The sequence below is a fragment of the Rhinoderma darwinii genome, chromosome 2 (assembly GCF_050947455.1).
Source record: "Rhinoderma darwinii isolate aRhiDar2 chromosome 2, aRhiDar2.hap1, whole genome shotgun sequence".
NCBI lineage: Eukaryota > Metazoa > Chordata > Amphibia > Anura > Rhinodermatidae > Rhinoderma > Rhinoderma darwinii.
Genome location: NC_134688.1, coordinates 324874906 through 324946994, shown reverse-complemented (window position 1 = coordinate 324946994; position 72089 = coordinate 324874906). Strand labels below are relative to the sequence as shown.

General features: G+C 43.4%; 1 protein-coding gene across 2 annotated transcripts; it reads right to left on the bottom strand.

Moving 5' to 3' along the window:
* Positions 1–24309: 24309 nt before the first annotated feature.
* Positions 24310–60630, bottom strand: LOC142741251 (gastricsin-like). Of its 2 annotated transcripts, XM_075850649.1 has the most exons (9): positions 60380–60624; positions 31485–31626; positions 30297–30414; positions 28726–28856; positions 28209–28408; positions 27376–27483; positions 26660–26807; positions 24936–25034; positions 24310–24631 (listed from the first exon to the last, which is right to left on the bottom strand). In XM_075850649.1, the coding sequence occupies exons 1-9, from the start codon at positions 60463–60465 to the stop codon at positions 24479–24481; spliced, it is 1185 nt and encodes a 394-aa protein (XP_075706764.1). In that variant the 5' UTR covers positions 60466–60624; the 3' UTR covers positions 24310–24478. The 2 variants fall into 2 exon arrangements, with proteins under 2 accessions (XP_075706764.1, XP_075706765.1); XM_075850650.1 differs by lacking the exon at positions 24936–25034 and having other exon boundaries at positions 60380–60630.
* Between the last annotated feature and the right edge of the window lie 11459 nt (positions 60631–72089).

Sequence of the window (72089 nt, the reverse complement as noted above, 5' to 3'; positions counted from 1 at the left end):
TGCGGTCATTGTATCAGAGCCGTTCACGCGTCTGGAGGCTAAAATCTGCACATATACAGTGCTATCCAGTTGTTGAAATATAACATTTCTAATTGAAATCGCTATCTAGCAATCCCTGATGAGGCATCACTCTTGTTGCTGAAACGCGTTGGATTTGGATAGATTGTAGTCTATTGGCAAGGGTGTAGCGATATACTATAATAAGCAGGGTGGGTGGTCTTGGAGTGTCTGAGCAACTTCGTTCACTCTGATACACCTTCCCTGTCGCCAATCACCTGCTTTTGCCTGTTTCTGGAATAATGGCTGGTTGAGCCATACTTTTTATCAATTTAACAATAAAATACAATTTTAATCGTTCTATCAGGCGGTGAATTACCTTTACATTTTTGAACGACACTTGTTATTCTATATACAGTGAACCATCCTGAAACTAATGGCCAAACTGAGAGGACTAATCAGTCTCTAGAACAATATTTAAGGTGTTTTATCTCTGACTGTCAATATGATTGGGTCTCATTCATTCCCCTCTCCGAATTTTCCCTTAATAACCGGGTCAGTAACTCGTCAGGGGTCTCCCCCTTTTTCTGTAATTTTGGTTTAAATCCACGGTTATCTTCCGTTTCACCTGGTAGTTCCAACAATCCCGAGGTAGAGGTCGTTCATCGAGAACTGTGCACAGTTTGGGCTCAGGTTCAGAAGAACCTAGAGGCGTCCCAGAGCATACAAAAAACTCAGGCAGATAGAAAACGTTCTGCTAACCCCTTGTTTATGGTCGGGGATCTGGTGTGGCTATCGTCTAAAAATTTGCGCCTTAAGGTCCCGTCCAAGAAGTTTGCTCCCCGGTTTATAGGGCCGTACAAGGTCATTGAAGTCCTCAATCCTGTCTCCTTCCGACTGGAGTTGCCCCCAACTTTTCGAGTACACGACATGTTCCATGCCTCCCTCCTTAAACGCTGCTCCCCGTCCTTGGCTCCCTCGAGGAAACCTCCGGTCCCTGTTCTCACCCCTGAGGGGGCAGAATTCGAGGTGGCCAAGATTGTGGACAGCACCATGGTCCAAGGCTCCCTCCAGTACCTGGTCCATTGGAGAGGATACGGGCCTGAGGAGAGGACTTGGGTACCCGCTCGGGATGTTCACGCTGGGATATTGGTCAGGAGGTTTCACCTTCGTTTCCCCAGTAAACCAGGTCCACTTAGAAAGGGTCCGGTGGCCCTCATAAAAGGGGGGGTATTGTAAAGGATCTGCCAGGCACAGCTTCGGGGTCAACGCCCATAGATAATCAGTCTGCACCTGCTTCTATGTCTGTGAGACTGACTCCATCTACCACCACTCAGGGTGGCAGGCTTAGGAGTGGGAGAACCTATCACAGCCTGGCCAGACGGAGCAAGCTCCCGCCCTCTGTCTATTTATACCTGCCTTTCCTGTTCCTCCTTGCTTGTGATTCTTCTCGTTTGGTTTCCTGGCCCTGCTGCAGCTTCTTGAACTATTTGTCCTTGCTTCATATTGACCCCGGCTTGCGGACTACTCTCCTGCTCTACGTTTGGCACATCGTACTCTCCTGGTTTGACTCGGCTTGTTCACTTCTCTTGTTGCTCACGGTGTTGCCGTGGGCAACTGCCCCTTTCTCCCCCTAGCTCTGTGTACCCTTGTCTGTTTGTCTGTCGTGCCCAGTTGTACCCCGTTGCCTAGGGCGGGTCGTTGCAAGTAGGCAGGGACTGAGTGGCGGGTAGATTAGGGTTCACTTGTCTGTCTCCCCACCCCCGTCATTACAAAAGGCTTTCACGTCAGCCTCTAGTCTTCATCATCCTGATGTATCCCTACAGTTTTCGTTAGAGGTGGACGCTTCCTCTGTTGGTGCTGGAGCACTTTTGTTCCAGAGAGGATCGAAAGGCAAGACGGTGGTATGTGGCTACTACTCCAAGCTGTTTTCTTCCGCAGAGCGCAACTACTCGATTGGGGATCGGTAGTTACTGGCCATTAAGCTGGCCCTGCAGGAGTGGAGACACCTAGTAGAGGGCGCAGCTCATCCTATCCTGGTCTTCACGAACTACAAGAACCTGATCTATCTACAGACGGCTCAACAGCTGAATCCTCGTCAAGCCAGGTGGTCGTTGTTCTTTGCACGGTTCCGGTTCGAACTCCACTACCGACAAGAATGTGATGTCCAATGCCTTGCCCCCCACAGAATATTATCGACCTTCCTGCATCTATTCTGTAAACCCTCTGCAAGTTAGAGACATTCCTCCAGGAAGGACTTTTGAATGTCGGGCAGACAGGGGAAGAATCCTTTGCTGGGGTCACAGTTCCAGGCTGGAAGGTCACGTGGGTGCCCGTAGGACCCGAGACCTAATTGCCCATCAGTTCTGGTGGCCCACGCTGCCCAAAGACATCATGGACTATGTCTCCTCCAGTACGGTGTGTGCAGCAAACAAAGTTGCCCACTCCTGACCAGCCGGTCTGCTCCAACCCCAGCCTGTGCCCGATGCCCCCTGGCGGTATGTTGCTATGGACTTTGTCACAGATCTGCCTCTCTCTGCGGAATGCAGTGTGATCTGGGTGGTGGTGGATCGATTTCCTAATAAGGCTTATTTTGATCCCATGACTGGCCTGCCTTCTACTTCTCAACTGGCTGACCTCTTCATTCAACACATCTTCCATCTGCACGACTTGCCTCTGCATATTGTCTCGGATCGAGGGGTCCAGTACACCTCGAAGTTCTGGAGGGCACTCTGCGGCCTCCTCGGTGTAAAGTTGGACTTCTCCTCGGCTTATCATCCTCAGTCCAATGGACAAGTCGAAAGGGTTAACCAAATTATGGAGTACTCTCTGCGGCACTTTGTCTCCAGACGGCATGATGTCTGGGTGCAGCTGCTCCCGTGGGCTGAGTTCTCCTATAATAACCATACTAGTCAGTCCACCACCTCCAGTCCGTTCTTCATCGTCTATGGCAAACATCCTCGAATAACTCTGCCTGTCTCTACTATGACCCAGGTGCCGGAAGCTGACTATACCTTCAGGGACTTTCTGCAGATATGGCAACAGACACGATCTTTTATTCTGCTGGCGGTGGACCGCATGAAGAGAAAGGCAGACACTAGATGACGAGAACCCCCCAGTTTCTTCCAGGTACAAAGGTCTGGCTGTCTTCCAGGAATATCCGGCTGAGGGTGCCGTCTTGCAAGTTTGTTACCAGATTCATCGGACTTTTCGAGATTCTGCTACAGATCAATCCTGTGTTGTACAAGCTTTGGCTGCCTCCTACCCTCAGGATTAGAGATGAGCGAACCGTGACACCCGAACCCGGTTTCGGTCCGAACATCGGGAAAAGTTCGGTTCGCAGCGAATCCGAACTTCACCGGGTTCGGCCGAACCCGTTTTGACCGAACCTGGCTACATTTTGGCGCCTGCCACATGTTAGATCTAAAATGGAGGATTTCAGAAGATCACCTGACATCAGGCTACCCCATAATGTCTTGCAAACGTCTCTCCCAGCCAATCGGGAGGCAGCATAGGGGCGGGCTCAAGCCTGCAATAAAAGTCTATGCACGGAGCTCAGCGGCCATTTTACAGACAGGAGCTGTAGGGAAAGCATCTCTGTGCAGTAAAGGAAAGCTTTAGGAATCTAAAAGGCAGGAATCCAGCAATCGAAGGGGCTCATCCACTACTCACTACTCAGCCAGTGTGTGAATATGCTTTTATAAGGGGCTCATCCCCATTGCATCCAACTTGCAATACAGGCAGGCTTTGTAGTACTACAACGCCCAGCATTCCCTGAGTCAGTGCACAGTGGCTGATAGAAATTCTCATTCATTGCCATTTGCCAAGCCAGTGTCAGTGTGAATACGCTTTTAGAAGGGGCTCATCCCCGGCCGTTAACATAACGAAATAACAATTCAACTTGCAATACAGGCAGCTTTTGTAGTAGTACTACAAGGCCCAGCATTCCCTGAGTGCACCGCGGCGTGGCTGATAGAAATTCTCATTTATTGCCATTTGTCAAGCCAGTGTCAGTGTGAATACGCTTTTAGAAGGGGCTCATCCCCGGCCGTTAACATAACGAAATAACAATCCAACTTGCAATACAGGCAGCCTTTGTAATAGTACTACAAGGCCCAGAATTCCCTGGGTGCACCACGGCGTGCCTGATATAAATTCTCATTCATTGCCATTTGCCAAGCCAGTGTCAGTGTGAATACGCTTTTAGAAGGGGCTCATCCCCGGCCGTTAACATAACGAAATAACAATCCAACTTGAAATACAGGCAGCATTTGTAGTAGTACTACAAGGCCCAGCATTCCCTGAGTGCACTGCAGCGTGCCTGATAGAAATTCTCATTCATTGCCATTTGCCAAGCCAGTGTCAGTGTGAATACGCTTTTAGAAGGGGCTCATCCCCGGCCGTTAACATAACGAAATAACAATCCAAATTGCAATACAGGCAGCCTTTGTAGTAGTACTATAAGGCCCAGCATTCCCTGAGTGCACCGCGGCGTGCCTGATAGAAATTCTCATTCATTGCCATTTGCCAAGCCAGTGTCAGTGTGAATACGCTTTTAGAAAGGGCTCATCCCCGGCCGTTAACATTACGAAATAACAATCCAACTTGCAATACAGGCAGCCTTTGTAGTAGTACTACAACGCCCAGCATTCCCTAAGTGCACCGCGGCGTGGCTGATAGAAATTCTCATTCATTGCCATTTGCCAAGCCAGTGTCAGTGTGAATACGCTTTTAGAAGGGGCTCATCCCCGGCCGTTAACATAACGCAATAACAATCCAACTTGCAATACAGGCAGCCTTTGTAGTAGTACTACAATGCCCAGCATTCCCTGAGTGCACCGCGGCGTGCCTGATAGAAATTCTCATTCATTGCCATTTGCCAAGCCAGTGTCAGTGTGAATACGCTTTTATGACAAATTTGAGAACCAAGAGTCACAAGGCCACATATAATGTAAAAACGATAAATTTTATTGCATATAAATATATAGACATATAACATATAAGGGTATGTGCACACACACTAATTACGTCCGTAATTGACGGACGTATTTCGGCCGCAAGTTCCGGACCGAACTCAGTGCAGGGAGCCGGACTCCTAGCATCATAGTTATGTACGACGCTAGGAGTCCCTGCCTCGCTGCCGGACAACTGTCCCGTACTGTAATCATGTTTTCAGTACGTGACAGTTGTCCTGCAGCGAGGCAGGGACTCCTAGCATCGTACATAAGTATGATGCTAGGAGCCCGGCTCCCTGCACTGTGTTCGGTCCGGAACTTGCGGCCGAAATACGTCCGTCAATTACGGACGTAATTAGTGTGTGTGCACATACCCTAACATGTATAATAATAAAAACACAACGAGGTTTCTAAAAAAGAAGAAAAGTAGTGTATGGATCACGTCACAAGAGTGGTCAATCGTAGGAATGATGTGAATATTGCACCTTATCAAAAGGAGCAGGGTATATATATTTCCCTATACACGGGGACATATATGTGGTAAACACTAGTAATAGATAGGGAACCATGTGGTCAATGCATACATTGCAATAGTTTATGTTACTCAAGTCTACTAACTAACATGTTACAACAGTAGCACTAAACATGTCCCCACATATAATACGCGTCTCCCTCAGTACCTTATAAGGAGGAACTCCCACAAAGGGGGACCCCCTATACCATGTATCACAAGGGGAATATACCATGCATATATCCAATGGTGAGCAGAGTAACCCATCCGGCAATTACCAGAGGGAGCCCATGCATCAGAACTTACCCATGTGTGCAATGTTGCGCCTGCGATCCACGTGATCCACGTAACAGAAGTTAATAATAGCACCCCAACGCGCGTTTCGCTGTTCTAGCTTCCTCAGGGGTTTTTTATTATTATACATGTTATATGTTATATGTCTATATATTTATATGCAATAAAATTTATCGTTTTTACATTATATGTGGCCTTGTGACTCTTGGTTCTCAAATTTGTCATATGATATAGTAGAGTCCTGCTATTCTTTGATCTAATATTTTGGGGGTACTTTGTACACATGTGCTGGTGAGTACCTAACCACTTACTCCTTCCTGTGAGACATTTATTCATGAATACGCTTTTAGAAGGGGCTCATCCACGGCCGTTAACATAACGAAATAACAATCCAACTTGCAATACAGGCAGCATTTGTAGTAGTACTACAACGCCCAGCATTCCCTGAGTGCACCGCGGCGTGGCTGATAGAAATTCTCATTCATTGCCATTTGCCAAACCAGTGTCAGTGTGAATACGCTTTTAGAAGGGGCTCATCCCCCGTGTTTTTATTCAACTTGCTGCACTCCAGCAGTGAAATGTCTGGTAAAAAAAAGGTTGTGATTGTGAAAGGATGGGGTAGAGGAAAAAACACCCATGCCGTCTCCTCTTCCTGTCCAAATGTTGGATCTGTTGGTGCCAGACCCAGTACCAGCATTTGTGGCACAAGACATGTGCCCAGTTCCACTAGTAGCAGCAGCCATGTGCCTGCTGGTAGTAGTAGCAGTATCAGCAAGCCATACTTGTCCATCTCCTCTGGTGGGCGAATTACTTTAGACAATACGGCCATTGTGGACTGGTTGGCTGGCTTGCGGTCATCTCAGCAGGAAGACTCTGACAATCTGGCTTCAAGCCAGGTTTCGTTGGATTCCAGATCATTTACAGTTCCTTGGCACAGTGACAGTAGTAATATAGGTATTTCTAGCGTTTCCATTCCATCATCTATGTCTTCACTCCCCCTTCCTAGCAGCAAGCCATCTTTCCTGAGAGTCCTAAGAGACATCTCCTCGGGTGCGAAGGACGATACTGAACAACATAGTGATGATGATGATTTGTTTTCCGCGAGTCAGCCAAAGGAGTGTGTTGCGGCGGTGGTGGAGGTGGAAGCGGTGTCCGAGACGCATAGCTGCGGTAGTGGGGGTGTTGGTGGTGGTAGCCGTGGTGGTAGACGCAGTAATGAGGGGGGGCATGGAGCCCGCCATGATGTCACATCACATTCACAACACAGTGACAGAAGTGGCGGGGATGATGAGGAAGGCTATGATGATGATGTTCTTTTAGGCAGGACGTCAGAGGAGGAGAGTAGTAGTGGTGGCACTGGCCGTGATAAACAGCCAAGCCAAGGTAGGGGCAGAAGTCAATCTGTAAAACGTTGCAGCGGTAGGGTCAACTCAGGAGCCGGTGACGGCGACACTGATGCTGGTGTAGGCTCCCGAAAAAAGCCTGCCAGACAAGGGGCAAGCTCGGGTGGTGGTGGTGGTGGTGGACGTGGTACTACCTCTTTACGGTACTCTGCCGTGTGGCAATTTTTCTGTACCTTCCCGGAGGACGAAAACATGGCACAGTGCCGTATCTGCAAGCAGAAAGTAAGGCGTGGGCAGGGCAGCAATGTAGAAACTACCGCTCTACGTAAACACATGGAGCGGCATCACAAGGCCATGTGGGACAATCGACATGCCCCACCATCATCATGTACATCTAATGAAGACCCCTCTGCCGCTGCTGCTGTTCCGAGTCCCTGTCATCTAAGTAGTAGCCAGGCTTTATCCACCATGTCGTTGTCATCATCATCATCACTGTCATCTAGTGCTCCTCCTACGTCTCGTCAGTTATCCATTACGGAATCGTTGTCCAATAAGCAACAATATATACCCAGTCATCCACTTGTCGTGCGCCTTAATTCACACCTGGCTAAGTTGTTGGTGGTGCAGTCGCTGCCGTACCACCTGGTCGACTCTGCCGGCTTCAAGCAATTGATAGCGTGCGCTCAGCCTAGGTGGCGAATACCTAGCCGACATTACTTCTCGAAAACAGCTGTCCCTGCCTTGCACAAGCATGTGGAGGAAAAGGTGTGCCAGTCCTTGCAATTATCCGTGTGCAGCAGGATACATGCCACCGTCGACACGTGGAGCAGCAACTATGGGCAGGGACAGTACATGTCTTTCACGGCCCAATGGGTCAATATTTTGCAGTCCGATGCACCACCGCAGCAATGCCAGGCATAACCACCTCCACGCTTGTATCTTTCTGGTTCAACTCCGGACACCAGGTGCCTACCATCCTCCTCCTCCTACTCCTCCTCCTTGCCTTCCTCCTTGGAGGTCTTCCCGTCCCCGACAGGACACAGTGTATCTTCCACTCCTCCTCCCTCCTCTTTTCATAGGTGCAAGGTGAAGCGCTACAACGCTGTCTTACACCTGCTGAGCCTGGGCGAGAAAAGCCACATAGGGCAGGAGCTGCTGCTGTGCATCAAGGAGGAAATCGCACGCTGGCCGTCTCCTCTGAAACTCACACTGGGCAATGTTGCCTCTGATAACGGCAAGAACGTTGTGGCTGCACTGCATCTAGGTCACCTGACACACGCTCCTTGCATGGCACATGTGATCAATCTGGTCATAACACGCTTCTTAAAGTCATATGTTGGTTTAAAGGGTGTGCTGGCCATGTCCTGGAGGGTTTGCGTTCGCTTTAGACGTTCGTATGCATTTAAGCACGCCCTCCTGGACTTGCAGCGTCAAAACAATCTCCCAGAACACAGCCTGATTTGCGACATTCCAACACGCTGGAATTCCACCCTGCACATGTTGGACCATCTGTACAAACAGCGGAAAGCCGTGAATGATTTCCTGATGCAGCAGGACGAAAACATGGCACAGTACCGTATCTGCAAGTAGAAAGTAATGCGTGGGCAGGGCAGCAATGTAGAAACTACCGCTCTACGTAAACACATGGAGCGGCATCACAAGGCCATATGGGACAATCGACATGCCCCACCATCATCATGTACATCTAATGAAGACCCCTCTGCCGCTGCTGCTGTTCCGAGTCCCTGTCATCTAAGTAGTAGCCAGGCCTTATCCACCATGTCGTTGTCATCATCATCATCACTGTCATCTAGTGCTCCTCCTACGTCTCGTCAGTTATCCATTACGGAATCGTTGTCCAATAAGCAACAATATATACCTTGTCATCCACTTGTCGTGCGGCTTAATTCACACCTGGCTAAGTTGTTGGTGGTGCAGTCGCTGCTGTACCACCTGGTCGACTCCGCCGGCTTCAAGCAATTGATGGCGTGCGCTTAGCCTAGGTGGCGAATACCTAGCCGACATTACTTCTCCAAAACAGCTGTCCCTGCCTTGCACAAGCATGTGGAGGAAAAGGTGTACCAGTCCTTGCAATTATCCGTGTGCAGCAGGGTACATGCCACCGTCGACACGTGGAGCAGCAACTATGGGCAGGGACAGTACATGTCTTTCACGGCCCAATGGGTCAATATTTTGCAGTCCGATGCACCACCGCAGCAATGCCAGGCATAACCACCTCCACGCTTGTATCTTTCTGGTTCAACTCTGGACACCAGGCGCCTACCATCCTCCTTCTCCTACTCGTCCTCCTTGCCTTCCTCCTTGGAGGTCTTCCCGTCCCCGACAGGACACAGCATATCTTCCACTCCTCCTCCCTCCTCTTTTCATAGGTGTAAGGTGAAGCGCCACAACGCTGTCTTACACCTGCTGAGCCTGGGCGAGAAAAGCCACACAGGGCAGGAGCTGCTGCTGTGCATCAAGGAGGAAATTGCACGCTGGCTGTTTCCTCTGAAACTCACACTGGGCAATGTTGTCTCTGATAACGGGAGGAACGTTGTGGCTGCACTGCGTCTAGGTCACCTGACACACACTCCTTGCATGGCACATGTGATCAATCTGGTCATAACACGCTTCTTAAAGTCATATGTTGGTTTAAAGGGTGTGCTGGCCATGTCCAGGAGGGTTTGCGTTCGCTTTAGACGTTCGTATGCATTTAAGCACGCCCTCCTGGACTTGCAAAGTCAAAACAATCTCCCAGAACACAGCCTGATTTGCGACGTTCCAACACGCTGGAATTCCACCCTGCACATCTTGGACCATCTGTACAAACAGCGGAAAGCCGTGAATGATTTCCTGATGCAGCAGGACGAAAACATGGCACAGTGCCGTATCTGCAAGCAGAAAGTAAGGCGTGGGCAGGGCAGCAATGTAGAAACTACCGCTCTACGTAAACACATGGAGCGGAATCACAAGGCCATATGGGACAATCGACATGCCCCACCATCATCATGTACATCTAATGAAGACCCCTCTGCCGCTGCTGCTGCTCCGAGTCCCTGTCACCTAAGTAGTAGCCAGGCCTTATCCACCATGTCGTTGTCATCATCATCATCACTGTCATCTAGTGCTCCTCCTACGTCTCGTCAGTTATCCATTATGGAATCGTTGTCCAATAAGCAACAATATATACCCAGTCATCCACTTGTCGTGCGGCTTAATTCACACCTGGCTAAGTTGTTGGTGGTGCAGTCGCTGCTGTACCACCTGGTCGACTCCGCCGGCTTCAAGCAATTGATGGCGTGCGCTCATCCTAGGTGGCGAATACCTAGCCGACATTACTTCTCCAAAACAGCTGTCCCTGCCTTGCACAAGCATGTGGAGGAAAAGGTGTGCCAGTCCTTGCAATTATCCGTGTGCAGCAGGGTACATGCCACCGTCGACACGTGGAGCAGCAACTATGGGCAGGGACAGTACATGTCTTTCACGGCCCAATGGGTCAATATTTTGCAGTCCGATGCACCACCGCAGCAATGCCAGGCATAACCACCTCCACGCTTGTATCTTTCTGGTTCAACTCCGGACACCAGGCGCCTACCATCCTCCTCCTCCTACTCCTCCTCCTTGCCTTCCTCCTTGGAGGTCTTCCTATCCCCGACAGGACACAGCGTATCTTCCACTCCTCCTCCATCCTCTTTTCATAGGTGCAAGGTGAAGCGCCACAACGCTGTCTTACACCTGCTGAGCCTGGGTGAGAAAAGCCACACAGGGCAGGAGCTGCTGCTGTGCATCAAGGAGGAAATCGCACGCTGGCTGTCTCCTCTGAAACTCACACTGGGCAATGTTGTCTCTGATAACGGGAAGAACGTTGTGGCTGCACTGCGTCTAGGTCACCTGACACACGCTCCTTGCATGGCACATGTGATCAATCTGGTCATAACACGCTTCTTAAAGTCATATGTTGGTTTAAAGGGTGTGCTGGCCATGTCCAGGAGGGTTTGCGTTCGCTTTAGACGTTCGTATGCATTTAAGCACGCCCTCCTGGACTTGCAGCGTCAAAACAATCTCCCAGAACACAGCCTGATTTGCAACGTTCCAACACGCTGGAATTCCACCCTGCACATCTTGGACCGTCTGTACGAACAGCGGAAAGCCGTGAATGATTTCCTGATGCAGCAGACGGGCAGCGTATGGAGCCAGTGTAATTTCGAGCTCAGGCACTGGCAGCTGGTTAGAGACGCATGTCGCATTTTGAGGCCCTTTGAAGACGCCACACGATTTGTGAGCCGTGACGCTAGCGGAATGAACGATGTTATGCCGCTGATATTCATTATGGAGCAAACGCTCACAGCGATGATTCAGCAAAGGATGGAGGAAGGATCACATCTGGCTATGGATGTTGAGGAGGAGGAGGAGGATGAGGATGAGGAAACAGGACCTGAAGAGGATCTGGATTTGGAGATGGAATCACAGGAAGGGATAGGGGACGAGGCAGCCGCACAACATGACAGTGATGGTGGTGATGACGAGTCTGACGACGACCTTGATGATTGACAACCATGGCAGTATGGGGCGCAGATGGAACCAACCGGGCCCTCTGAAACGCTGGCCAGGATGGCGAGCTGTATGCTTCGTTACTTGCGCGCTGACTGTTGTATTGTTAGCATGAAGCAAATAGATGAGTACTGGATAGCCACACTTTTAGACCCTCGGTATAAAGCCAGAATGGGGGAGTTCTTTGCGCCTTCCGAGATGGAGGCAAAATTGGCTTATTATCGAGAGAAGCTATGCAGCCAGCTTGTCACGGCTTTCAAACGGCAAACACCTGCTGCAAGCATGTCTGAACGGGGTGCCACTCTCCGCTCCCCACTGTCTCATCGTTCCACCGCCTCTGGCAGAGCTACCTCTGCAACAGGCGGCAGCAGCGGCAGCAGCAGCCAATTCAGTTTGGAAAATATGATGACAACATTTTTACATCCAATACCCCGACCTGACACACATCGTTGTCACCAAAGGGATGTTCACCATCACCAGGTGCAGCACCTAAACAACCAGGTTCACTCGTACCTGGACTGTGCCCTTTCTCCGTCAGAAATGCTGATCCCAGACCCCATGGACTTCTGGGTCAGCAGATTGGATCATTGGCAAGAACTGGCCCAGTTTTCCATGGATGTACTGTCTTGTCCACCCTCCAGTGTAGTGTCAGAAAGGGTATTCAGCGCGGCAGGGGGCTTCGTCACCCCTAAGCGAACAAGATTGTCCACCAACAGCTTGGAAAACCTCACGTTTCTGAAAATGAATCAAGCGTGGATCGGTGAGGATTTTAAAACCCCTGTGCCTGATGCCACTAATTAGATCTGACATTGCTGCTGCTGCTGCCGCTGCCGCCTGCTACTACGGGATTCTGTCCTGTCCACTCTTTTTTTAATGTGCCGCTGTTGGTGCTGCTACTACTTCTACCACCAATCCACCCCCAGTGCCGTCTGCTACAAGCAGGCCTGCCCCACCACAGGGCTTTGTCCTGTGACTGTCGTCCAGTCTCTTTTTTTAATGTGCTGCTACTACTACTACTACCAGTCTACCACCCTTGCTGTCTGTGTTGGCTACCTCTACTACCCCCAATACACCTCCACTGCCGTCTGCTACAAGCAGGCCTGAGGCCTGTCCCACCACAGGGCTTTGTCCTGTGACTGTCGTCCGGTCTCTTTTTTTAATGTGCTGCTACTACTACTACTACTACTACCAGTATACCACCCTTGCTGTCTGTGTTGGCTACCTCTACGACCACCAGTACACCTCCACTGCCATCTGCTACAAGCAGGCCTGAGGCCTGCCCCACCACAGGGCTTTGTCCTGTAACTGTCGCCCAGTCTCTTTTTTTAATGTGCTGCTGCTACTACTACTACCAGTCTACCACCCTTGCTGTCTGTGTTGGCTACCTCTACTACCACCAATACACCTCCACTGCCGTCTGCTACAAGCAGGCCTGAGGCCTGCCCCACCACAGGGCTTTGTCCGGTGACTGTCATCCAGTTTCTTTTTTTAATGTGCTGCTACTACTACTACCAGTCTACCACCCTTGCTGTCTGTGTTGGCTACCTCTACTACCACCAATACACCTCCACTGCCATCTGCTACAAGCAGGCCTGGAGGGCTTGTGAAAAGCCATTGCTTGTTGCTTTTATATCCAGGTATGGATGAACCCCGGCAGGCATCTGCCAATAAAAAGGGTACATTTTTGGAGGGCTTGTGAAAAGCCATTACTTGTTGCTTTTACATCCATGTATGGAACTCTTTTATTATAAAAGTAAAAAACATAACAACAACATCAGCAGATGTAAACCATAACCAAAATACAACATATACAAACATAAACATAAGACATTATATACATATTTTTAAATACATCACTGTATTCCTCCATGTTCCCGGACTTGGCCAATTCCTCAACCAGCTACACTCATCCACATTCAACTTTTATCGTATCCCCCGCCACCTCTCATTATCCATTTGCCCCCACTCACTCCCTTCCGTACTCATTTGAAACAATCAGCCGGAATGTGTCAAACCCCCCAACGTTCATACCCATATTTATATACAACATACTTTAATCTTTACACCCACATATACATAAGAATATATATACACCTATACTTTTTTTACACCTCCACCTATATACCTATATATATATTTTTTAATTGTTATTTTGTTTTTTTGTTTTTTTTTAATTATTTTTTTTAATTTTTTTATTTTTTTGTTTTTTTTTTATTTTATTATTTTTTATTATTCTTTTTTTTTTTTTTCCTCAATATATATACTAACCCTAACTCTAACTAACCTAACCCTTCACCACACCAGGCCAACACCCCGCCTCATGTCCCCTCATGTCCGCTTAGTCCTGATGCTGGCCTCCGCCACCACACCGTAGACCACCCACTCAGACCCTCGCCCCATGTCCTCTCATGTTCTGCATAGTCCGGGCCCGAGCGGGAGAAAAAAAGAAAACAATATAATCCTCCCCACACCCCCCCATTCCCCCACCCAACCTATCTAAACCCTTGTCACTCTCCCTCGCATATACATAACAACAATAACACAACCCGAAAGCACCAAGTTCGGTTCCTGTAAGCCTTTATACTGCCTTTATGTACAGAAAACAAAAAACTCTGCCGTGCACAATCCCAGCCTACCACCAGAAAGAGGAGAAAGAGACCCACCCGACCCCCTCGGGGATAGGATCCACCCACGCCGACACCTCCCTATCGCTTCCCCTATCGCTTTCCCCTAAAGCTGTCCCTTCTCTTACCCTTTGTTTGATCTAGCCCTAAACTCGCCCTCCTATCCCTATTGTTTTCCCCATCGCTTAATTTTTTAGTGCCTAAGCGAGGGCGGACCCCCCCCCAGACGAGCCAGATGAGCCCCCCCTCCCCCTGAAGGTCAATACCCTAAGGCACCCCAAAAGAAAAGCCCCTCCATAGGCGAGAGGCTTTGGATGCTCCCAGTCTATCAACCTCCAAAGAACGTACCTTCACCAGGCCACCGATGATGTTCCCTACAACTTCTTCCACCAGAAGGATTTTGCTCTGCGTAGATACTAAACACCGTGCATTCCAGGTAAAGTGCCTAACCACTATGCTAACTAAAAAAGAAGTGTTACGGTCCCTACCACCTAGGTCTCCGAACATCCCATAAGCCCACCCGGCGTAGGAGAGGTTGGCTAAGCCGAGCCAGCCGATGGAGGCACCCACCCTATTGTACACCTCTGCATTAAAGGAGCAATGAAGCAGGAAATGCTCCATACTCTCTAGTGTATCGCTACACTCTTCCCGAGGACATCCTCTGTCATCAGTGTTTCTGTACTTCAAATTGCCCCTTACGTACAGTCTCCCGTGGAAGCAGCGCCAAGCCAGATCCCAAAACTTCTGGGGAATCCTCACTGAATTTAAAAGTTTTAATCCCTCCCTGAGGTCACTACTTGGGCAGTCTTTGAGAGCCAGGGGCTTCTGCAAGTGGGTCATCAGAACCCTTCTGTCGAGGAATTTCCTCGGCATTATCCTGATCTCCCACACCTCCAGACCCCACCGGCATACCATCTTCAAGACCAGGGCGGCATAAGCTGGGAGATGTCCATGGGGTGTACGCAGGTCTTTCACTTGGACTCCTCTCTCCCATTCCTGGAAGAAGGGCTGAAACCACTCCCTGTAGGATAGAATCCACCAAGGAGCCCTCTCCTGCCAGAGGTTTGCCATATTGATCTTAACAAAGGTGTTCACTAGGAACACCACTGGGTTAACCATACCTAACCCACCTAGTTTCCTTGGTAGATACGTAACTTCTCTCTTAATTAGGTTGAGCCTGTTCCCCCATAACAGTTGGAAGAACAGGCTATAGACCCGAGCCCAGAGAGGTTCTGGCAAGATGCACACACTGCCGAGGTAGAGCAACATGGGCACCAGGTAAGCTTTGGCCAAGTGAACCCTTTCTCTAAGGGTTAAGAACCAACCCTTCCATTGGCCGACCTTCTGGGCAACTAACTTTAGCCTGTCATCCCAGTTTTTCTTGGGTTAATCACCCGGGCCAAATTCCACTCCTAAGATCTTTGCAGACCCCTGAGGCTCTGGAAGGGTGTCCAGGAGACCAAAACTAGGATCTCCTCCTCCCAGCCAGAGACTCACGCACTTGTCACGGTTAACCTTGGACCCAGATGCCCGTGAGTAACATTCCACTTCTGACATCACCCACTCCGCCTCCCCTTGAGAGGAGACGAAAATGGAGACAACATCCGCGTATGCAACCACCCTCTGAGTGGCTTCCGGCCCTTCCAAGCCAACCCCGATCCCCGCCAATGGTCCACGGTCAACCCTTCTTAAAAAAGGGTCAATCGCAAACACATATAGCAGGGGACTCAGAGGACAGCCCTGGCGGACACCAGACCCAACCTCAAAGGGGGTTCCAACCCAACCGTTAACCAGCGCGAAAGTCTCTGCCCCAGTGTATAAGGTCTGGAGCCAATTGACAAACCCTCCCGGCAGACCATACCTCAGAAGGACCGACCATAGATACTCATGATTCACTCGGTCAAACGCTTTGGCCTGGTCCAAGGACAGGACGTACCCCTTCCACTGGCCAGAATTTCCCCGCTCCACTGCCTCTCTGAAACTGAGGACAGCACTAAAAGTGCTGCGGCCTGGAACGGAACAATGCTGGACCGGCGAAAGAAGCCGGGGTGCAAATTTCACCAACCGATTAAACAGCACCTTTGCGAGAACCTTTCTGTCCGTATTGAGGAGCGCTATGGGACGCCAATTCTCAATACGGGTCAAATCCTTACCCTTTGATAGAACAATCAAAGCTGACCTCCTCATTGACTTTGGCAGAGTGCCCGAGGATAGACACTCATTAAATACCGCTGTCAAGAGAGGAACTAGGGTTCCTTTAAAGGTTTTATAGAACTCGGATGTTAAGCCATCCGGCCCTGGCGATTTTTTCAGACCTAGTCCGTCAATCGCCAGCATTACTTCCTCTTCTTTGATTGGATCCATCAAAACATTAAGGGAGGAGTCCTCTCCCGGCTCAGGGATAGTTTCAGCCAGGAAAGCCGACATCTCCTCCCGGTCTGGATCCTGCCTACCCAAAAGGTGAGAGTAGAAGGATCTAATGACCTCCAGAATCCCTGACTTGGATCTCCTCAGGGACCCTGTACTGTCTATTAGTCCTGTCACTATTTTACGACTCACTGACATCTTACAGTTCCTGTAGGGGTCGGGCGAGCGGTACCTCCCGAAATCCCTCTCAAGAACCAAAGATGCGTGCCTATCATACTGACACCTCTTGAGCAACGCTTTCACCCCGGAGATCTCCTCCTGGCTACCTCCGTCTGAGACCAGACGTTCGAGTTTCCTCCTCAGCTCCTGATACAGGCGGTACCTGCTCATGGACCTGAGGCCTGAAAGCCGGCGGAAAAATCCTGCCACCCGATATTTAAACAACTCCCACCACTCAGACTTAGTGCCACCTAGATCCAACAAAGGTACCTGGTCCTGGAGAAAATCTTCAAAGGCCTGTCTTATTTCCGCTTCTTCCAGGAGAGTAGAATTCAGCCTCCATATACCTCGACCCATTCGAAGGGATTCTGCAATGTTCAGAGAAAACAAAATCATACAGTGGTCGGAGAATTCCACCTCAACAACGGACACTGGTGAAGAGATGGCTTCCTCCTTCAAAAAAAACCTATCTATCCTAGACCTACAGCTTCCTCTTTGATAGGTGAACCCGGGGTGACCTGGGGTATGCCTGATGTCGATATCCACCAGGCGAGCCTCGCTAGCTATGCTATTTAAGGCTATACTATCGTAGGCCAGTCTGTCTATGGAACCTCCTCTATCGCGGGGTCTAACGACAGTGTTAAAATCCCCTCCAAAGATGACCTGTCGCCTAGAAAAAAGGAAAGGCTTAATCCTCATAAAGAGACTTTTCCGGTCCCACTTAGTTTGGGGACCATAGATGTTGATTAATCGCAATTCTTGTCCCTTTATGAGAACATCTAAAATCAGGCACCTCCCCATTTCTAATTCTATCTATCGGCATTTTACCGGTGCGGTAAAAAGAACCGCCACACCGCTATATGGCTCGGCCGCAAGAGACCAGTAGGAGGGCCCGCGTCGCCAATCCCTCCTGGCTTTTACGACGTCTGCCAAAAGAGACAGCCTGGTCTCTTGCAAAAACAAAATGTCAGCTTCAACTCGGCTGAGAAAATCAAAGGCCATAAATTTAGCCATATCTGACTTAATGCTGGCGACATTAATGGAAGCCAGCATCAACGGTGTGGGTACCGCCATCCTGGATGATAAAATTAGATGGCTTTCTTCTTCCCACCCCTGTCATGGTCTGAGGAGGACCCCCCAGACTCTCTTCCTTTTTTTGCACGCTTTTTGGAGGTGGTGGAGTCCATTTCCTCCTGGCAGACCTCCCTCCCAAACTCACACTCCCATCCTCGTCCCCCTGCCCCAGGTTGACCCCTGCCCCAGAGGCCTTTGTACCTCTCGGGGAGGGGGTCCAGCGCCCTCTGAGACCCCTACCTCACCCTCCTCTTCACTTTGCTGAAGAGCTGGAAAATCCATGAGGGCTTGGTGGCGGTTGGGGGAGAGCACCAGAGGGGTGCAGATGTTGCCTTCCGTGGCCGGGGCATGGCCAGATGACTTTGGCCCGCTCAAGATCTTGCCCTGTGTCCCAGGTGTTTTTTTAGGCTGTACCCTCTCTTCCTCACTAACACTTTCATATTGGGAGGATTGAGAGTCTTCAGCCGCTTGCTCCCTCTGGATCCTCCTGACCTCCTCATCCAATTCAGCGTCCCCAAGGGCATCCGTCTCCAGGGCAGGCTCCGGGTTCAGGTCAGAGGTCCGCCCAGTTGTCTGGGTTTCCCTCAGCTCCCTCTCCTTTTGCCTCTTCTCCAGCCTTCGATGGTAGGAAGGCTGGAGCCCTTTCCTTGATGTCTTCACTTGCCCTTTTGCTCCGCTATCTCTGCAAGCCTCCTCGCCCACAGGAGCCACCCCACTCTCTCCTCCTGCAGGCCCGGCGATGGCATTGACCACGGAGCGGGGACACCTACTGAATGGGTGACCTAAGTCACCACACAGGTGACACCTAATCTGGTCACACGATGCGGCTAGATGACCTATCCCCCCACAATGAGCGCACTTCTGCACTGTGCAGGCTGCACTCAAATGCGAGGGGTCGCCACACCGGTGACACAGCCTCGGTTGCCCCTGGTAGAAGACCAGGATACGATCCCTCCCAAGGAAAGCAGAAGATGGGATGTGGGACACAGTTTGCCCCAGACGTTTAAGTTTCACCATAAACGTCCAGGCCCCTGACCAGATGCCAAACTCGTCCAGGTTCTTCCTGGGCATCTCCGCTACTTCCCCATACCGACTTAGCCAGGTCATGATGTCAACACAAGAAAGTGACTCGTTACGGATGAGAACGGTCACCTTCTTGAGACCATTCTGACGGGATATTGCTTGTGCAGCAAAATCCCGCCAGCCGGGCTCGTCCTTCACCAGCTCATAATTCCCCCAGAAGACCTCTAGGCCTCCCGGTTGAACAAAGCTGATGTCGAACTCAGCTGAGCCATGAGGATGTATCAGGGCGAAGATGTCACGCGCCCTGAAGCCCATCTCCAGCAGCAGCTCCACCACCGTTTTTCTGGGGGGACAGATTTCATTTCCACGCCACCGGAGACGGACCACATTCCTCCTGACCACAGCCTGCCCGGTTGTCGGGAGTGACCACTGATCTCCTCTTTTCTCTCGGAAGGCCTCTAACCCGTACCTATCTATCCAGAAGGATAGATCCCTCTGCACACCCTCTATGGTTAGGGACTGCTTCCCCTCCCTTAAGGCCTGCAGGAGGCGCTGTTGCAAGTTACCCTCCCCAGGGCCCGAGGACGAGGGTGGGTGGGCCGGCGGTCCCCCCCCCACCACCCCGGCATAAGTCCTGCTCGGGGCACTGGGAAGGGGAGCGCCAGGCCCCCCCAAACTTCCGGTTGAAACATCCTCCCGTGGTCCTAACACCCTTTTGACCAAGCCAGGTTCCACATTATTACGTTTTTCTTTTGCCTTCCCTGCCCTGACACCAACCCCCGCCTCTGCATCACCAGGCACAACTATGGAGGGGCCGCCAGATGACATAAGTGGCACCTCCACGCAACCCTCCGCATCATTTGTGTCCATGTCACTTGCCAGGGCAGGGAAAGGCACATTTTCATTTGCATTTTTATTTACATTTTTATACACTTTATTATTATTAACTTTATTATTATTAACTTTTGTGTTTACTTTTGTATTTACTTTGCTATTATTAACATCTTTATTAACTTCCTCATTTGAAACGTTGCAGGCTATTTCCATCTCCACTATGCCTGCTGAGCTGCTTAGCAGCGGCCCCTCTATGTATCCATCAGCCAGGCCACTCCCCTCCTCCATATCGGAGTGGCCGGCTCCGCCCTCCATACTGGAGTGGCCGGCTCCGCCTCCAGCCGAGGCTTTGGCTACGCCCTTGTCCGAGGCGTCGGGTGCCCGCTGGCCTATCACGCTGGCCGGTCCCGGTACGACCGGACCGGCCACGTTGCAGGCACCCGACCCGCGGGACAGCGGTGCCCCCGACTTCCGGTCCGCCCCCCCCACCGATATGCGTCTCACACCGCACACCGGTCTCCGGGGCTCGCCATCAGACGGGACTGGGGCCACGCCCCCTGCAGCGCTCTGACAACCAGCGCCGCCCACTTCACAGTGAGCGGCGTCCGGCGCCATCTTGCCCGCCCTCGATGCTATCTCCCCGCTTTCACTGCAGAAGCCGGGGCTGGGGGGTTTGCGGGTCCTGCACGTCGGACCAGAATCTCTTCTGGCCCGGAGTGCAGGAGAGACTCGTGCACATATACCAGCCTCACCTCTTTTCTCCGCTCTTCCATCTGCTTCTGTTTCAGTTTTTTTTTCCTTCTCCGCTCCGATGCCGCACTCCTCTCTTCCTCTTCCGGGGGCAGCTCCGATCCGAAGCTAAACCCCTCCAGCGACATGGGGGACTCCTGGTCGCAGATTTGGGTCATCAGACCAGGGGGGTGATCCCCCTCGGACCCGGAGCTGTTCCCCGAATCTGGCAGCTGCACAGCGTTTGGCACAATCCTGCTGATGGAGGCATCCCCCGACTGGCTGGGCGCCTCTGTACCTGATCCATCTCGTACAGGGACCGGCGTTGACATGTCGGGCGTTTCCTCCTCTGAAGTACCTCTGCTTGCTGTCATGTATTTTCCTCTGCTTGCTGTCAGTTTTTTTTTTCTTTTTTTCCTCTGTTTGGCTTGACCCAGCCATTTGCAGGAACCGGTCATCGTTCCTTAATTTCTCGGAAAAGGCTCCTCCACCTTCCAGGATTGCGGCTCTCCTCTCCTCCACCTCCTTTACCTCCCGCAGCAGGGAACGGACCTGTGCCGAGTATTTGGCCCTCCTGCTGCCGGAGGATTTTGCCGCTCTCTGCCGGGCCACCGTTAGGTCTCCTCGGAGCCGATGCAGGGACCTCCCCAGGTCTTTATATTCCTCGAGGTGGGCCACCAGGCGGGAGCCAAAAGTAGTGGCCTCCTCTCCCGGCCTCAGTGACCCCCACTCCACGAGGTCCCTGCAGCCATGGTGTTCCGGTCCTGCTTCTCCATGCTCCGTTACCTCTGCTCTCCTGGCGGCATTCTGCGATGCCCCAGCCGCTTGGGGGGATGAGGCCACATTGCTGCAGCCCCGCGATGTCCTCCTCTCCCCTGGGGCTGGCTGAGCTTTCCCAGCCGGCTGGGATGTCCCTCCACCCCCCACCGGCCTGCTCCGGAGGGTGGAGGACCAAGACTCCATCTCCAGATGGAGCCCCCCTCGGGGCACTCTGCTAGCCCAGGCAGGTGTAATAAACCTGGGCAGGTAGTAAGGCAGAGTCCCTGGGAAGGTATGCACAAAAAGCACCACACCCAAAAACAAAACACCTCCTCACTCCTCAGAGAGCAAGCCGCATCTGCCAATAAACAGGGTCAATTTTTGGAGGGCTTGTCAAAAGCCATTGCTTGTTGCTTTTACATCCATGTATGGAAGAACCCCGGCAGGCATCTGCCACCATAAAGGGTAAATTTTTTGAGGGCTTGTCAAAAGCCATTGCTTCTTCTTTTACCACCTCATATGTATGAACCCTGGCAGGCATCTGCCGCCAAAAATGGTTCATTTTTGTACCTTTTTTAACAATGTATTAAGCATACAACATGCACAAGTGCAGTGGTTTCTGTTAGTTATCACCGTGTCCCATCCGTTTTCCTATAGCCATACATGTTGGCGTAACTTTGACACTAACTTTGCCTTAAAGACAGCTCAAAAGTACTTGGATACACTCATGGGTGACCTAAGAGTGTTATACAGGGCTTCTAGGGCTTTTAAACAGTGTTATACACGATTTTTAGGGGCTTTCTTGTATTACAGGTTCGGTCAGAACTAGTTCGGTCTGAATCGAACTTTTTCATGAAATTCGGCGAACCTGCCGAACCGAACTTTTCATAAGTTTGCTCATCTCTACTTAGGATCCCTAACTCTTTCCATGTCTCCTTGCTGAAGCCCGTGGTCCTGAACCGCTACTCCAGGACTCCTAGTTCCGCAGTGGCTCCTGGCGGTTCGTCTGGGACTTTCGAAGTGAGGGAGATACTGGCCACCAAGAAAGTGGGAGGAAGGACGTTTTATTTGGTGCATTGGAGGGGATTTGGTCCAGAGGAGAGGTCTTTGGAGCCAGAGGAGAATATTGATGCCCCTGTCCTCATGAAGAGATTTCTCTCCTGCTCTGGCCCCAAGAAGAGGGGGGACACTGTAACGTCTATGGCCGAGGGCCGTCGTTCAGACTTACCCTCTGACGGTCCCGGCCATGGATATCTGTGTCCTCTGCGAAATCTTCCTCCAGGGAGACGCCGGCACTCATTTTTGGGTTTTCTGACTGTTTCCCGCAGGGCACATACGCCAGCGCGTGCATGGCCTTAAAGGGCCAGTACGCGTCCAGCTGTCATTACTCAATGCTTAGCCCAAATGGCTGCTGGACTATAAAAAGGGCTCTGCCCACTTGATCCTTGCCTGAGCGTTTGTGTATACCTAAGTTTGTCTTGCAAATGGTCTCCCAGTGTTTTTTATTTCCCAGTGTTACCCGTTCCTGCTGCCTGTACCCTGTATCCCGTTCTATTATATCTACAGTGAGAGTCAAATCGTGTCTTCTGTTGCATCTACTAGCCATCTACAGTGAAAGTCAAGTTGTGTCTCCGCTACTGTCTACATTGCCTCAGGTACCTGTTCTGGACTATAGACATTGCTTTGTACCTAGTTGGCCAGCTTCTACCCCGCTACGCGGTACGGCCCAGTGGGTCCACACCCTGCATCATGACACTGTCAATGTCCAAAGATGCAGTCTGAATCCAATGTAAATGGAGACCCCTAACTGTGGATGACGATAGAAGTGCTTATTTTGTTGTTCGGTTTGAGGTATGGATTAATTTTGGGGCCTGGTCTGGATTAATGTTGGGGTTGAATCTGAGGATCTGTGTTAAATTTGGGATCTGTACAACGGGGGCTAAAATAATATTGGGGTCTGGTCTGGGGTTTGAATTTATTTAGGGGTCTGCCTGGGAGTCTTGATTAATTTTAGGGTCTCCTGAGGGCCCCCATTGACTTATAATGGGATCTGTCAGGGTTTTCGTTGCAGTGTCCATCATTTTGACAGGAAGAATAGTGCTGCAAGGTGTCAGGACCTTGTATGTGCTACAACACAGACACCCAGTTGTATCAGCCTGAGGGGATCCAATCGTCACGCCACTGACTATACCTTTCTTGTACACTGCTCACCAAAACGGTGCACAATATTTTAAATGCGGTCTGACTAGTGAATTGTTACATGATAAGACATTGCTCAGTTGTTTAAACTCACATGTTATTATTTAAGATCAGTATTCTCTTTTTTTGTATTTATTTATTTTTTCTTAAACAGGAATGGATCCTAACAGTGAGAAGACAGTAACTTTGAATACACATAAAAAATAAGCCCTAAAAGATTGTTTGGTTCAGATAACATTCAAGTCTTTAAACGTTTACCTGTAGTTTTAATAATATTCTTATTCTTGTTATTTTTTAGGTAACAAATAGGACTAATATTATGTATTTCACCATATAATATTATATAATATTATATTATTCTGTATAATATGAGGTAAATAAATAATATAACATTTATGATATTTGTATCATTTTTTACTTATTTTTTATTTTTGTTTGACTTAAAAAAAAAATATGAAAGTATAACTTAAATAAATCCCTATTTTTCAGGAAAGGAAGACATAACACAATATAGCTTTTGACCACATTCCAAAAATCTCTAAACTTTGTAAGACTGAAAAGACTCGTGTCATTAAAGGGTTAACATATAATGTACTTTTACAGCAATACAGTATAAAGAAGAACAGAGGTGAAGTGTCACTAAAGTTCATGATAACAATTGCACTCTCCATTTATTAAGTTATGGAAATAATGTTGGCAAATATAATGGAAATAATATAATTCGGAAAAATGTTGCCAAATATAGTGGAATAAAACTCTTTGTGATTTTCCTACAATTATCTTTTGCTCAATCAATGACTAAATGAAACAAGAGTCAGACACAAAATATGTAATTTTTTTGTAGCCAGTTTATTGTTAGAAATTTGGTAAAGGGATATGAAATAAGAATATTGCACAAGGTATATTGCGATCTAATAGGCTGATAGATATTGTTGTTTATCTTGATGTTGTCAGGTTCTCTTTCATTTCCCAGTACATTGTTAATTCCGGGTAGGCAGTTTATGAAACTGGAGCAAATCCAACACGGCTGTTTCCAAAGTCAAAGACTGAATAATACTGCCTTAGGAAAACATCTCCCAGGATCCAGAGTGGGTCTCCGTTCTGAGCTGGAAGGCTGATGTCTAGGAAGTTGGCGGAACAGTACCCATTCTCCTAAAATATGAATATAATTGTAATGTAATTATCTGTATAATAAAGATGTCTGAACACAGATGCAGTGGGTACAGTCACATATTATAATATATTCAGTATAAGTAAAGAATTAAAACACAGATTTTTTTTTTCATACTCAGGGAAAATTAATATCTCCATGAAACAAACTAGCTAGTGTATAGAGTAAAAAAAAAAAAAAAGCATTTTAGAATCATATGGAACTAGAATGTTGCAATTGATACAAACTAGGTATAACTGTACTATGATAAGTAATACCAGAAGATGATATGTCACAAGTTTCTACCTGAATAATGTAAGCAGATGGTTGCAAGGGGAATGAGACGCCATTGATGGTGAAGCTCAGAGTTGGCATATTCTGAAGGTTGTTGCAGTTAACATAGTACTGAAAGTGAAAAACATACAAACTGGATAGAGGTAAAATATATCACTAGTATATTTACCCCTCAATAACTAAATATCGAATCCCAATCTATATCTGCCATATTCTCATGTATTGAAATATAATAGCATATTACAGTATATAAGGTATGAATATAACTAAAAGTATATTTTAAGTTCCTGGACTACCATGAAATTTTTTTACCACATATTACTGCTAATATAGCCTTTAACCTAAGTCATGTTCCTAATCTAAATTTTCTACAAAGTTGTGGGACTACAAAGTCTTAAACCCTTGGACTGCAGGATGGATCAGCGAATACATGGCCTAGCCCCTTGACATTGTAGCCATCTTTCGTTTATTCATTAAAAAATTTTCATCCCTGCCTTAGAAAAGCCATAACTTTTTTATTTTTCCGTCAACATAGCCGTATAAGAGCTTCTTTTTTGCAGGACTAGTTGTAGCACCATTTAATGTACTGGGAAACCTAAGAAAAATGATTTGTAAGGTGGTATGGGAAAAAAAACATTGATATCTCCATTGTTTTTTGGGTTTAGTTTTTGCAGTGTTCACAATGCTGTAAAAACTACATATTGGTTCTACTGGTCGATATGATTACGGCAATACCCAATTTGTATTATTCTTTTTAAGTTTTACCACTTTTACAAAGAAAAAAACTATTTGTTTTATATCGTCATAACTTTTTTTTTTTTTCGGTTGATTAAGCTGTGTGAGAGCTGGTTTTTTTCGGGAAAAGATGTACATTTTTATTGCCAGCCATCTGGGGTACATGCGACTTTTTGATTGCTTTTTATCCAATTTTTTGGGGGGCTAAGATGACCAAAAATCGTTAAATCTGGCGATTTTAATTTTTATATTTTTTTACAGCATTCACCTTGCAGGTTAATTTTTTTTATATTAGAATAGTTTGTACATATCCAAACCCGGCAACACTAATTATCTTAATATTTAGTTATTTTTACATTACTTTAGGCAAAAAATGCGAAAAGAGGTTGTTCTTTTTTCATAAATATATATATTATATATATACATTATAAATATGTATATATTATATATACATCGTACATTTAAAAAAATTATTTTACTATTTTTTTTTGCTTTTTTTTTATTAGTCCCCCCAGGGGACTTCAACAAGTGATTGTTGGATCGCTTGCTCAGTTTAATGCAATACTTATGTATTGCAGTATACGGTTTTCCTACCGGCTCCTATTAAACCCTGGCAACGTAGCCCTTCTTAATAGGAACATAAAGATGGCAGACCTGAGGGCCTTCATTAGGCCACAAGGCTGTTATGACAATCATTGGTTGCTCGTGATCACGTTGCAAGGGGGGTGACAGACTGTTGGATGGGCACCCCTCTTTCTAACGACTTAGATGCCACGGTCGCTATTGACCACGGCATCTAGGTGGTTAAAGTGAGCCTACTCCATACTCCTAGAGTTAGGCAGAAGTGTCATCTCTGATTGATGGTTGATCTCTACGAAATGTGTAACTAGCAAACTACAGATAGTTCTGACAATATAATGTGAGGTTACGTTCTCTTACTGCCTTTCCTGTAGGAATTATGTATTTTTGAAGAACTTTGTAAAACATTATCATATTCTTACGCCTCCATTCTGTGTCTGTTGGATGCCAAGGTATGGCAGCAGCTGTTGCATATATGTTTGGGGGATATTGAGCTGAGTGGTTCCAGTATCTACGATGACTTGACAACCACCACTACACCAGCCAGTAGGTTGTCCATTGATGGAAAATCTGTAAAAATATACTTAATTTCAGTGAAAAGGTAAAAAAAAAAAACACCAGTCATTACATAAATGTCTATTACTTGTGTATGGTTGCTTCACAGTGTGATGTAACGCTCTGACACCACATAATTCTACTGAACCAAACTTATAGTACCTCAGATCCTGATACAGAGGCTTATACCAGTTAGATAAAATTGTATATTAAAATTGAATTCAAAATAAAGGTATTAGCTGGTACATATGGCATTTTAATTAAATTGATTATATGGAAAAGTCCATCAAACCAGCATTACAGTGTTATTGTAGTCAATACTTTTACATACATCGTTGAATAAACTTTATACTACCTATCGAAGGAATACTCCGAATGTGAATTCATATGACCTACAGTGCTGTAGACCAATCTATTTTGCTTGTTCTAACGGTGACCCTTTGGCAGGCACCACAGAATCCATTGTACCCAGAAAAATTATAGATATGAAAAACACTTTTCATGTTTTGTTTCTGTACTTGGATAAAGTGGGTCTTACAGGACAGAATAAATTAATGGCAAAACAGTAAAAATAAAAACTTACTCTTGGAGAGCAACCTGCCAATAGAGCTCGTCTGAAAGTGGAGCCCATGTTATTTGTCCAGTGTAAAGGTTAGCATCCACTCCTCCAAATAAAACTTCACCTGATTGGCTGAAAAAAAATGAAAAAATATATAGATGAACTACAAAAACTATGACTAACATCTGGAGTTAAGTAAACACAAAAGTCTGATGAAGGGAACTTTTTGTGTAACTTTTTACTTTGAAGAGCGGCAATTGAAGAAATGACCATTAACTTTTATTCTCTATGTACATGTGAGTTCATTGAATTCTGCTGCACCATGTGTACATAAATGTAACATTAAAAAAATATTAAATAATAAGAAATCTTTTAAAACATACTGTAATATTTCTTATCTTTACCTGATCAGTACGTTGTCATTTTTTTGTAATTTTTTCCCAATTGGAATGATTTTTAAAAATATTCCTGTGTCTAGATATGGCTGTTACGTACTTAATGTCTCTTGATTCCCTCTCAGAACAGCCACCTAATATGTTCAGTGCTGATGAAAAGAAGTTCCTTCTAGTTTCTTAATGAATCTTATTAGCTTGCCTGCACAATAGCAGGAATCACTCCCTTGCCCGAGTACATGATGATCCGGGCACTTGAATGAGCTACTGAGCATGTATGACCACTAGCACTGGACACATTAAATAGATGTTCTAAGAGGACATTAAAAGAACTCCAGGGGGCGCCATAACAAGTATCTATTCACATGAGCAGCCAGTTCCAATTGAGAAATTCGTATGTTTTGCATGACCTAACAGAGAAATGTAGTACTGATTCGTGGGACAACCCTTTAAAACATATCTTACCTGCCAAGGTAAACACTGAAAATGGGCTGATTTAACAGATTCTCCTGCAATATTCCTTGCATCACAGTGGTAGCTCCACCAACTGAAAGACCAGGATAAGCTAATCCCAAAATACCGTCAAAGGGAGAATAATAGAAGTTACCAGAGGGCTCTGTAATGGTCAATCCAAATTCTTGATTTGTAATGGTAAGGCCTTGAATCTAGAAAAAGGTTATCAAAGGAAACAGTAAATGTTTGATGGTACATGCCACAACATCACACACAGACTAATATTATGGCAAATAAGTTATTGAGAAATATTGGTTAATAAAATTATTTATTATTAGACATGCAGTCTAAACTGTCATGGTCTTCTCTGGATATTATGTAAATTGGTTACTTATGTAAATGTTGTAGCTTTCATATGTTGTATGGCAGATGGACAGTGGAAAGTTCATACCTTTTGAAACCAACTTTAGTAAATACCATGTTAGACAGAAAGAGCTAACCAGTTATACACAATGAACATGTTACTTACATAGACAGTATCATATCCAAACACTCCAGTGACACTGCTGGCAACATTTCCTCCTCCATATCCCATAGTGAATCGCTGTCCATTGGAAGTGTAGGTAGAGGATTGACTTGGGTTAAATACATGATGGTTTGCTTAAAAAAAATATTTTTACATGTTATGTGTATGCTGTAAGTGCTCCTTCACTATAACCTATAACAACCTGATGTCTTGTCAACCAGTTTAACCGTAAAATATATCATCAACATTGTTTTTACATCTGCATAAATTGTCTCAAGTTTTACAATAAAACTTTTACTAAACCAACCAAAAGAATGTACAAAAATGAGAAAAAAAAGTACCCCCAACAGATCATGATGTGAGGATATCCAGTGGAGAGAACACCTGTGCAATACTAAGTAGAACCTGAAAACCTGACTTAAGGTAATTAAGGACCAGACTGGAGAGAAACTGCTTTATATAATCCAATCCATTCTGCATTAGGATACTTGGATGATTCCCGATGACATATAATGATGATTATCAATCTAATAATATCCATGTATGAACAAATAATTGCTTGAAATAACACAGGTATATGCCTTAGTAATATGAAGTCTAGGACTGACATCACATTAAAGAGGCTCTGTCACCAGATTCTCAAATCCCTATCTCCTTTTGCATGTGATCGGCACTGCAATGTAGAGAACAGTAACGTTTTTTGTTTTTTTTGAAAAACGTTCATTTTTGGCCAAGTTATGAGCTATTTTATATATATGCTAATGAGCTTTGAAATGGACAACTGGGCGTGTTTTTTTTCGTATGTCCAACTGGGTGTGTATTGTGTTTTTAACTGGGAGCGTGTTTACGTGTATGATGCTGACCAATCAGTGACCAGTCAGCGTCATACACTCCTCTCCATTCATTTACACAGCACATAGTGTTCTTACTAGAAAGATGTGCAGCCACATACACAAGTGTCCTGATAATGAATACACATGACCTCCAGCCTGGACGTCATGTGTACTCAGAATCCTGACACTTCTGAATCTTTTCTGTGAGATTCCAGCAAGCTGCGCGTAATCTCGCGAGATTACGATGTAAACGAGATTTTATTTCCCTTGCTGGAAATCTCACAGAAAAGATTCAGAAGTGTCAGGATTCTGAGTACACATGACGTCCAGGCTGGAGATCATGTGTATTCATTATCAGGACACTTGTGTATGTGGCTGCACATCGTTCTAGTAAGAACACTATGTGCTGTGTAAATGAATGGAGAGGAGTGTATGATGCTGACTGGTCACTGATTGGTCAGCGTCATACACGTAAACACGCCCAGTTAAAAACACAATACACGCCCAGTTGGACATACGAAAAAAAACACGACCAGTTGTCCATTTCAAAGCTCATTTGCATATATATAAAATAGTTCATAACTTGGCCAAAAATGAACGTTTAAAAAAAAACAAAAAACGTTACTGTTATCTACATTACAGTGCCAATCACATGCAATAGGAGATAGGGATTTGAGAATCTGGTGACAGATCATCTTTAACACGCTAAGAAATGACAATACAGGGCACTTTCATACTCACTGCAGGCTGTGCTCTGACAGTAGGTAGATGGAACCCAGAGGTTGGAGGAACCTGTGTCGAACAAAACCAGGAAGTTCTGGGGAGGTGTTCCAATACTAATTGGTCCATAGTAATATGTCTAAAGACCAAATGTAGAAGTTATGTTATATTATTGAACTATAGCATCCACATTATAAGAATACTAAAAATGTAAGTACTAATTTTAAAAAACAAACTATGATATGGAGCTTTTTCTAGTGAAATACTACATTTCACAGTTTAGTAATTTCACTGTTTTAGACTAAGGGCCGATTCACTTCAGTGTTCGGGTTCCGTTCATCGGTTCTGTTCAATCTTTCGGTTGAAGGAACCGTTGAACGGAAACCCGAATGGAAACTATCACTTCCATTTGCATTACCATTGATTTCAATGGTAATGCTTCAGTTTCAGTGTATTTCCATTCGTTTTCCGTTCCGTAAGTTTTCCGCTTTTTTCACAGAAACAATAGCGCAGTCGACATCACTTTTGTTTCCGTGAAAGAAAATGTAAACTTTACGGAATGGAAACTAACTGAAACTCACTGAAACAGAAGAATTGCCATTGAAACCAATGGTAATGCAAACTGAAGCGATAGTTTTTGTTCAGGTTTCCGTTCATTGGTCCCTCTGACAGAAAGGTTGAACGGAATTGATGAATGGAACCCAAACGCTGATGTGAAACAGGCCCTTTCCTCCCTATTTGGTATAGTATATTATTTATTGTGTTTTATGCAGTATATTATATTTCTACTGTGCGCTAACAAACATCATGGAAATCTAGGTAGTGATTCCTTTTTCAATACTACACGTTGGTCAGTCTGGCCAGTGTTTTTTTTTTTTTTTTTAACTTGATCAGATAGTGTGTAGTGACACAACTGGCACAGCCCATATTACTGATAGCTTTGTAGCCCAGACTGACTTAATAGAAATTAAAAGCAAGCCAGCAATTCAAATACCTTGGCTGCCTTTGCCTGCACTGGCAGCCCATCCATAATTTTTTTTTAACGTAATGTTTGTATATAGTTGCAGCAACACTAGGGCGTAAATGTTCAAATTATGGTGATTTTCCCATAATCATTTTCCCATTTTACTTATGCTTTCATTTTTCATTTGAATTCAACAAAGTTCAATAAAATGTATAATAAAAACTTTAAAAGCAAGTCTAACGTACATCAAAATACATGGACTCAGAAGCAACAGCATATCCTCCGTATTTATTAGACAGATCAATCTTATGTGTCTTCAGATATTCATCCAGAACTCCAGCTTCCTTCATGTTCTGACGGATGGACTTTCCCTTACTCAGAGGAACTCTGAAATAAACATAAATAGCATAAAAGTGATATGGTTGCAATGTAGGAATTTTAGAATACTTTGGGGGTATTTTGAAGCACCGGTTGAATGCTGCTATTACCTTTGTTACTGCTTAATTGCATCTATACATATTTGGATTATTTTCATAAATATGATTATTTACAAATAATAATCAATTTATAGAGGTTTTAAGAAGGCTCTGTCACAAAATTATAAGTGCTCTGTCTCCTACATAATGTGATCAGCTCTAAAATTGTGCATAACTTGCTCAAAATTCATAGTTTTTAAAAATAAAAAACACAGTTGTTATCTAACAACTGTTTTTTTTTTTTTTAAAAACTATGAATTTTGAGCAAGTTATATACAATTTTAGATTTATGCTAATAACTTTTCTTAATAGACAACTGGGCGTGTTTTTACTTTTTTACCAAATGGGCGTTGTAAAGAGAAGTGTATGACCCTGGCCAATCAGCGTCTTACACTTCTCTCCATTCATTTTTAGCAGTACTCGCAAACCAGCGTGTTCTCGCGAGATCACGCTGTACTGTCACATACTCCCACATTAACTTTACCAAAGTGTCTTGAGAGTGAATAGACATTGCCTCTAGCCAGGACGCAATGTTTATTCACACTCTCGACACTTCGGTAAAGTTTCTATGAATGACAGCACAGCGTGATCTCGCGAGAACACGCTGTGTTGTGTGAGTATGTCCCCAAGAAACGTTACCGAAGTGTTGGGAGTGTGAATAGACATCGCGTCCTGGAATATGTAGGAGATAGGGCACTTATAATGTGGTGACATAGCCTCTTTAAGCTAGAGCTCCCACTATATGGATTACTATAGCACTATGTGGGACATTGATGTACTAGTATTCTACTGAAAATATAAAATATTAGTATACTGTGCCTTTACATTTAATGGCTTTCAAACTAAACACTGTAGGCAATCTGCAGAATTTGCAAGAGTCTGTTAGATTAAAAAAAAAAGTAAAGATTTAAGGGTTTATATTAAAGTATCCAGCCCAAAAAGAGGGTTGTGTTTGCCATAACTTGATGTTAGCAGCTATGGTACATTTTTACAGTACTGCTCTGGAGTGAAATGGGCCTACCAGAGGAGATAATTCTGAGGATCCACCCTAAAGCTATACACAACTTGTGTATGGACTAATAAGTAAAGGTAGAACAAAAAAGTGTTGCAAATCATCCGCAAATATGCTTGCCCTGTGATGAACATCATGGGCCCTATTTTGTGTGGCTTAATCCTGTTTAAATGACGCACTGGGGGATTCTCTAGTCCTTGTAATGGCCAGTTTGACTCTAGTCTACAATTAAGTCTTTTTATTTCCAAAAAGTTAGGTATCAGTACTAGATTGATGGTATGGGCATCAGGGCAGATGTCTCTGTGGAGAATAATTGATTATTTAAAGCTATATATGTATGTATGTATGTATGTATGTATGTATGTATGTATGCATGCATGGATGGACATATGTATGTATGTATGTCGCAAATAGTGAAAAAATTATCATACATAAAAAAATCTAAAATTTGAATATAAAAAGCACTGTGTAGGAAATCCTTATTTCCATCAAATTATAGAGATATGAAATATGACTTAATAAGTGCTCAGCACAAGATAGATCATGTTGATTGTAAATTGCAATGCAAATTGGCATCACAACCCTTTATATAATTTAGGGTCAACAAAATGATTCTCATTAAGACGTGTTAACACAGGGGTTTTTTTTGCATGGTTTTTTATGCGGAAATCGCATCGGTAACCGCTCCAAAAACTACCAAAAACACCTCTAATTGATTTCAATGTGAGGCAGGGGCGTTTTTTCCCCGCAAGCGGGACAAATGTTAGCGGGAAGGAGAAGCGTCATGCCCTTTCTTCAGGCGTTTCCGTCTCTGACCTCCCATTGACATCTATGGGAGGCAGAGAAAGCAGTTTTCGCTGAATTTTTTGCCTGCGGTGCTCAATGGCCGCGGTCGAAAAACGAAGCGAAAAACGCAGCAAAATCTGCCTCAAAATTCTCTGCCTGCAAAAAAACCCCTGTGAACAGGGTCTTATAAGGAGCAGATCAAGGGAGTGCCGGACGCAATGGTTCCGTTGCAACACGGACACCATTAGCGGCCGATGGAACCCATTGACTTTAACATATTGCACTATTTTTTCCAGTAATCTTTTTCGTATCTGTGATAGAGGCCCCTAACAGAGCCTCCAACGCAGATGTGAACAGGCCCTAAGGATGGATTCACCCAACCGCAATATGGTTTTGAGCAGGAGCCACATATTTTAGTGTGATTAGATCCCATCATTAGAATGCAGGAAAATCTTGCGATAGGATTTCTGCTTTCACAAGACTTACGTCTTGGTGTAGGGGAGAAGGCTTTGGGTTCCTAGAGCACTGGGCTGACTTTTCATTGGAGTACAAACTGTATTCTGCAGATGATTTGCACCTAAATGGAAGGGGGTCCGCTGGTCTGGGGGAGAGAATTTTAGCTGGGGTGGCGGAGTATTTAAACTAGGGCTGAGGAAGGAGGTCAATGTAGAAAATAAAGGGGTAGTTATGTTAGAGAGGGGTCAGACTATCTTGGTGGGGGAGAAATAGACTGTGGGGAGAGGACTAGAAAACAGGATAAGGAGATCCTTTTGCTACAAAACAGCAATGAAAATAAAAATGCCCAAATAATTTCAAATAATCACACTTCTGATACCAAACGTGGCAATTTGAAATGCAAGTTAAAGTGTATGTTCACAAATGCCAGAAGTCTAGCAAGCAAAATGGGGGAGCTTGAGGCCTTGGTACTGAAGGAACATATAGATATAGTTGGTGTTGCTGAAACATGGCTAGACTTTTCACAAGACTGGGCTGTAAATCTACAGGGTTTTATACGTTTTGGAAAGACAGGACAAATAGGAAAGGCGGTGGTGTATGTCTGTATGTGAGAAGTGATATGAAGGTGAGTGTGAAAGCGACAATAGTGGGTGAAGATTGTGAGGAAATTGAAACCTTGTGGGTGAAATTACAAAGGGAGGTAAACACAGTAAAAATTACTTTTGGTGTAATCTATAGACCCCCCCCCAATATAACTGAGGAGATGGAAGGTCAGCTATATAAACAGATGGAGCCGGCAGCACAGCGTGGTACTGTAGTGATAATGGGAGATTTTAATTACATGGATATTAATTGGTGTCATGGTTCGGCTTTAACTGCGAAGGGGAGAAATTTCCTCAATCTGTTGCAGGAAAATTTTATGGACCAGTTTGTGGAAGACCCGACTAGAGGTGAAGCCCTGTTGGATCTGGTCCTTTCTAATAATGAAGAGCTTGTTGGGAATGTCAATGTTCGTGAAAACCTCAGTAACAGTGATCCCAATATACCGTATTTTTCAAGAATAAATCTTGCTGAAAAGTCCCTGGCATCTTATAGTCAGCAGTCAAGGGACCCGGCAGCGCCGGGCCCCCTGACCGCTTCACATTAACCCCTTCCCAACATCATGTAGCGAAAAGGGGATGATGTATGGAGCGGGCTCACACGCTGAGCTCGCTCCATACACTGCAGATGTCAGCTGTGTTTTAAAGCTGACACACTGCTGTATCGGCCAGGAATAGCGATGGCGCTGTTCTTGGCCGTATAACTAGTTAAATGCCGCGGTTAATAGCGACCACGGCATTTATAGTGGTTTTCCCATGAAGGACATTTATGACAATATCCACAAGATATTCCAACAAAGTAGTAGGACAACAGCACACGTCTCCAAGTCTTCAAAAAGGTTTTATTGTCAAAACGTTTCGACCCATAGTGAGTGAATGGTCTTTCTCAGGCTTGTCTACACATGCTACACTGCTTCTGTAACTGCCATTCACTACTACTGCTACGCTGTTTCCGTAACTCATCTGTGAACTAATAAAATGTGTAAAAAAAAAAAGTTTGATGCATTTTCAGGAGTGAAAAAAAGAAAAAATTTAAAAAAATAAAAAATAAAAACCTCTTCATTTTCCCCCAAGCACAATGTAGAAATAAAAAAATAATTTAAAAAATTGGTATCGCTGCGTCCGTAAAAGTCTGAAACTATTACCATACAGCATTATTTGACTCACACGGTGAATGCCGTAAAAAAAAGTGAAAAAAATCAAATTAAAAACTGCAGCTCGTCCCACAAAAAATAATATTTCACACCGCCCAAATGATGAAAAAATATAAACGTTATGGCTCTCAGAATGTGGAGAAAAAGTACAAATAGTTTCTTTTTTAACCAATCGTTTTTTTCTTTGTAAAGGAAGTAAAATATGAAATTTTTTCCTATTTTCTCATTGTCTAAAACCTGGGTGTGTCTTATAGTCAGGTGCGTCTTAGCAGTAGTTATATTCTACCTATAGTGTAAAAAACAAACACACGCTGGGAGGGCAAAAACACTTAATTTTAAGAAGGCCAATTTCCCCAGGATGAGGGCTGCAATTCAGGACAAAGACTGGGAAGAACTAATGTCATTAATGGTACAAATGATAAATGGAAGATCTTAAAATCTACCTTGTATAATTATAGTGCAAAATTTATTCCTATAGGTAACAAGTATAAATGACTAAAATTAAACCGCACATGGCTTACACCTTCTTTAAAAAGGGCAATATATGACAAAAAAAAGGGGGCATTTGAAAAATACAAATCTGAGAGTACAGCTTTAGCCTTTATAAATTATAAAGAGATTAATAAAATCTACAAAAAAGTTTTAAAATCAGCAAAAATACTAAATGAAAGGCAGGTGGCCAAGGATAGTAAAACAAATCCCCAAAAATTATTCAAGTATGTAAATGCGAAGAAACCAGGATTTGAACATGTAGGGACCCTAAATAATGGTAATGGGGAGTTGGTCACGGGGATCAAGAGAAGGCAGAGTTACTAAATGGGTTCTTTAGCTCTGTATATACAACAGCTGATGTAGCCGGTGCCAGTGCTGTTAATACATCAATTAATATACTGAATTGGCTGAATGTAGATGTGGTCCATGCTAAGTTAAATAAAATAAATGTGCACAAGACCCCGGGACCAGATGGGTTACACCCTAGAGTTCTTAAAGAGCTTAGGTCAGTTATTTCTGTTCCTCTCTTCATAATATTCAGAGATTCTCCAGTGACTGGTATAGTGCCAACGGACTGGCGCAGGTCAAATGTGGTGCCTATTTTCAAAAAGGGCTCTAAGTCTTCCCCTGGTAGACCAGTAAGCTTAACTTCCATCGTGGGGAAAATGTTTGAGGGGCTATTGAGAGAGTATATACAGAATTATGCGACAAAAAAATTGTATTATAAGTGACAGCCAGCACGCTTTTACTAAGCACAGAAGTTTTCAAACTAACCTGATCTGTTTTTATGAAGAGGTGAGCAGTAGTCCAGACAGAGGAGCCGCTGTGGATATAGTGTTTTTGGACTTTGCAAAGGCATTTGACACTATCCTTAATAGAAGCCTAAAGGGTAAATTAAGGACTATAGGTTTAGAAAGTATAGTTTGTGATTGGATTGAAAATTGGCTCAAGGACCGTATCCAGAGAGTTGTGGTGAATGATTCCTACTCTGAATGGTCCCCAGTTATAGTATAGTTATTTCTGTCCCCCTCTTCATAATATTCAGAGATTCTCTACTGACTGGTATAGTGCCAAGTGACTGGCGCAGGGCAAATGTGGTGCCTATTTTCAAAAAGCTCTCTAGGTCCCCGGGTAATTATAGACCAGTAAGCTTAACATCATTCGTGGGAAAAATGTCTGAGGGGCTATTGAGGGACTATATACAGGAGCATGTGACAAAAACTTGTATTATAAGTGACAGCCAGCACGGTTTTACTAAGGACAGAAGCTGTCAAACCAACCTGATTTGTTTTTCTGAAGAGGTGAGTAGAAGCCTAGACAGAGGGGCTGCTGTGGATATTGTGTTTTTTTTTTTACTTTGCAAAAGCATTTGACACTGTCCCTCATAGACGTCTAATGGGTAAAATTAAGGTCTATAGGTTTAGAAAGTATAGTTTGGAATTGAATTGGATTGAGAATTGGCTCAAGGACCGTATCCAGAGAGTTGTGGTCAATGATTCTACTCTGAATGGTCCCCGGTTATAAGTGGTGTACCACAGGGTTCAGTGCTGGGACCACTATTATTTAACTTATTTATTAACCCCTTCCCGACATGCGCCGTACATGTACGGCGCTGTCGGGAGGTGCTTCCCGCAAAGCGCCGTACATGTACGGCGCAGTGATTGTGCGGGCTCAGAAGCAGAGCCGGCACCATCACCGCAGGGTGACAGCTGTATTATACAGCTGGCACCCTCCTGTAACTGCCAGGACCGGAGCTATTCTCCGATCCGGCAGATTAACCCCTCTATTGAGCGCAGCATCTGATAGGTTTTCACCCGATCGGCAACCCAGTGATGCAATCGCTGGGTTGCTGTGGCAATCGGACGCCAGAAAATGGCGTCCGAGTCTGCCTTGTACGGGAGCCTGCGGCGGGTCCTCATAGGCTTGCTGTCAGTGAATAACTGACAGCGCCAATACACTGCACTTCGTATGTAGTGCAGTGTATTAGAGTAGCGATCGGGGCATCAGGCCCTCATGTCCCCTAGTGGTACAAGTCAGAAAAGTAAAAAAAAGTTAATAAAAATGTGGTAAAACAATAAAAACACACACATTTCAAATAAAAATAAAGCTAAACTGACTTTTTTCCCATAGTAAGTCTTTTATTATGGGAAAAACCGTAAAAATTAAAAAAAACTATACATAATTGGTATCGCCGCGTCCGTAACGACCCAAACGACAAAACTATTATGTAATTTATTCCGCACGGTGAACGCCGTAAAAAAAAAACATGAAAAACAACGCCAGAATCTTTGTTTTTAGGTCACATCTCCTTCCAAAAAATGCTATAAAAAGTGATCAAAAAGTCACATTTACTCCAAAATAGTACTAATAAAAACGACAATCCGTCCCGCAAAAAATAATCCCTGACACCGCTTTGTGCACGCAAAAATAAAAAAGTTATGGGTCTTACAATATGGCGACACAGAAAACAAATGTTTTTATAAAAAAAGTGATTATATTGTGCAAAAGCTGCAATACATAAAAAAAAGTATATAAATTTGGTATCGCCGTAATCGTATCGACCCGCAGAATAAAGCTAACATGTAATTTAGGGCGCACTGTGGATGCCGATAAAAAAACCAATAAAAAACGATTCCAGAATTGCTTGTTTTTGGTAATTTCCTTTACCAAAAAATGAAATAAAAAGTGATCAAAAAGTCCTATGTGTTCTAAAATGGTACCAATAAAATCTACAGCCCGTCTCGCAAAAAACAAGCCCGCACACCGCTCAATCAACTGAAAAACAAAAAAGTTACGGCACTAGTAATGCGGTGATGAAAAAACATCTCAATGCCCAGGCCGGAGGGGAACATTCCTTCAGTTTCAGGGCCCTAGTATTTAGGAACTAGGAAAGGGAATGGACATCGCACATCCGCTGGAAGCGAGGGCGCCCGTATTATAACAGCGCAAAACTTTCCCAGTAATATTTCCCAAACTACGAAGGAGAAAAAGTCCCCAAAAGGTGCAGAGCGTTACAAAAGGGGGATAAGAAAGAAAACCGTTTATCAGTGTGACACCGGCCTGCGCATAACAGATCGCTTCACATCGTAACACACATCTATGGATAATTGTATTATTTACCCCATTATTATAGCCTCTTATTATGCACAGATGTACTCCGCACAGATTACATATATCCTGATGTACTCCACACAGATTACATATACCCTGATGTACTCCACACAGATTACATGTACCCTGATGTACTCCGCACAGATTACATATACTCTGATGTACTCTGCACAGATTACATATACTCTGATGTACTCCGCACAGATTACATATACCCTGATGTACTCTGCACAGATTACATATACTCTGATGTACTCCGCACAGATTACATATACTCTGATGTACTCTGCACAGATTACATATACTCTGATGTACTCCGCACAGATTACATATACTCTGATGTACTCCGCACAGATTACATATGCCACCACATTATAAACGGAAATACCAGCAAAACTCAAACAAAACTACCAAGCAAAATCCATGCTCAAAATGGCGGTCTATTCCTTCTTAGCCCTACAGCGTGCCCAAACAGCAATTTATGGCCACAAGTAAGGCATTACTATACCCGGGAGAACCCGCTTAACAATTTATGGGGTAAGATTCTCTAGGGGCACAACATCTTGTGCGGTGAATGGGCAGATCAGTGGAAAAATTGCAATTTTCACTTTGCACCATCCACTGCGTATTCATTTCTGAAAAACACCTGTGATGTCTAAATTCTCACTACACCCCTTGATAAATGCCTTTAGGGGTGTAGTTTCTAAAACGGGGTCACTTTTGTTTGGTACATCAGGGGTTTTGCAAATGCAACATGGCGTCCGCAAACCATTCCAGAAAAATCTACGCTCCAAAAGATAAATACCGCTCCTTTTCTTCTGAATGCTCCCATATACGTAAACCGCTGATTATAACCACATATGGGGTGTTACCGTACTCGGGAGAAATTACTTTACAAATGTTGGGGTGCTTTTTCTTCTCTATTCCTTGTAAAAATGAAAAATGTTGATCTAAAACTACATCTTGTTGGAAAAAAAAATTATTTTTCATTTTCATAGCTTAATTCTAATTAATTCAGCAAAAAACCTTTGGGATCAAAATTTTCACTATACCCCTAGATGATTCCTCAGTGGGTGCAGTTTCCCAAATGGAGTCAGTTTTGGGGTGTTTCCACTGTACTAGTACTACAGGGGCTCAGCAAATGTGACATGGCGCCCAGACACTATCCAAAATCCAAATGGTGCTAGTTCCATTCTGAGCCCTACCATGTGTCCAAACAGCCGTTTATGACCACATGTGGGGTATTGTTTTACTCGGGAGAAGTTGCTTTACTAATTTTATGGTGCTTTTTCTCCTTCAGTCCTTGTGGAAATGAAAAAAAAAATACCTAAACCTACATTTTATTTGAAAAAATTTAGATTTTCATTTTTACGGCCTACTTCCAATAAGTTCTGTAAAACACCTGTGGGGTCAAACTGCTCACTGTACTCCTAGATAATTTCCTCATGGGGTGTAGTTTCCAAAATGGGGTCACTTGTTTGGGGTTTCCACTGTTTTGTCCCCTCAGGGGCTTTGTAAATGCGACATGGCCTCCGCAAACCATTCCTGCTAAATTTGAGTTCCAAAAGCCAAATGGCGCTCTTTCCCTTCTAAGCCCTGCTGTGTGTCCAAATAACCGTTTATTACTACATGTGGGGTATTGTTTTACTCGGGAGAAATTGCTCTACAAATATTGTGGTGCTTTTTCTACTTTAGTTCTTTTGGAAATGAAAAAAAATTAGCTAAACCTACATTTTATTTGAAAAAATGTAGATTTTCATTTTCATGGCCTAGTTCCAAAAATGTTTGCAAAAAAACTGGCCGGTCAAAATGCTTGCTACACCCCTAGATAAATTCCTCGAGGGGTGTAGTTTCCAAAATGGGGTCACTTGTTGGGGGTTTCCACTGTTTTGTCCCCTAGGGGGCTTTGCAAATGCGACATGGCCTCCGCAAACCATTCCTGCTAAATTTGAGCTCCAAGAGCCAAATGGCGCTCTTTCCATTCTAAGCCCTGCTGTGTGTCCAAATAACCGTTTATTACCACATGTGGGGTATTGTTTTACTCGGGAGAAATTGCTCTACAAATATTGTGGTGCTTTTTCTACTTTAGTTCTTTTGGAAATGAAAAAAAATTAGCTAAACCTACATTTTATTTGAAAAAATGTAGATTTTCATTTTCATGGCCTAGTTCCAAAAATTTTTGCAAAAAAACTGGCCGGTCAAAATGCTTGCTACACCCCTAGATAAATTCCTCGAGGGGTGTAGTTTCCCAAATGGGGTCACTTTTGGGGGGTTTCCACTGTTTTAGTTCCACAAGACCTGTTCAAACCTGACATGGTGTCTAAAATATATTCTAATAAAAAGGAGACCCAAAATCCACCAGGTGCTCCTTTGCTTCTGAGGCCGGTGCTTCAGTCCAGTAGCACACTAGAGCCACATGTGGGATATTTCCTAAAACTGCAGAACCTGGGCAATAAATATTGAGTTGCATTTCTTGGGTAAAACATTCTGTGGTACAAAAAAAATGGATTCAAAATGAATTTCTGGAAAAAAATAATGAACTTTGTAAATTTCACCTCTACTTTGCCTTAATTCCTGCGCAATGTCTAAAGGGTTAAGAATTTTTCTAAATGCTGTTTTGAATATTTTGAGGGGTGCAGTTTTTAAAATGGGGTGACTTATTGGGGGTTTCTAATATCTAAGGACCTCAAAGCCACTTCACAACTGAACTGGCCCCTGTAAAAATAGCATTTTGAAATTTTCTTGAAAATGTGAGAAATTGCTGCTAAAGTTCTAAGCCTTGTAACGTCCTAGAAAAATAAAATGATGTTCAAAAAACGATGCCAATCTAAAGTAGACATATGGGGGATGTTAGTTAGCAACATTTTTGTGTGGTATAACTGCCTGTCTTACAAGCAGATACATTTAAATTGAGAAAAATGCTAATTTTTGCAATTTTTCACTAAATTTTGGTGTTTTTCACAATTAAATACTGAATGTATCGGGCAAATTTTGCCAGTAACATAAAGTCCAATGTGTCACGAGAAAACAATCTCAGAATCACTTGGATAGGTAAAAGCATTCCGGAGTTATTACCACATAAATTGAAACATGTCAGATTTGAAAAATGAGGCTCTGTCAGGAAGGTCAAAAGCGGCCAAAGAGGGAAGGGGTTAATGATATAGAGGATGGGATAAATATCACTATTTTTAATCTTGCATGTGACAACAAACTATGTAGTATTGTTCAGTCTATAGAAGATAATAGTAAATTGCAAGCTGATTTGGACGCACTAAGTGTCTGGGCATCCACTTGGCAAATGAGGATTATTGTAGATAAATGTAAAGTTATGCATCTGGGTACCAACAATCTGAATGCATCAGATGTCATAGGGGGAGCTAAACTTGGAGAAGGATCACTTATTTAGAAGAATCTGGGTATACTTGTAGATCATAAACGAAATAACAGCATGCAATGTCAATCAGCTGTTTCTAAGGCCAGTAAGATATTGTTGTGTATTAAAAGAGCCATGGACTCACGGACAGGGATATAATATTACCACTTTACAAAGCATTAGTGCGGCCTCATCTATAATATGCAGTTCAGTTCTGGGCTCCAGTTCATAGAAAGGATGCCCTGGAGTTGGAAACAATACAAAGAAGAGCAACAAAGCTAATAAGGGGCATGCAGAATCTAAGTTATGAGGAAAGATTAAAATAATTAAACTTATTTTTAGCCTTGAAAAGAGACGACTAAGGGGGGACTTGATTTACTTATATAAATATATGAGTGGCACATACAAAAAATATGGTGAACTCCTGTCCCATGTAAAAAAAAAAACATAAAACAAGGGGGCACTCCGTCCGTCTGCAGAAAAAAAGGTTCAATCTGCAGAGGCGACAAGCGTTCTTTACTGTGAGAATGGTGAATCTATGGAATAGTGTACCACAGGAGCTGGTCACACGAGCTACAGTAGATGGCTTTAAAAAAGGCTTAGATAATTTCCTAGAACGAAAAAATATCAGCTCCCATGTCAATGTGTAGAATTTTTTCTCTTCACTTTTCCCATCCCTTGGTTGAACTTGATGGACATGTGTCTTTTTCAACCGTACAAATTATGTAACTATGTAACTATGTAATTATGTAACATGAATCCCATTTCACATGAATCCCATTCCATCTTAGGCGCTTAATACGCACTGAGCCGATTACAGTTGTGTGTATAGCTGTCTAAGTAATGTGAACTGCCACTAAAATTAATCTTGATCAAATCCATCTGTATTGTGATTTAATTCAAATTTAGTATTGGTTTAAAGGCTATGTACACCTCCGCAACCAATTTTTTCCTTATTGTCCCAATGTATCTAAAATGAAAAAGGAAGCAATAGGTTTTGATGAAAATGTCCGACCATTTTGTTTCTACATCTCCTACGCAGACCTATGCGTCTCCATGGTAAATGACAACAAACAAACAAACAAACAAACAAACAAACCCTATGTAGTCTAATCCTGCAGTCATACTCCCTTCCATCTGTCCCTGACTGTCCACTACATACATCCGGTAGTTAGCAAGAAGTAGGGGACAGAGATCTTTAACATTTAACTCTTTGTGTATCTCTTGAGTATGCTCTATTTATATAACTAAAATGCTTATTTCTACTTACATGTTAATGCAATGTCACATATAGTGTAACTTACCTCACAAGCCCCTCTGAGAGGTGTAAGCAAACAAGTGCAAAGATCAAAACCTTCATGATTGTGGTTTTCCTCTAGCCTCGTACCAGAAAGGACTGGGCTGATTTATCTATCTTGCAGAGTTCTTTTATACTGTGAACCTCCTTCCTAAAATTAGTTAACACCATCCTACAGTCACTCAATATCTTTTATTGTGTTTGCTTTCCTATCAAGCAATATTAAAATCACGTTAAGATTGCAGTGGTTTAGCTAAATATTTGGATTGCCTGAGATAAGAAAATTGTGTAAGTTATACAGAACCACAATATGCATAATTTACAGTTTAGTTAACTTTCAGAAAATTTAGTCTACCTACTGAATTTGAATAATGTGCTAATTCTAGCGATAGACCGGCATACATAATAAGGGTGTCATCTAATTTTGTTAAATCCTGTCACTTTAATGGCGTTAGCATGTGATTACCACTTTAAACTGCTTTTAACCCTAAGCATTATTTTTCGTTTTTTTCATCTTTGCATTCCAAGAGTCATGTTCCGTCAACGTATCCTTATGAGGGCTTGTTTTTTGTGGGTTGTATTTTTCAATGGCACAATTTTTGGGTGCATATCGTTTATCAATTAACTTTTATTAACTTTTTTTTGCCGAGGGAATTAAAAATAACAGCTATTCCAGTTTTTCACATTATAAATTTATGCCGTTCACTATGTGGCGTAAATAACATGTTACCTTTACTCTTTAGACTGGTACAATTATGGTGATATGAAATATGTATAGCTTTTTTATGTTTTACTAAATTTGCACTATAAAACACTTTTAAAAAAAGAATGGCATACGTTTAATGCACACATCATGAAAACCTATTGTAAAGCTCATGACATCTAAGTTGAAATGGAAAACTGTGATGCATGCCATACAGTGGCATTCATCACACATAGGCTACCCCTTTAAAAAAAAACATACACCGAAAGGTGTACTTTTTAGTGAGATCCCATTGTATACAATAGCTATTCCATACATCGAAAACAAGTTAGATAGCTAGATGGACAGAGAGAAGGCAAACCCACAGAAAACAAAGGGTCACTGACTTGATTTCCCCCAAAAAAGAAATAATGTTCTGGCACTTAAATGGGCCCGCTCAGTCTCTGGGCCCCATAACAGCTGCTGTAGCTGGGCTGTTAACTCATAATGTTCTATAAGTTGCTACAATTCAGCCAAAACGGGAACTATTATAGAACTTGAAGGTCAACTAAAATCTGTCCAATTTATAGTAGAGGGGAAAATATTTTGCTCCTGACCAGACAGACATATGTATTCAGTGGCAGATTAAGTAGACCATAGGCTCTGGGCTGTTAACCAAATGTGGGCCCCCCTTCTCCACCGCCACCCTGCCGTGCCATAACTATTGTTAACACTAACTTTTTGTGCAAGCATTAACAAATGGGTGATTCTCCTTGTCAAAGGGCTGTGTCCCTACATACTGACAGTCTCCAACCATTGCTGACAGTATCACACTGGGCAGGGGCACATTTCCCTGACAAGGGGAATGGTAACACGCATTTGTCCATTAGTCCAGGGCTGCACTTTTGTGAGGATTTCCTATAATAAACATGTCAGGAGAGTGACAGAATCTCTATAAATCCAGTGACTCATAGGTGACGTCTTCTCAGATTGTAATAGTATTCTTTCTTCATTTCTTCTCTATCCGGTCCAGACCACATGACAACTTCATGACCCAATTTGCTACTCAGATTCACTTTGGCTCCTCATTTTTCCAACATTTCCACACCTATAAAGAAAAATAAAATTCTCATGGCACCACACACAGCCACTATGGATAGCATCACATACACACCCCCCCCCTGTAGAAAGTGCCTCACTCAACCCCTGTAGATAGCATCACACCCCCCTATAGATAGTGCCACCCCCTGTAGATAGCGCCACACACATCCCCTGTAGATAGAATCACACACAGCCCCCCTGTAGATTGTGTCACACAGCCCCCCTGTAGATAGAATCACACAGAGCCCCCCTATAGATGGTGCCACACACAGCCCCCCTATAGATAGCGTCACACACAGCCCCCTGTAGATAGCGCCACACAGACCCCCTGGAGATAGTGCCACAAACCCCCCTGAAGATAGCGCCACAAAGACCCGCTGTAAATAGCACCACACAGCCCCTGTAGATAGTGCCACAAACACCCCGCTGTAGATAGCATCACACACAGACCCCTGTAGATAGCACCACCCATACCCCCTGGAGATTGTGCCATACAGTCCCCTGTAGATAGTGCCCCATGCACTCCCCTGTAGATAGTGCCACAAACACCCCCTGTAGATAGCATCACTCACAGGCCTCATTTAGATAGCACCACACATATCCCCTGGAGATTGTGCAATACAGCCCCGTGTACATAGTGCCACACACCCCCTATAGATAGCTCCACACAGCCCCATGTAGATAGCGCCACACCCCCCTGTAGATAGCGTCAAACAGTCCCCTGCAGATTTTTTTTTATCCCATGTCTTTCTTATTGATATGTTTGTCATGCAGTGAAAGTTTTCAAAGACTGCTCAATTCAGTTCTCAATTCGGATATGCCATAGAACAAGTATCCTATATTAGGCTACATTCAAACGACACTGAAAAAAAAATGGCCATTAAAAACCGTTCAACTGTCAGTTTTTCATGGCCGTTTTGCATTAGTGTGTCCCCAAATTTTCATCGATTTCCAGTCCGTCTGTCCGTTTTTAATGGCCGTTTGTCATCAGTTTGACATCAGTTTTTCATGGCCATTAAAAAAATGGTTGGATTTAATTTGTCAGGGTTATTTTGGCCGAAACCCCTGAAAACACCACATAGTGCTACAGTGCTCACTGTAGATAGTGCCATATTGCCCACATATAAAGTGCCATAGTGCCCAGATAGTGCCACACACAGCGCCCATGTAGATAACGCCACAGTGTCCCCTGTAGATAGTGCCACACATCCCCAAGATAGTGCCACACCCCCTAGATAGTGCCACACCCCACCTAGATAGTGCCACACACCCCCTATATAGTGCCACTCACCCCTAGATAGTGCACCACCCTCCCTGTAGATAGCCGCACTATAGCTCCCTCTAGGAGCAGATTCCGCTCCTAGAGGGAGCCCCTGACGTCTCTGTCCAAAGTGGAGTCCCTGGCCAGAGTGTTGCCAACATATTAGGCATGCTGCAAACAGCATGTCCTCAAACCTCAAATCCGTAGCGGAGAAATCCATTATACGAGAACCCCATTCATATGTCTTAATGTAGCTTGTTTGTTAACTGTATTCTATAGCACAAATGTACTGACATCTGGTATAATATGTATAGCCTGTATGCATGTAACATTTGTTGCCCAATAGTGTATATTGTAATGCATACTCTGGGTTTCTGTGCAGTGACTTGCACACTTTTTGCAGAATGTCAAGAATTTATATTGTATCTATATATCCTGCAGGTTGATTTATTTTGTGCTTAACATGAAACATATGTATATATCTTCTTAATTATTTACTTTCAGGAAGCTAGTATATACCAGCAATACAATTGTGTCTCAAAATTGTATTAGAGGACACAAAATTGCAATTGGCCAAGAAGTTACATGCTTCAATGGATATTTGCATCATTAAATATATATATATATATATATATATATATATATATATATATATATATGAACATAGTAACAATACTCTTGAGTAACTTTGCTCCAGCTCCACTCACAAGAGAAGATAGTTATAGTATATTACATGGTAAAATATGCAAGGTGCAGAACTCCTTATCTTATTTTTAAGACGCACCAGATTGGCCAATGATTTAGTTATTGACATCTTGGTCAGTAACAAGGGAAAACTAAACATTTGCTTTACGTAAAACAAATTGTTATCCAACGGTACCACGTGCTGGCCTTATCAAGGGAAAGTCTTTCATTATTACAAATTATCTTTTTAATCCACGTTTATATTTGGACACTTAAAATGTGATTTCAAAGTGACTCTACAAAATAAATATTACCACACTCCATTTGGCACAATTATTTGGTGTTTAAGAGGACAGGCTGTTGATCATTTAAACGCCAGTTCACCCATTAGAAATTCCCAAAAAAATTATAATTTTGAGAGCTGTTGAGAACATTAGAACAGGTTTTGATATTAGTGGAGATTTCTGGTATAGAAAAGTCACAAAAGGGCCCCAAAGTCGGCACTATTTTAATAAGGGGGTGTGGCTTCATTATAAATTATGCCAGAAAACTGATGTAAACTATAGTGGAAATACACACCAGCTCCTAGCTGACGTAGATTTCATTCTGCGAGGCAAAGCAAGGTAGAGGCCCAAACTAGGCTTTGTATCTTGCCATCCCCGATCATATTAGCCCCCCGTGCTTCATTGGACAGTAAAATTTTAAAAAAATAATGCTTACCTCACCACTCCTCCAGTCTCACTCAGCATGTTGCGGTTCATACAATGTACTGACCCTGGGCAGCATCAGGACATTGTATGAGATGCAGCACTGATGACATTGAGTGCTGCATAGCATAAAAGGCCATGATGTTGCTCGGCGTCTGGACCTTGTATGAGATGCATGGCATGTTGAGGGAGTCTGAGGGAGCGCTAAGGTGTGTTTGCATTTTAGAATTTTATAGCCGATAAGAAAGGGGGGGGGAATGGATGGCGTACTGCCACAGTCGTTGCACCCCAATTGTGGTACACGGCCTGCCAAAGGATGCAACACATTTATTAGGAGGCGTTCACCCTTAACAAATGTGTCACGTCTTAATCCAACTTTCTTTATATTAAGACAGGCGAATGTAATGGCAGTCTTAGTAAATTTCCTCTTAAGTGTAAGGGTATGTTCACACGCAGAGTCAAAAACGTCTCAAAATACGGAGCTGTTTTCAAGAGAAAACAGCTCATGATTTTCAGACGTTTTTTGTGCCACTCGCGATTTTCGCTGCGTTTTTTGCGGGATTTTTTACGCCCGTATTTGGATCTTTTTCCACTAGTGTCTATGGAAAACGGCTCCAAAAACGTCCCAAGAAGTGTCCTGTACTTCTTTTTCGCAGCCGTTTTTTTACGTGTGAACATACCCTAACAATGTACTACAACCATTTGAAGGTTATATGTAAAGTTACTAAAGTCAATTAAAAATTGCACTGCAAGGTTTCTCTGGTATGTCAAAATGTCACTTACCAAAAAGGAAATCAGGTAGCTTTGCTAATAACTACACAATACTGCATTCCAATGAATCAGTTACAATCCTTCAAATGTATGAACTTCAGGACACTCCCACTGAAAACTTTCAGTTGTGTGTTATAAATGGCACCACACAGAGGCGTAGTTAAAGGCTCATAGGCCCCAATGCAAAGGTTCTTCTTGGGCCCCCCCCCCAAACTTCTCATGGCTGATGGCTCGCAGCTTTTAGCTGCATCCCTGGGTCTCCTAAGTGACCCAACAGTGCAGCACTAGCAGCCAGGGGCATTACTAAGGACTTAAAACATCAGGGGGAATAGCCCCAATACATATGTGCTCCCCCAAAAAAATGTGTGCATGTATGTGTGTATATATATATATATATATATATATATATATATATATATCACTTAGTGAGAAACTAGACATGGACCGCACATCCACTATATACTTTGATCTATCGCGGCTAGGCAAAATTTATAAACATGAACATGAGGCACTTTGTTAACATTTTGATCAAATTGTATATAAGCCCACTTGCCACTTCACGGCGACCTCTTTAAAGTGGGTCCCTACTCTATCGGTTGCAGCACCGCATGGCGGGCCCCGTCACTGCAGCAACACTCCTGCATGTTTTGCTACTGTGGGGTGGTGTCTGTTGCTGTGGTGCTGCACTTCTGGGAGGACGTGGCCCAGAGCCAATGAGGCTTGGCATGGCCTGATGGCATGGGTGCCTTTTGGCCTCTGGGTTGCTCCCTCTGCAGGAGCATTGCTGCAGAGGGAGCAACCCAGAGGCCCAAAAGCACCCATGCTATATATATATATATATATATATATATATATGAGACAGCATATCTATAGCAATACGACCCTATAGCTATGGATAGGATTAGATACAGCGGATCAGCAGACAGATATACAGGGTGGGCCATTTATATGGATACACCTAAATAAAATGGGAATGGTTGCTGATATTAACTTCCTGTTTGTGGCACATTAGTATATGGGAGGGGGGAAACTTTTCAAGCTGGGTGTTGACCATGGCGGCCATTTTGAAGTCGGCCATTTTGTATCCAACTTTAGTTTTTTCAATGGGAAGAGGGTCATGTGACACATCAAACTTATCTATAATTTCACAAGAAAAACAATTTTGTGCTTGGTTTTAACATTACTTTATTCTTTCATGAGTTATTTACAAGTTTCTGACCACTTATAAAATGTGTTCAAAGTGCTGCCCATTGTGTTGGATTGTCAATGCAACCCTCTTCTCCCACTCTTCACACACTGATAGCAACACCGCAGAAGAAATGCTAGCACAGGCTTCCAGTATCCGTAGTTTCAGTTGCTGCACATCTCGTATCTTCACAGCATAGACAATTGCCTTCAGATGACCCCAAAGATAAAAGTCTAAGGGGGTCAGATCGGGAGACCTAGGGGGCCATTCAACTGGCCCACGACGACCAATACACTTTCCAGGAAACTGTTCATCTAGGAATGCTCAGACCTGACACCCATAATGTGGTGGTGCACCATCTTGCTGTAAAAACTCAGGGAACGTGCCAGCTTCAGTGCATAAAGAGAGAAACACATCATCATGTAGCAATTTCAGATATCCCGTGGCCTTGAGGTTTCCATTGATGAAGAATGGCCCCACTATCGTTGTACCCCATATACCACACCATACCATCAATTTTTGTGTTCCAACAGTCTTGGAGGGATCTATCCAATGTGGGTTAGTGTCAGACCAATAGCGGTGGTTTTGTTTGTTAACTTCACCATTCACATAAAAGTTTGCCTCATCACTGAACAAAATGTTCTGTGTAAACTGAGGGTCCTGTTCCAATTTTTGTTTTGCCGATTCTGCAAATTCAGTGCGCCGATCTGGGTCATCCTCGTTGAGATGCTGCAGCAGCTGGAGTTTGTAAGGGTGCCATTTGTGAGTAGCTAATATCCGCCGAGGGGATGTTCGACTGATGCCACTCTCCAGTGACATGCGGAATGAAGCTAGGATAGCCACTGATGTTTCTTCATTAGTGACAGTTTTCATGCGTCCACATTTGTGCAAATCCAACACTGAACCAGTTTCCCGAAACTTGGCAAGCAGTTTGCAAACTGTAGCATGGGAGATGGGTGGTCTCGTAGGGTATCTTGCATTGAAATCTGCTGCAATGACCCGGGTACTGCGTTCACCAGACATCAACACAATTTCTATCCGCTCCTCACGTGTTAACCTCTGTGACATGTCAATGGCTGTAAACAAAGAGAAGCTTGTAAATAACTCATGAAAGAATAATGTAACGTTAAAACCAAACACACCATTGTTTTTCTTGTGAAATTCTCAATAAGTTTGATGTGTCACATGACCCTCTTCCCATTGAAAAAACTAAAGTTGGATACAAAATGCCCGACTTCAAAATGGCCGCCATGGTCAACACCCAGCTTGAAAAGTTTCCCCCTCCCATATACTAATGTGCCACAAACAGGAAGTTAATATCACCAACCATTCCCATTTTATTTAGGTGTATCCATATAAATGGCCCACCCTGTATATATGAGACAGCATATCTATAGCAATACGACCCTATAGCTATGAATAGGATTAGATACAGCTGCTCAGCAGACAGTATCACACATTATAGGATTAGATACGGTGGCTCAGCAGATAGTATCACACATGATAGGATTAGATATAGGGCCCAGCAGACTATATCACACATTATAGCATTAGTTGCAGTGGCTCAGCAGACAGTATCACACATGATAGGATTAGATATAGTATCAATTGATACATATTGATACTACTAATAGTTGCAATTCACATTAAATATAAAGAATAACTATTATCAAAGACAAAACATGTAATACGCAACATGTGTCTATCGCAAGGCAAAGGTGCCTAAACACAGATGTACACCTAAAAATTATCAGGACATATTAATTTAAAAGACTTAGTAAAATAGCATTAGTAGAGATGGAGTGACATGAAACAAGGAAGTAGCAACAATATTAAATATCTGCACACAAGGTAGCGACTCATGAACTTTCTGGTACACATGTATCAATATATAATTCCTTGGGTAGTATTTCTAGTTGTTAAAACACAATATAAGAGATCTAAATCAGGTAAGCATGGTAATAGCAAAATACCTGTGGTCTATTATGAAAAACAGAACCAACATATATAATAGATATACAATCTATGGAATGGAGACGCAGAGCGTGTATCTCAGCATCCCTAAATACCCAATGTGGCTGCATAAATTGTCTCTACGAAACCTACAAACACCTTGTGCCTGCACCGGAGATTACCATGGGGAAAATAAACATTACGCAGGTAGGCGCTGGCACCGTATAAGAGCTTTAGACAACAAAGGCAAAGTTATGTAATATATTACAGTCTCAATTATACAGCAAAAATTATATATATTGCATTGTATTACATAAAGTAACTAATAGATATAAAAAAATGCTATATGGGCAAAGTTACCGGATCTGAAAAAGAATCAGAAAAAGAGAAAGTATAACTTATTATTTCTCATCAGTTACTTCAAAAACATAAATTGAATTCACGATTGAGGCCTTTGGAAAAAGAGACTGTAAGTCGTGAATCCAGTAGGATTTACAACTTTTAATAATAGATATGCGGTTTCTACCACATTGTGAAACAACAGCATGTTTCAATATTTGGTACTGTAATTGGCTGATCTGATGGCCTAAGGAAATAAGGAAATAAAGTGATATGGTACAAATAATTCTGTTTTTGAGGATCTAATAGTGGATTAATGCAGGGAAATCCGGTCTTGTATATGTTAGGATGTCTCACCAACATATACAAGACCGCAGGGTTAACGTATGAGATAAAAAACATAAAGTATCACAGGTAAAAAAAAAACTTTTTATGTGATACACCTTGCCAGAGTATGTATAACACTATTACCCCTTATTACATTTCAAAATGAGCTACAGTGCAAACATGGAAATGTATCATGACGTGAAAAACTAAAGTCATGTCTCCAAGTGACACTATATTAGACTAGGTGGTCACGTAAATTTTTAGAACATTTATGGCACATTAGAATTGGATATGGAAACTCTGGGATCTGTGGGAAGTTTTCGCAAAAAGGATGATAAGTTTTGATAAATGGTAATCTTTGCAGAATTTTTTTAGGTCTACTGGTGGACATTTGAGAGAGGGCCTGTAGGATAATCTCTTTGTTTAAACCGAAGACATATTTAGTCTAATTGTTTAATCCGCTGCTGTGTATCACTCACTATATAAGAGACCCTCTTAAACTAGGACCTTGGGAGGGAGTTTTTGGTACCACAGGGTTGACTGTTGCTATACAGTATAATAGTGGGATCATTTCTGGCCCTAGGTTGTTAAAAAGGTCTGTAGAGATATTTCCATGAGAATCCTTAAAGGGGTTGTCCATTTTCTGAAAACTGATGACCTATCCAATGATAGGTGCATGTCCGACATCCGGACACCGCACTGATCCACAACTCGGGCTGCCTCCTCGCACCGGATGTTTGGAACGGGATCCAGTAGTTGGAGCCGGAAGCAGATGGCTCCGACCACTGCATATCGGCCGTTCGGCGGCACTGCAGCTTTGCTCCTTCACTCGAATAGGAGCAGAGCTGCAATACTGCAACTCGGCCGCTATTCTTTGACCAGAGCCACCGGCAAAATCATCCGGAGCACGGATGAAGCCGGATTGGTGCGGGGTCCGGGTATCGGACATGTACCGATCATATACTGATGACCTATCCTGTGGATAGGTCAACAGTTTTGAGAAAGTGGAAAACCCCTTTAATTATTATCGTATCCAAGAAACTGATTTGATGCAAATTCGAGTGCAAAGTAAATTGTAAGTTAGAATTAACACCACTAAAAAAACTGACAGAATAAGTGAAGCAAACTCTGATCACTATCCCACACACAAATAACGTCAAAGATAAAACATCGCCATTTGATGGCATGCTGACAAAGAAGTGGATGTGGTCAAACATAATCCTCTTCAAATATTGCCATAAAGTAGTGAGTTTAGGGGGTACCACATTTAATCCCATAGCGGTCCCTTTCCTTTGTACAAAGTACACATCGCCAAATAAGTATTCACTTAATACCAGAGCAAGCAACTCAAGACAGAATGATTGTTGTTGTTGTTGTTGTTCAGATAGAGTAGTAGAGGCAAGGACTTGGGCTGAGCCAGTAGTATGGTTAAAATATATATATAAGCTATTGACATCGAGTGTAACCAACAGACTACTGAATCTATACTGAATTGGAAGAATGTAGATATGGTCCAAGCTAAATTAACCCCTTAATGACAGGGCCATTTTGCACGTTAATGACCAAGGATTATTGTAATGATGGGGGTAGGGAAACGGACAAGTGAGCCCTAATCTACCCGCCACTCTGTCCCTGCCTACTTGCAACGACCCGCCCTAGGCGACGGGGTACAACTGGGCGGCGGTCCCTAGGAAAACCAGATTCTTGTGGTCGGTAAGGACCGTTACCTGGTGCCTAGCCCCCTCCAGGAAGTGGCGCCACTCTTCAAATGCCCATTTAATGGCTAAGAGTTCGCGGTTGCCAATATCATAGTTACTCTCAGTGGGCGAAAACTTCCTGGAGAAGTAGGCACAGGGGCGGAGATGGGTGAGGGACCTGGTACCCTGGGACAAGACAGCCCCCACTCCCACCTCGGATGCGTCAACTTCCACGATAAATGGCTCCATTTGGTTGGGCTGAACCAGCACCGGGGCCGAGATAAAACACTTCTTAAGGACCTCAAAAGCCTGGACAGCCTCAGGAGGCCAGTGGAGGATATCAGCACCTTTGCGAGTGAGGTCCGTAAGAGGCTTAGCGATGACCGAGAAGTTAGCAATAAATCTCCTGTAATAATTAGCGAACCCCAAGAAACACTATAACGCCTTCAGGGAGGCAGGTTGGACCCATTCCGCCACAGCCTGGACCTTGGCGGGGTCCATGCGGAATTCATGAGGAGTGAGGATTTGACCCCAAAATGGTATCTCCTGTACCCCAAACACACATTTTTCGGTTTTAGCAAACGGTTTGTTTTCCCGAAGGACCTGGAGCACCTTCCTGACATGCTCAATGTGGGAGGACCAGTCCTTGGAAAACACCAGTATGTCATCAAGGTGCACTACAAGAAATACCACCAGGTAATCTCTTAAAATCTCATTTATGAAATTCTGGAAGACCGCAGGAGCATTACACAACCCAAAGGGCATGACGAGGTATTCGAAGTGACCTTCGGGCGTGTTAAACGCAGTCTTCCACTCATCCCCCTCTTTGATGCGGATAAGGTTATACGCCTTCCGTAGATCAAACTTAGACAACCATTGGGCCCCCTGAACCTGATTAAAGAGATCAGGAATCAAAGGAAGGGGATACTGGTTCCTTACAGTGACCTTATTCAAGTTACGGTAGTCAATCCATGGCCTAAGACCACCATCCTTCTTCCCTACGAAGAAGAAGCCAGCACCTACCGGAGAAGTAGAGGGGCGAATGTAACCCTTGGCCAGGCATTCCTGGAAATACTCTCTCATGGCTTCATGTTCGGGACAAGAAAGATTTAATATCCTACCCTTAGGGAGCTTAGCTCCTGGTACCAATTCGATAGCGCAATCGTATTCTCTATGAGGAGGTAACACTTCGAAGGCCTCCTTAGAGAAAACATCAGCGAAGTCCTGAACAAACTCAGGTAGTGTGTTCACCTCCTCAGGGGGAGAAATAGAATTAACAGAAAAACATGACGTCAAGCATTCATTACTCCATTTGGTAAGCTCCCCAGTATTCCAGTCAAACGTGGGATTATGCAACTGCAACCAGGGAAGGCCTAAAACCAAATCGGACGATAATCCCTGCATCAACAGTACAGAGCACTGCTCCAAATGCATGGAGCCAACAAGGAGTTCAAAAACAGGGGTATGCTGTGTAAAATAACCATTAGCAAGAGGAGTGGAGTCGATACCCACTACCGGGACAGGTTTAGGCAAATCAAACAAAGGCATGGCTAGAGACATAGCAAATTCCACAGACATGATATTAGCAGAAGACCCTGAAACCACGAAGGCACTGCTGGTAGCAGACCTACCACCAAAAGAGACCTGAAAGGGAAGCAAGATTTTATTACGTTTCATATTTACGGGAAATACCTGTGCGCCCAAGTGACCTCCCCGATGATCACTTAGGCACGGAAGTTTTCCGGCTGCTTATTCTTACGCCTAGGACAGGTGTTCACTTGATGTTTGTCATCCCCACAATAGAAGCAGAGACCATTCTTCTTGCGGAACTCTCTACGTTGTCGGGGGGACACGGAGGCCCCGAGTTGCATAGGTACCTCCGAGTCTTCCGTGGAAGAGCGAAGCAACGGGACCTCGGGAGGCATCATGGGGGAGTCAGAGGGGAAAACACAAAACCGTTCAAGTTGTCGTTCCATGAGACGTTCTCTGAGACGTCGGTCAAGTCGTACCGCTAAAGCCATAACCTGGTCTAAGGAGTCAGAACAGGGATAGCTAACTAGCAGGTCTTTCAGGGCGTTCGACAGACCCAAACTAAACTGGCACCTTAAGGCAGGGTCATTCCACCGAGAAGCTACGCACCACTTCCTAAAGTCAGAGCAATACTCCTCCACAGGTCTCTTACCCTGACGTAAGGTCACCAGCTGACTCTCGGCAAAGGCAGTCCTGTCAGTCTCGTCATAAATGAGTCCGAGAGCAGAAAAGAAATGGTCAAAGGAGGAAAGTTCAGGGGCGTCAGGAGCCAGGGAGAAGGCCCATTCTTGGGGCCCTTCCTGGAGCCAGGACATGATTATACCCACCCGCTGGCTCTCAGAACCTGAGGAGTAGGGCTTTAAGCGAAAGTAGAGCTTACAACTCTCCCGAAAGGAGAGAAAAGTCCTCCGGTCCCCGGTGAGGTGAGGGGTACTACCATGGCAGCGTCAGGCTGGTTGACCCTCTGAGCCAGGGCCTGGACCTGTAGGGAGAGACCCTGCATTTGCTGGGCCAGGGTCTCAAGGGGGTCCATAGTAGTGTCAGGGACCAGGGTAGTAATGATGGGGGTAGGGAAACGGACAAGTGAGCCCTAATCTACCCGCCACTCTGTCCCTGCCTACTTGCAACGACCCGCCCTAGGTGACGGGGTACAACTGGGCGGCGGTCCCTACGCTCAGTAAGTGCATGAGACAAACAGACAAGGGTACAGAAGCTAAGGGAAAAGGGGCAGTTGCCCACGGCAACACCGTGAGCAACAAGAGTGGTGAACGAGCCGAGTCAAAACAGGAGAGAATGAGGTACCAAACGCAGAGCAGGAGAGTAGTCAGTAAGCTTTATTTGATTTTCACTGTATTTTTTTTTTTTTTGTTTTTCACCAACTTTATTTAACTGATTGACTTTTTTTTTTATAGTCCCACCAGGGGACTTCACTATGCGATCTGCTGATCGCATATATAATGCTTTGGTATACCTAGTATAACAAAGCATTATTGCCTGTCAGTCTAAAACTGACAGGCAACCTGTTAGGTCATGCCCCCGGCATCGCCTAACAGGCAGTTGCTGAAGACAGACCTGGGGGCCTTTATTAGACCCCCGGCTGTCATGGAAACCCGACGGCGACCCGCGATTTGTTTGCGGGGGCGCCGATGGGGTGACAGAGGGAGCTCCCTCTGTCAAACACATTAGATGCCGCCGTCACTATTGACAGCGGCATTTAATGGGTTAAACTGCCGGAATCGGAGCGTGCTTCGATTTTGGCAGTTGCAGCAGGAGCCAGGCTGTGTATAACAGCCGTGCTCCTGCCGCTGATCACGTGGGTACAGTGACAGTACACGCGCCATCACAGGACGGATATATCCGTCCTCCTGCGCGAACTAGCAGCTGCTGAGGACGGATATATCCGTCCTTCGGCGTTAAGAGGTTAAATAAAATAAATGTACACAAGGCCCCGGGACCAGATGGGTTACACCCTAGAGTTCTTAAAGAGCTACATTCAGTTATTTCTGTCCCCCTCTTCATAATAGTTAGAGATTCTCTATTGACTGGTATAGGGCCAAGGGACTGGTGCAGGGCAAATGTGGTGCCTATTTTCTAAAAGGCTTCTACGTCTTCCCCGGATAATTATAAACCAGTAAGCTTAACATCCATCGTGGGAAAAATGTTTGAGGGGCTATTGAGGGACTGTATACAGGGTTATGTGACAAAAAATAGTATCATAAGTGACAGCCAACACGGTTTTACTAAGGACAGAAGTTGTCAAACCAACCTGATTTGTTTTTATGAAGAGGTGAGCAGAAGCCTAGACAGAGGGAATGCTGTGGATGTAGCGTTTTTGGACTTTGCAAAGGCATTTGACATTGTCCCTCATAGACGTCTAATTGGTAAATTAAGGACTATAGGTTTAGAAAGTATAGTTAGTAATTGGATTGAGAATTGGCTCAAGGACCGTATCCAGAGAGTTGTGGTCAATGATTCCTACTCTGAATGGTCCCCGGTTATAAGTGGTGTACCCCAGGGCTCGGACCACTATTATTCAACTTATTTATTAATGATATAGAGGATGGGATTAATAGCACTATTTCTATTTTTGCAGATGACACCATGCTATGTAGTAATGTTCAGTCTATGGAAGATGTTCGTGAATTGCAAGCGGATTTAAACAAACTGAGTGTTTGGTTGTCCACTTGGCAAATTAAGTTTAATGTAGCTAAATGTAAAGTTATGCAGCTGGATACCAACAACCTGCATGCATCATATTTCCTAGGGGGAGCTACACTGGGGGAGTCACTTGTTGAGAAGGATCTGGGTGTACTTGTAAATCATAAACTAAATAACAGCATGCAATGCCAATTAGCTGCTTCAAAGGCCAGCAAAAAAATTGTCGTGTATGAACCCCTTAATGACCAGCCTATTTTAAACCTTAATGACCAAGCCATTTTTTACGTTTTTCCATCGTCGCATTCCAAGAGCTATAACCTTTTTATTTTTGCGTCGACATAGCTGTATAAGGTCTTGTTTTTTACGGGACAAGTTGTATTTTTTAATAGCACCATTTTGGGGGACATATTATTTATTGATTAACTTTTATTAACTTTTTTTTGGGGGGGAATAGAAAAAAAACTGAAATTTTGCCACTCTTTTTCGCGTCTTAAATCTACGCCATTTACCGTGTGATATAAATAACACAATAACTTTATTCAGCGGGTTGTTACGATTGCAACGATACCAAATTTGTATAGTTTTTGCATGTTTTACTACTTTTACACAGTAAAAACGCTTTTTTTTCAAAATTATTTGTTTTTGTGTCTTCATATTTAAAGAGCCGTAACGTTTTTATTTTTTCGCCGATGCGGTTGTATGAGGGCTTTTTTTTTGCGGGAAGACTTGTAGTTTTTATTGGTACCATTTTGGAGTAGATGCGACTTTTTGATCACTTTTTATCAAATTTTTTTTAAGTCAGGATTCACAGAAAACAGCAATTTTTCCATAGTTTTTTATTAATTTTTTTACGGCGTTCACCGTGCGGGTTAAATAATGTAATAGATTTATAGTTGGGGTCGTTACGGACGCGTCGATACCAAATATGTGTAACTTTTTTACTTTATTTGTTTTTTTTAATAGTAAAGCATTTTGTAAGGGGAAAAGCTGGGTTTTTCATTTTTTTTAAAAAAAAATTTTAAATTAACTTTATTAAACTTTTTTTTTACTTTTTTACTAGTCCCACTAGGGGACTTTAATATGCGACTCTCCGATCGCTATTATAATACACTGCAATACTTTTGTATTGCAGTTTATTACTGCCTGTCCGTTTAAAACGGACAGGCATCTGCAGTGGCGGATTAAGTAGACCATGGGCATTGGGCTGTTATCCAAACTTGGGCCCCCCTTCCTCACCGCCGCCCTGCCGCGCAGTAACTATTTTTAACACTACATTTTTGGGCAAGCATTAACAGTGTTACGATTTCCCTTGTCACAGCGCGGTGTCCCTACATACTGACAGTATCACACTGTGCAGGGACACAACCTCCTGACAAGGGAAATTCTCTATCAGTCCTGGACTGCAGAAATACTTTTTGTGAAATACAAGGATTTCCTATAATAAACATGTCAGGAGAGGTGACAGTCTCTATAAATCTAGTGACTCACAGGTGACGACGTCTCAGATTGTAGTAGTTTTTTCCCTCTTTTCTTCTCCATCCGGTCCAGCGCTCATGACGACTTCTCCCGGCCATGACTCATTTTTGCAGAATTTGCCACTCAGACGTCCCCTCACTTTTCCAACATTTCCACACCTATAAACGAAAATAAAGTTATTATGGTGCCACATACTGTACCCCTAAATATAATAGCACCAAACAATGCGCGCCTGAATATAATAATAACACACACTGTAAAACACCACATGCACACAGCCCCCTGTACATAGTGCCACACACAGCCCCTGTAGATATTACACACCCCCATAGATATCGCCATACACAGCCCCCTCTATATATCACACATCCCCCCCGTAGAGAGCGTTGCACACAGCCCCCTATAGATAGTGCCATACAGCCCTCCCCCTCTTGAATATAGCCCCCCCTATAAAGAGTGCCACACACATACCACTGTGGATAGCACTAAACAGCCCCCCCTTGTATATAGTGCCACACAGCCCTCCCCCTTTGTATATAGTGCCACACAGTGCTCCCCTTGTATATAGTGCCACACAGCTCTCCCCCATGTATATAGTGCCACACAGCGCTCCCCCTTGTATATAGTGCCTCACAGCGCTCCCCCTTGTATATAGTGCCACAAGGTTATGTACACATTTAAAAACTTTATATTATAATTATATAATATATATATAGTATGTGTGTGTATCAGTGTGATTGATTGATTTTATTAAAAAATATTTTAACTTTTTGAGATATAGCTGCTTTGTATCCTGTATCCGTCAGTTTTCAAGCGAAAACAGCTCCTGATTTTCAGATGTTTTTGTAGCAACTGGCGTTTTTTGCGGCGTATTTTACGGACGTTATTGGAGCTGTTTTTCAATGGAGTCAATGAAAAACGGCTCCAAAAATGTCCCAATAAGTGACATGCACTTCTTTTTCGCGGGCATCTTTTTACACGTCGTATTTTGACAGTGACGCGTAAAATAACACCTTGTGGGAACAGAACACCGTAAAACCCATTGAAAGCAATGGGCAGATGTTTGTATGCGTAATCGAGCTGTTTTTCCAGGCGTAATTCGAGGCGTAAAATCCCTGAATTACATCTGAAAACAGTGCGTGTGAACAAACCCTAAGGGGGGACATGATTAACTTATATAAATATATTAATGGCACATACAAAAAATATGGTGAAATCCTGTTCCATGTAAAACCCCCTCAAAAAACAAGGGGGCCTCCATCTGGGGAAAAAAAGGTTTAACCTGCAGAGGCGACAAGCCTTCTTTACTGTGAGAACTGTGAATCTATGGAGTAGTCTACCGCAGGAGATGGTCACAGTAGGGTCAGTAGATGGCTTTAACCCCTCCCCTCTTTAGCCACTTTTGACCTTCCTGACAGAGCCTCATTTTTCAAATCTGACATGTTTCACTTTATGTGGTAATAAAGTCGGAATGCTTTTACCTATCCAAGCGATTCTAAAAATTGTTTTCTCGTGACATATTGGACTTTATGTTACTCCCAAAATTTACTCGATATGTTCAGTATTTAATTGTGAAAAACACCAAATTTTGCGAAAAATTTCAAAAATTAGCATTTTTCTCAACTTAAAAGTATCTGCTTGTAAGACAGGCAGTTATAACACACAAAATTGTTTCTAACTAACATCCCCCATATGTCTACTTTAGATTGGCATCATTTTTTGAACATTTTTTTATTTTTCTAGGACGTTACAAGGCTTTGAACTTTAGTAGCAATTTTTCACATTTTTACAATGTACCCATCACATTTTTAAGAAAATTTCAAAAGGCAATTTTTTTCAGGGACGAGTTCAGTTATGAAGTGGCTTTGAGAGCCTTATATATTAGAACCCCCCAAAAAGTCATCCCATTTTAAAAACTTCCCCTTCAAAGTATTCAAAACATAATTTAGAACATTTCTTAACCCTTTAGACTTTTCACAGGACTTAAAGCAAAGTAGAGGTGAAATTTACAAATGTCATCTTTTTTTGCAGAAATTTATTTTTAATCCAATTTTCTTTATAACACAGAAAGTTTTACCAGAGAAATGCAACTCAATATTTATTGCCCAGGTTCTGCAGTTTTAGTAAATTTCCCACATGTGGCCGTAGCGTGCTACTGGACTGAAGTACCGGCCTCAGAAGCAAAGGAGCACCCAGTGGATTTTGGGGCCTTATTTTTATTACAATATATTTTAGGCACCATGTCAGGTTTGAAGGGCTCTTGCGGTGACAAAACAGGGGAAAACCCCCAAAACTGACCCCATTTGGGAAACTACACCCTCAAGGAAATGATCTAGCGGTATAGTGAGCATTTTGACAGCACAGGTTTTTTACAGAAATTATAGGAAGTAGGCCGTGAAAATTAAAATCGACATTGTTTCAAAGAAAATGTAGGTTTAGCTAATTTTTTCTCATTTCCACAAGGACTGAAGGAGAAAAAGCACTACAAAATTTGTAAAGCAATTTCTCCTGAGTAAAACAATACCCCACATGTGGTGAAAAAAAAAAGGCTGTTTGGACACACGGCAGGGCTTAGAAGGGATGGAGCACCATTTGGCTTTTGGAGTTCACATTTAGCAGGAATGGTTTGCGGAGGCCATGTCACATTTACGAAGCCCCTGAGGGGACAAAACAGTGGAAACCCCCCACAAGTGACCCCATTTGGGAAACTACACCCATTGAGGAAATTATCTAGGGGTATATTGAACGTTTTGACCCCACAGTTTTTTTGCAGAAATTATTGGAAGTAGGCCATGAAAATAAAAATCTAAATTTTTTCTAAGAAAATTTAGGTTTAGCTAATTTTTTCTCATTTCCACAAGGACTGAAGGAGAAAAAGCACCGGAAAATTTGTAAAGCAATTTCTCCCGAGTAAAATATTACCCCACATGAGGTAATAAATGGCTGTTTGGACACAAGGCAGGGCTTAGAAGGGAAAGAGCGCTATTTGGCTTTTGGAGATCACATTTAGCAGGAATGGTTTGCGGAGGCCATGCTGCATATTGCGAAGCCCCTGAGGGGACAAAACAATTTAAACGCCCAAAAAGTTACTCTATTTAGGAAACCACAACCCTTGAGGAATTCATCTAGGGGTGTAGTAAGCATTTTGACCCCATAGATGTTTCATAGAATTTATTGGAATTGGGCAGTGAAAATAAAAACAATTATTTTTCTTCAATAAGATGTAGCTTTAGCGCAAAATTTTTCATTTTCTCAACAAATAAAGGAAAAAAAGAACCCAAAATTTGTAAAGCAACTTCTCCCGAGTACAGCGATACCCCATATGTGGTCATAAACTTCTGTTTGGGCACACGACAGGGCTCAGAAGGGAAGGAGCGCCATTTGAAGTGCAGATTTTGCTGGATTGGTTTCTGGGCACCTGTGGGACCAAAACAGTGAAAACCCCCCAGAAGTGACCCCATTTTGGAAACTACACCCCTCAATGCATTTACGTAGTGGTGTAGTAAACATGTTGGGAGTAGGCCGTGAAAATTAAAATCGACATTGTTTCAAAGAAAATGTAGGTTTAGCTAATTTTTTCTCATTTCCACAAGGACTGAAGGAGAAAAAGCACTACAAAATTTGTAAAGCAATTTCTCCTGAGTAAAACAATACCCCACATGTGGTGAAAAAAAAAAGGCTGTTTGGACACACGGCAGGGCTTAGAAGGGATGGAGCACCATTTGGCTTTTGGAGTTCACATTTAGCAGGAATGGTTTGCGGAGGCCATGTCACATTTACGAAGCCCCTGAGGGGACAAAACAGTGGAAACCCCCCACAAGTGACCCCATTTGGGAAACTACACCCATTGAGGAAATTATCTAGGGGTATATTGAACGTTTTGACGCCACATATTTTTTTCAGAAATTATTGGAAGTAGGCCATGAAAATAAAAATCAACATTTTTTCAAAGAAAATATAGGTTTAGCTAATTCTTTCTCATTTCCTCGTGGACTGAAAAAGAAAAAGCACTGCCAAATTTGTAAAGCAATTTCTCCCAAGTAAAACAATACCCCACATGTGGTAATAAATGGCTGTTTGCACACACGGCAGGGCTTAGAAGGGAAAGAGCGCTATTTGGCTTTTGGAGCTCAAATTTAGCAGGAATGGTTTGCCGAGGCCATGTCACATTTACAAAGCCCCTGAGGGGACAAAACAGTGGAACTCCCCCCCACAAGTGACCCCATTTTGGAAACTACACCCATTGAGGAAATTATCTACGGGTATAGTGAGCGTTTTGACCCCACAGATTTTTTGCTGACTTTAGTGGAATTAGGCCGTGGAAATGAAAATCTAAATTTTTTTCTAATAAAATGTCGATATTTTCAATTTTCACAAGCCATAAGAGAGAAAAAGTAGGCCCTGAAATTAAAAATCTACATTGTTTCAAAGAAAATGTAGGTTTAGCTAATTTTTTCTCATTTCCACAAGGACTGAAGGAGAAAAAGCACTACAAAATTTGTAAAGCAATTTCTCCTGAGTAAAACAATACCCCACATGTGGTGAAAAAAAAAAAGGCTGTTTGGACACACGGCAGGGCTTAGAAGGGATGGAGCACCATTTGGCTTTTGGAGTTCACATTTAGCAGGAATGGTTTGCGGAGGCCATGTCACATTTACGAAGCCCCTGAGGGGACAAAACAGTGGAAACCCCCCACAAGTGACCCCATTTGGGAAACTACACCCATTGAGGAAATTATCTAGGGGTATATTGAACGTTTTGACCCCACAGTTTTTTTGCAGAAATTATTGGAAGTAGGCCATGAAAATAAAAATCGACATTTTTTCTAAGAAAATTTAGGTTTAGCTAATTTTTTCTCATTTCCACAAGGACTGAAGGAGAAAAAGCACTACAAAATTTGTAAAGCAATTTCTCCTGAGTAAAACAATACCCCACATGTGGTGAAAAAAAAAAAGGCTGTTTGGACACACGGCAGGGCTTAGAAGGGATGGAGCACCATTTGGCTTTTGGAGTTCACATTTAGCAGGAATGGTTTGCGGAGGCCATGTCACATTTACGAAGCCCCTGAGGGGACAAAACAGTGGAAACCCCCCACAAGTGACCCCATTTGGGAAACTACACCCATTGAGGAAATTATCTAGGGGTATATTGAACGTTTTGACCCCACAGTTTTTTTGCAGAAATTATTGGAAGTAGGCCATGAAAATAAAAATCTACATTTTTTCTAAGAAAATTTAGGTTTAGCTCATTTTTTCTCATTTCCACAAGGACTGAAGGAGAAAAAGCACCGGAAAATTTGTAAAGCAATTTCTCCCGAGTAAAATATTACCCCACATGAGGTAATAAATGGCTGTTTGGACACAAGGCAGGGCTTAGAAGGGAAAGAGCGCTATTTGGCTTTTGGAGATCACATTTAGCAGGAATGGTTTGCGGAGGCCATGCTGCATATTGCGAAGCCCCTGAGGGGACAAAACAATTTTAACGCCCAAAAAGTTACTCTATTTAGGAAACCACAACCCTTGAGGAATTCATCTAGGGGTGTAGTAAGCATTTTGACCCCATAGATGTTTCATAGAATTTATTGGAATTGGGCAGTGAAAATAAAAACAATCCTTTTTCTTCAATAAGATGTAGCTTTAGCGCAAAATTTTTCATTTTCTCAACAAATAAAGGAAAAAAAGAACCCAAAATTTGTAAAGCAACTTCTCCCGAGTACAGCGATACCCCATATGTGGTCATAAACTTCTGTTTGGGCACACGACAGGGCTCAGAAGGGAAGGAGCGCCACTTGAAGTGCAGATTTTGCTGGATTGGTTTCTGGGCACCTGTGGGACCAAAACAGTGAAAACCCCCCAGAAGTGACCCCATTTTGGAAACTACACCCCTCAATGCATTTACGTAGTGGTGTAGTAAACATGTTGGGAGTAGGCCGTGAAAATTAAAATCGACATTGTTTCAAAGAAAATGTAGGTTTAGCTAATTTTTTCTCATTTCCACAAGGACTGAAGGAGAAAAAGCACTACAAAATTTGTAAAGCAATTGCTCCTGAGTAAAACAATACCCCACATGTGGTGAAAAAAAAAAGGCTGTTTGGACACACGGCAGGGCTTAGAAGGGATGGAGCACCATTTGGCTTTTGGAGTTCACATTTAGCAGGAATGGTTTGCGGAGGCCATGTCACATTTACGAAGCCCCTGAGGGGACAAAACAGTGGAAACCCCCCACAAGTGACCCCATTTGGGAAACTACACCCATTGAGGAAATTATCTAGGGGTATATTGAACGTTTTGACCCCACAGTTTTTTTGCAGAAATTATTGGAAGTAGGCCATGAAAATAAAAATCTACATTTTTTCTAAGAAAATTTAGGTTTAGCTAATTTTTTCTCATTTCCACAAGGACTGAAGGAGAAAAAGCACCGGAAAATTTGTAAAGCAATTTCTCCCGAGTAAAATATTACCCCACATGAGGTAATAAATGGCTGTTTGGACACAAGGCAGGGCTTAGAAGGGAAAGAGCGCTATTTGGCTTTTGGAGATCACATTTAGCAGGAATGGTTTGCGGAGGCCATGCTGCATATTGCGAAGCCCCTGAGGGGACAAAACAATTTAAACGCCCAAAAAGTTACTCCATTTAGGAAACCACAATCCTTGAGGAATTCATCTAGGGGTGTAGTAAGCATTTTGACCCCATAGATGTTTCATAGAATTTATTGGAATTGGGCAGTGAAAATAAAAACAATCCTTTTTCTTCAATAAGATGTAGCTTTAGCGCAAAATTTTTCATTTTCTCAGCAAATAAAGGAAAAAAAGAACCCAAAATTTGTAAAGCAACTTCTCCCGAGTACAGCAATACCCCATATGTGGTCATAAACTTCTGTTTGGGCACACGGCAGGGCTCAGAAGGGAAGGAGCGCCATTTGAAGTGCAGATTTTGCTGGATTGGTTTCTGGGCACCTGTGGGACCAAAACAGTGAAAACCCCCCAGAAGTGACCCCATTTTGGAAACTACACCCCTCAATGCATTTACGTAGTGGTGTAGTAAACATGTTGGGAGTAGGCCGTGAAAATTAAAATCGACATTGTTTCAAAGAAAATGTAGGTTTAGCTAATTTTTTCTCATTTCCACAAGGACTGAAGGAGAAAAAGCACTACAAAATTTGTAAAGCAATTTCTCCTGAGTAAAACAATACCCCACATGTGGTGAAAAAAAAAAGGCTGTTTGGACACACGGCAGGGCTTAGAAGGGATGGAGCACCATTTGGCTTTTGGAGTTCACATTTAGCAGGAATGGTTTGCGGAGGCCATGTCACATTTACGAAGCCCCTGAGGGGACAAAACAGTGGAAACCCCCCACAAGTGACCCCATTTGGGAAACTACACCCATTGAGGAAATTATCTAGGGGTATATTGAACGTTTTGACCCCACAGTTTTTTTGCAGAAATTATTGGAAGTAGGCCATGAAAATAAAAATCTACATTTTTTCTAAGAAAATTTAGGTTTAGCTCATTTTTTCTCATTTCCACAAGGACTGAAGGAGAAAAAGCACCGGAAAATTTGTAAAGCAATTTCTCCCGAGTAAAATATTACCCCACATGAGGTAATAAATGGCTGTTTGGACACAAGGCAGGGCTTAGAAGGGAAAGAGCGCTATTTGGCTTTTGGAGATCACATTTAGCAGGAATGGTTTGCGGAGGCCATGCTGCATATTGCGAAGCCCCTGAGGGGACAAAACAATTTTAACGCCCAAAAAGTTACTCTATTTAGGAAACCACAACCCTTGAGGAATTCATCTAGGGGTGTAGTAAGCATTTTGACCCCATAGATGTTTCATAGAATTTATTGGAATTGGGCAGTGAAAATAAAAACAATCCTTTTTCTTCAATAAGATGTAGCTTTAGCGCAAAATTTTTCATTTTCTCAACAAATAAAGGAAAAAAAGAACCCAAAATTTGTAAAGCAACTTCTCCCGAGTACAGCGATACCCCATATGTGGTCATAAACTTCTGTTTGGGCACACGACAGGGCTCAGAAGGGAAGGAGCGCCATTTGAAGTGCAGATTTTGCTGGATTGGTTTCTGGGCACCTGTGGGACCAAAACAGTGAAAACCCCCCAGAAGTGACCCCATTTTGGAAACTACACCCCTCAATGCATTTACGTAGTGGTGTAGTAAACATGTTGGGAGTAGGCCGTGAAAATTAAAATCGACATTGTTTCAAAGAAAATGTAGGTTTAGCTAATTTTTTCTCATTTCCACAAGGACTGAAGGAGAAAAAGCACTACAAAATTTGTAAAGCAATTGCTCCTGAGTAAAACAATACCCCACATGTGGTGAAAAAAAAAAGGCTGTTTGGACACACGGCAGGGCTTAGAAGGGATGGAGCACCATTTGGCTTTTGGAGTTCACATTTAGCAGGAATGGTTTGCGGAGGCCATGTCACATTTACGAAGCCCCTGAGGGGACAAAACAGTGGAAACCCCCCACAAGTGACCCCATTTGGGAAACTACACCCATTGAGGAAATTATCTAGGGGTATATTGAACGTTTTGACCCCACAGTTTTTTTGCAGAAATTATTGGAAGTAGGCCATGAAAATAAAAATCTACATTTTTTCTAAGAAAATTTAGGTTTAGCTAATTTTTTCTCATTTCCACAAGGACTGAAGGAGAAAAAGCACCGGAAAATTTGTAAAGCAATTTCTCCCGAGTAAAATATTACCCCACATGAGGTAATAAATGGCTGTTTGGACACAAGGCAGGGCTTAGAAGGGAAAGAGCGCTATTTGGCTTTTGGAGATCACATTTAGCAGGAATGGTTTGCGGAGGCCATGCTGCATATTGCGAAGCCCCTGAGGGGACAAAACAATTTAAACGCCCAAAAAGTTACTCCATTTAGGAAACCACAATCCTTGAGGAATTCATCTAGGGGTGTAGTAAGCATTTTGACCCCATAGATGTTTCATAGAATTTATTGGAATTGGGCAGTGAAAATAAAAACAATCCTTTTTCTTCAATAAGATGTAGCTTTAGCGCAAAATTTTTCATTTTCTCAGCAAATAAAGGAAAAAAAGAACCCAAAATTTGTAAAGCAACTTCTCCCGAGTACAGCAATACCCCATATGTGGTCATAAACTTCTGTTTGGGCACACGGCAGGGCTCAGAAGGGAAGGAGCGCCATTTGAAGTGCAGATTTTGCTGGATTGGTTTCTGGGCACCTATGGGACCAAAACAGTGAAAACTCCCCAGAAGTGATCCCATTTTGGAAACTACACCCCTCAATGCATTTACGTAGTGGTGTAGTAAACATGTTGGGAGTAGGCCGTGAAAATTAAAATCGACATTGTTTCAAAGAAAATGTAGGTTTAGCTAATTTTTTCTCATTTCCACAAGAACTGAAGGAGAAAAAGCACTACAAAATTTGTAAAGCAATTTATCCTGAGTAAAACAATACCCCACATGTGTTGAAAAAAAAAAAGGCTGTTTGGACACACGGCAGGGCTTAGAAGGGATGGAGCACCATTTGGCTTTTGGAGTTCACATTTAGCAGGAATAGTTTGCGGAGGCCATGTCACATTTACAAAGCCCCTGAGGGGACAAAACAGTGGAAACCCCCCACAAGGGACCCCATTTGGGAAACTACACCCATTGAGGAAATTATCTAGGGGTATATTGAACGTTTTGACGCCACATATTTTTTTCAGAAATTATTGGAAGTAGGCCATGAAAATAAAAATCGACATTTTTTCAAAGAAAATGTAGGTTTAGCTAATTCTTTCTCATTTCCTCGTGGACTGAAAAAGAAAAAGCACTGCCAAATTTGTAAAGCAATTTCTCCCAAGTAAAACAATACCCCACATGTGGTAATAAATGGCTGTTTGGACACACGGCAGGGCTTAGAAGGGAAAGAGCGCTATTTGGCTTTTGGAGCTCAAATTTAGCAGGAATGGTTTGCCGAGGCCATGTCACATTTACAAAGCCCCTGAGGGGACAAAACAGTGGAACTCCCCCCCACAAGTGACCCCATTTTGGAAACTACACCCATTGAGGAAATTATCTACGGGTATAGTGAGCGTTTTGACCCCACAGATTTTTTGCTGACTTTAGTGGAATTAGGCCGTGGAAATGAAAATCTAAATTTTTTTCTAATAAAATGTCGATATTTTCAATTTTCACAAGCCATAAGAGAGAAAAAGTAGGCCCTGAAATTAAAAATCTACATTGTTTCAAAGAAAATGTAGGTTTAGCTAATTTTTTCTCATTTCCACAAGGACTGAAGGAGAAAAAGCACTACAAAATTTGTAAAGCAATTTCTCCTGAGTAAAACAATACCCCACATGTGGTGAAAAAAAAGGCTGTTTGGACACACGGCAGGGCTTAGAAGGGATGGAGCACCATTTGGCTTTTGGAGTTCACATTTAGCAGGAATGGTTTGCGGAGGCCATGTCACATTTACGAAGCCCCTGATGGGACAAAACAGTGGAAACCCCCCACAAGTGACCCCATTTGGGAAACTACACCCATTGAGGAAATTATCTAGGGGTATATTGAACGTTTTGACCCCACAGTTTTTTTGCAGAAATTATTGGAAGTAGGCCATGAAAATAAAAATCTACATTTTTTCTAAGAAAATTTAGGTTTAGCTAATTTTTTCTCATTTCCACAAGGACTGAAGGAGAAAAAGCACTACAAAATTTGTAAAGCAATTTCTCCTGAGTAAAACAATACCCCACATGTGGTGAAAAAAAAAAGGCTGTTTGGACACACGGCAGGGCTTAGAAGGGATGGAGCACCATTTGGCTTTTGGAGTTCACATTTAGCAGGAATGGTTTGCGGAGGCCATGTCACATTTACGAAGCCCCTGAGGGGACAAAACAGTGGAAACCCCCCACAAGTGACCCCATTTGGGAAACTACACCCATTGAGGAAATTATCTAGGGGTATATTGAACGTTTTGACCCCACAGTTTTTTTGCAGAAATTATTGGAAGTAGGCCATGAAAATAAAAATCTAAATTTTTTCTAAGAAAATTTAGGTTTAGCTAATTTTTTCTCATTTCCACAAGGACTGAAGGAGAAAAAGCACGGGAAAATTTGTAAAGCAATTTCTCCTGAGTAAAATATTACCCCACATGAGGTAATAAATGGCTGTTTGGACACAAGGCAGGGCTTAGAAGGGAAAGAGCGCTATTTGGCTTTTGGAGATCACATTTAGCAGGAATGGTTTGCGGAGGCCATGCTGCATATTGCGAAGCCCCTGAGGGGACAAAACAATTTTAACGCCCAAAAAGTTACTCTATTTAGGAAACCACAACCCTTGAGGAATTCATCTAGGGGTGTAGTAAGCATTTTGACCCCATAGATGTTTCATAGAATTTATTGGAATTGGGCAGTGAAAATAAAAACAATTCTTTTTCTTCAATAAGATGTAGCTTTAGCGCAAAATTTTTCATTTTCTCAACAAATAAAGGAAAAAAAGAACCCAAAATTTGTAAAGCAACTTCTCCCGAGTACAGCGATACCCCATATGTGGTCATAAACTTCTGTTTGGGCACACGACAGGGCTCAGAAGGGAAGGAGCGCCACTTGAAGTGCAGATTTTGCTGGATTGGTTTCTGGGCACCTGTGGGACCAAAACAGTGAAAACCCCCCAGAAGTGACCCCATTTTGGAAACTACACCCCTCAATGCATTTACGTAGTGGTGTAGTAAACATGTTGGGAGTAG

Bases quoted from the DNA above. Each gene is read 5' to 3' on its own strand.
- LOC142741251 (XM_075850649.1), bottom strand. From the start codon at position 60,465: ATGGCCGGGAGAAGTCGTCATGAGCGCTGGACCGGATGGAGAAGAAAA. The intron at 30,415-31,484 runs GTACGTTAGACT...TTTGGTCTTTAG, and splicing joins CTGAGTCCATGTATTTTGAT to ACATATTACTATGGACCAAT. The intron at 28,857-30,296 runs GTGAGTATGAAA...ATTTTTTTTAAG, and splicing joins CTGTCAGAGCACAGCCTGCA to CAAACCATCATGTATTTAAC.